General features: G+C 48.0%; 2 protein-coding genes across 3 annotated transcripts in view; one reads left to right on the top strand and one right to left on the bottom strand.

Annotated features, from left to right (window-relative positions):
* Positions 1 to 8,331, top strand: part of VANGL1 (VANGL planar cell polarity protein 1) — a 45,965-nt gene extending 37,634 nt beyond the window's left edge. For both annotated transcript variants that reach the window (XM_042031758.1, XM_042031760.1), the window contains 2 exons: positions 1,107 to 1,341; positions 2,557 to 8,331. In XM_042031758.1, coding sequence (XP_041887692.1) covers positions 1,107 to 1,341; positions 2,557 to 2,817 — 496 coding nt within the window. In that variant the 3' untranslated portion in view covers positions 2,818 to 8,331. The remainder of the gene's footprint in view (positions 1 to 1,106; positions 1,342 to 2,556) is intronic.
* A 9,314-nt stretch (positions 8,332 to 17,645) lies between these two features.
* CASQ2 (calsequestrin 2) lies at positions 17,646 to 51,315 on the bottom strand. The gene is made up of 11 exons (XM_042031757.1): positions 50,810 to 51,315; positions 36,734 to 36,818; positions 35,177 to 35,277; positions 32,858 to 32,969; positions 31,421 to 31,494; positions 30,831 to 30,961; positions 26,221 to 26,266; positions 23,438 to 23,492; positions 22,721 to 22,821; positions 22,264 to 22,338; positions 17,646 to 18,467 (listed from the first exon to the last, which is right to left on the bottom strand). The coding sequence occupies exons 1-11, from the start codon at positions 51,041 to 51,043 to the stop codon at positions 18,261 to 18,263; spliced, it is 1,221 nt and encodes a 406-aa protein (XP_041887691.1). The 5' UTR covers positions 51,044 to 51,315; the 3' UTR covers positions 17,646 to 18,260.
* Positions 51,316 to 70,459: the final 19,144 nt, after the last annotated feature.

The raw sequence follows: 70,459 nt of genomic DNA, 5'->3' as shown, positions 1-70,459 counted from the left end.
TCTTCTGTGAAGTGTAGCATCCTAACTTGGCCACATCTCCTGTGCTTGCTGAGTTTGGTTAGAACAACTGCTTAGTCAGAGGGAAACCATCAGTCACCAGATAAGGCCAGGTGTTTCAGGCCAGGAGTTTAGAAACTGATTTCCACCCCCCACCTCCCCTGTGTCAAATTAAACAAAAGGGGCAAGGGTCAGGACTTCTCATGCTGTTCCTCATGTACAGTATGAATGCAGTGTGCTATACCTCTGCTTGTGGTGAGGCAGCTGCCCCTGGCTTTAAGATGCACTGGATATTGAGATCATTGTGGACAGTTGTTGGTGACTTGAGAGGAAATTAAGTATGAAACGAGTCCTGTCTGAAGAGGCCGAAGAGTTCTGTTGGGTGGCTCTTTCATTATTGTTTTTTCCTCACTTGCAAGTTAGCCCAGTACTAAGTAGCGAGCATTGTAAGACATCTGTTCCCCTTTCATGGTGTGGTCTTGGTGTTTGCTCACCTGTGCCAGCACTGGAATGGTTTGCAGAAGATGCCTCTAGCTGCAGTGTTAGGAGTGAAGCTGGAGGGGTGTCTTCACCTTTGCTGTTCAGTGGAGGGGTGCAGGGCGGTCACTGGGCAGCTCTGCACCCAGCTGGTGCAAATGGGAGCAGCCTGCAGCTTGTGAGCACAGAGTGTCTCGGAGCAGGCTGTGTCCTGGAGTGCAGTCAGCCTCCCCCTGAGTGCTTGCCTGTCCTGTGCTTCGTGCTGCAGTCCTGTGTGCTGGGACCCTGTACTCAGACACGCGTTCAACGCAAGGGCAGCTGTGTCTCGTTTGAGTCATGTAGCTGATGTTTATGCTGTGCTGGCAGAACCAAGTGCAGTGCTCAGGGCTTTACAAGCTTAATCCTGGTTTATGGCCCTCAGTTGCTGGATGGCTTGGGCAAGGAAGGAAAAGCTACTGTCTGCCCCTCAGACTTCCAGTAGAGAAGATTTTGCGTAAATTGGGGGCAGGCAGTGACTCAATGGCTGATGGGGAAAGGAGGTTTTGTAAATCCTGACTCCCAGGCTCTGCCTTAACCACAGACCCATCCTACTTCTTGTTATGACTCTTACTGTCCTGATTTTCCTTCTGCAGGCTTGTGGTTGCGGTAGAAGAGGCTTTCACTCACATCAAACGCCTGCAGGCAGAGGAACAGCAGAAAGCTCCAGGAGAGATGATGGACCCCCGAGAAGCAGCCCAGGCAATCTTCCCCTCCATGGCAAGAGCTCTGCAGAAGTACCTTCGCACCACCCGCCAGCAGCAGTACCACAGCATGGAGAGCATCTTGCAACACTTGTCCTTCTGCATCACCAACAACATGACACCAAAGGTAAAGCTTTCTCTAACGCTGCTGCAGGAGGGAGGGAGAAGGGGATGGCACATCAGTGTGTGCAAGCAGAACAGAAAGTTGTCACGGGAGGTGAGTGAAGGCTTTCATAGTTGCTCCCGGTGAATCGACCAGTGCGGTGTAGGTTGCAGCGGGTCTCAAAGGGAAGGAGTATTTCCTCTGCAGCATCTTCTGTCTCTGTATCTGAAAGTCCCTGTGAGGTATTCATTCTTGTATCCAGTTCATCAAAGAGAATACTAAATAAATGTTTGAAAGGGTGGCATTGAGTCACAGGAGTTTTTCCAGCTGGCTTGTGGTAGCAGTATGATGCAGGTGGCAACCTGCAAAGGATCAGTTTTCTGCCCCCTCTGCTATACTGCATTTTGGACTGCTAATTATTGCCTAAATCTGTGTCTCTCTGACAGTGTTTCTAATTCATGAGCTGCTTGATCAAACATAGTTTGCTGCTTCAAGCCCAGACTGTGACTGTTGACTTGCAGACACGGGGAGGGACTGAATGATAAGGGAAACAGGTCACACAATTCCCCTCCCACTCTCTACCTTCCCCTCTAAGAGCACCCCACAGTGCTAGGGAAGGGTTATTCCTGGACGTTCACCCAGGACTTAACTGCAGTAAGAGCAGAAATGCTGTCAAGAGATGGGGCTTAGCAGCCTCTCACTGTGAGACGCCTGGGACCTTGCCCAGGTATGCAAGGGGAGTTCTGCTGCCATTAAGGTGCAGAGGGACTTTAAAACACAGCAAGGTCAAATGGCATTTTGCATTCTGTTTTCAGTTTTGCACCCTCAGGCTGAAAACATGGAAACATCTGTTTACCAGCTTAGCTTGGCCTGAAGGAGAGAGCCAGCTATCCTATCTGGCTGGCTGGGACTGTAGTTTTGGGATGGATTACGGGGCTGGAAGTGGAGAAATGACCTCTGCTCTACTGAACTGCTGCCAGATGGCTGTGCTGATGGCAGAAGTCAGGGCTATAACTTTGCAAACTTGCTGGGATGGACTGAAAGAGGATCTCCTGACGTTTGTGTCTACTCCTGGGTCTGAAAAGCTGGGAGGGACCGGGGAGAAGATGTCTTCTGAAGTGTGAAAGCTGAAACAATTTGCAGCATGGCAAGCCCATGCTTGCGGAGCTGTATTTGGGGATGGGGAGAGAGCAGGGCGAGTTGTGGGGCTGATGCTAACGTGTGTCCCACTCTTGGCAGGCATTCCTGGAGCGTTACCTCAACCCAGGCCCAACCCTCCAGTACGACAGGGATCGCTGGTTCTCCAAGCAGTGGACGCTGGTCAGCGAGGAAGCGGTCACAAGCGGGTTACAAGATGGCGTCGTGTTTGTCCTCAAGTGCTTGGACTTCAGCCTTGTTGTTAATGTGAAAAAAATCCCCTTCATCAAACTCTCAGAAGAGTTCATAGACCCTAAATCTCATAAATTTGTCCTCCGCTTACAGTCTGAGACTTCAGTGTAAGGGATTTTGAGGGTGGGTTGTTGGGAGATTTTTATTTTTTTTTTTTTCAATATCGTGCTTTTGGGTTTAATTTCCCCAATGCTGACTGAAACTGGCAGATGATGGACCAGTAATATTTGACCATCTGCACTTTATTTGGAAAGGGGAGGGGGGGAAGTTGGGCTATCTTATCTATAAAGAAGTATCTTAAGAGGCAACAGGGTGACTTGGCTCAGTTAGCTCAGCCTTGGAGACAGAACAGATTTTTTTCTTTCCCCCTCTTTCCAAGCATCCTGTAAATCTCACGCTCTTTCTCTGCACGGCTGCAGTGTCAGAGCTGTTGTTGGAGCGCTGCCTTACACCGCGCACGCCTGCACCCTTGTGTCTCTGCTTTTGCCACCTGTGGCTGCTCCTGAGGGCTCATTGCTCACCTCTCCCTCACAGAAACCTCCTGGCACTGGGTGCCGCAGTCCCTGCTCACTCAGGGAGGAGGGGATATCAAAGGGTGGGAGTGTGAGGGGACTTCTATTCTTTATTCTTCTCCTCCTCTCCATGTGCCTCTTCTGTCAGTGCCGGACTTGTATGGGCATAATGGGATGGTTTCACTCTCTGTTGCTTGTCTTGAACTGGATCAGCCTATTTGCAGCTCTACAATTTTTATTTTTTGTTTCTTAATCAGTGCTTGTTAGTGAAGTTGTTCTTCATGTCACAGCTCCCTGTTATGTCTCACCTGCTTCCCTCTGTTCTGCTTGTCTGCGTCTTTCTCAGGCACTCCCGAGGCTTCCTGTTACTGTCCCCTTCTGTCTGGGTTTCTGAATGTGTTTCTCCAGGCACTGGCACTTCCTTCTGCACCTGCAAGGGCTGTGTATTTGCACTGGGACAGGGTCAGTAAGTAGCTGGCTCCTCCTCAGATAAATCACAGACCCGCCCTATGTCTGACAGCTTCTTTGAGGGGAAGGAGGTGTGGGCAGGAATGTGCCCCTCCCTCTCTAGCCAGCTTCAGGTGTGTCTGGAGAAAAGATGGGCAAAAACACTTCCCTCCTTCAGGAGAGGAGCCAGGGAAAGGCTGACCTCTGCCCCATTCAGTTGCTTTGGAGAACTCTTGTGCTCTGGAAACACTGCAATGAGTCCTTCCCCACCGTACACCTTCTGCTGTAGCTAAGAAATACCAAACAATGCCTGAATGTTGAAAATCTGCCTGCCTTTCTTGGCCTTGTTGTGCTGTGGGAGTTTCTGCTCAGTGCTGGGATCTGCTTTAGAGAGATGCAGTTATGTTTGTGAGGCTGCCTTTGCCCACTGGTGCAGCTTTCACGTGTGAGTTTAGTCACCTGAGTTTGGAAGGTTTGTTTTTAACGGAGAGCCTAAGTCAGTGTCTGAAGTCTGATTGCCAGCACAGAGCATGGAGTGACTGGAGCCAGCTGCAAGGCTCGAATCGACCTGAAGGTCCCTCAAGATCCGTGTGAATGTAAATGATCAATTCATTCTGCTCAGTCTTTTGCCATGCAAATATCCCTTATCAGGCAGGATCTGGCCTGCCCTCCATATGGATGTCTTAACCAAGAAGGCCCTGGTTCCAGCAGAGTGTAAGTCAGTGCCTTTCATTGCCAGCCTGCACAGTCTTCTGAGGAGGGCTGCGACAGCCCCTCCTGTCCCTTTTGCCCTTCCCCAGACCTTCCCACGGCAGGCATGGGCTGGCTGGTGCCCACCACAAGCTGGTGGGAGGGAGCAGCCACCTTAAACAGGGATGCTGGGGACAGGGCAGCAGGGTCCATCCTCTTCCAACTTCAGCAGCAGTGGAGATGCCTATCTGACAGCACCTGTGCATAGTCCTCTTGGTATCAAGGGAGCACCCTGGTGAGTGAGGGTCCAAAGTGATGAAATGCCATCCAAGTGACACCTGCAGTTTCCTGCACCTTTCTTACAAGCACATGGTAGTCTCCTGGATCCTTTTTAGTCCATGTAATGTGCCAGACGTGGTTGTAAAGAAACTGGATGGCACAGCACATGACAGGATTATGCCCTTTTGCCCTTAAAGGATGGGAAGTGGGTAGTGTTTTCCCTTCTCTAAACTCAGTGTTTGGGTTTTGTTTTGGGTTTTTTTGCAGATCAGGCTTTCTGGTAGTCTGTATGGGGACTCCTTTATTGACTGTGGCCTTTGCAGTGTTTTGCTTTGAAAAAATATGTTGGTTTATTCCTTTATAAGAAAAAAAAAAAAGGAAGGAGAACATACAGTATTTTACACTTGGCTCTCCTGAAGATGCCTGCACCTGGCTTTTATGATGTGCATAACATCATAAAAGCAGGGTGGGAGAGACTGGGAGTAGCTTGGGAGACTGTGGAGTACTTAATACCTGTGTGGAGGCTACTGCCTGTGGCTGAATTGGCTCATATCTGTGAAGCCAGAACAAGAACCACCTTGCCAGGGGCTTGGGTGTGCTGTTTATGTGAGAGCACCTTGTCACAGGCACATCTGCAAAACTTCTTTACTTTCCCAGGATTTCCTTCCCCTTTCCTTTTCCCTGCCCCATGAGGAGGGGTTGTCTGACAGTATCTGCTCAGGAAACTCATGTCTTAATTTTGTTAAATCCTTTAACACATGGAGAACCAGACGGAAGCAGCGTGTGCTCAATCTGGGTCTGCTTCTTCATCTCTGTGCTGTGGTTCAACACTGCCTTTTCTGCCTGCTGCCAAAAAGGACACTCTCAACAGGGGCCAACTCCTGCATTTAATGGTCTTCCCTATGTCAGCAGTGTGAATGCTTTGCCTGATGAAATCTGAAGGAGAGGACTCTCTCAAATGGTCTCTTTAGAGATGCAACCTGCTTAGAGGCAAGGACAGACTGAAAGGGGAATCATGATTCCTGAATATTCCCTGTTCTGGTATTTTTAGTGACATTTTTCAGGGTCTCTCTTGCTTCCCTTCGCCATGCAAAGTCAGGGGACCACTGTCATACCTACCTCACTGGGGTGTTGTGAGGCTAAACTCAATTTGCTTTCAAGTGCTTTGAGATCCACAGTTGGATCTGTGGCATCTCTAGGAATTCAAACTATAAAAAATACTGAGCGGTGAGTGCAGACTGGTTTGTTTAACTCTGTTTATAGCCAGCTAATGAGTAAGAATGGAGTCATAGGGAACAAAGCTCTGATCCAATTCCTGCAACCCTTACTTCTGCCGAGCTTGCCAAGAGCTGAGCATAAATACAACTTGTAGGGTTTGCCAACCAAGTGCAGGCTGTTCCTCCGAATGCCTCTCCTATCCTGCACTGTCTCCTTGCACATATTTTCTTTCCTCTCTCCCACTCTGGATGTTTGTACCTGGTTGGGAATTGTGGGGGTTTTATTAGAATTCAAGTGGTCTTTTAAGACAACCCTGTTTGTGATTAAGTGGTCAGTGTCCCCCTTGGAGATGATCCTTGCACTGGATGTCCTTCACTGGACCATTTGATAGGGTGCTGTGCTGCCCAGCTGGGGAGTGGTGGTGGCCCACTCCTCTCTTCTGTGTTGGCACGTTTCCTGTAACTCAAGTTTGCTGCTCAGATACTTTAAAGACTTTGGTTTTTTGCTCTCAGATTTGTTGCAGCCTAAATCCAAAGCCATGCTGAGGTCTTCTTGCAAATCCAGATGCAGCTGAGACTTTCAAGTGTTCTAGAGCAAATGGAAATGACTGTGGGTTTCCATGAAGGCTGGCTTTCTCTTTCATGGCTATAAAGTGAAAGATTTGGATTTCTTGCGGCTTCCAGGAGTGTAGGGGCAGATACTACTCTAAACACTTTGCCAGTCCTGTAACTGGGCATGGGCAGATGTTGTTGTCACATCTGTTAGCCTCTCATTGCCGTGTGGCTTCAGCTGTGGGTGCAGACTCTGTGAGGCTGCCCTGGGTCTCAGTGTCCTTTCCCACACCTGGAAGCCAAGCAGGCAGCCGTCTTGGAAGTGTTAAGCATTGTAGCACTCCGCTCCATAGCATATCTGCAGGGCTGGGAGGTGCTGAGGCTGCAGTTGAAAGCTTGGAGGCAGTGCACAGTAAGGCTCGAGTTTGGAGGAGATCTGAACAAATCCCAACCCTTACGAAACCTCCAAACCTTTTCCTTTGGGATGGGGCTCTCTGGGCAATGCCCAGGGAATCTGCTGTTGCTGAGTATGCCAAAAGCTGTAGGGAAGGAGTTTCTGGAGCTGGTCCTGCCCCACACAAGTAGCTGTGAAGCGTCTCATTTGAGATGTGCTCACTTCCAACACTTGCCGCTGAAGAAACTGGAAAGATCCATAACTTGGCTAAACATGGAAACCTATTCAAGCCAATTTCATCTTGCTCACCAAAACATGTAATTCTGCCCTTTTCAAAGGTAAAACAAAAGTCTTGCAGTCTTCTGCAGCAATGCAGTAGTCTGGTCCCAAGCTGGCTCCTCACTTGGTCTCAGTGCTGCCCAGCTGTGTGAGAGCTGCTCCCGAGGTGTGTGTGCAGGTGTTTTCTCATTCAGCTTGTGTGTGTCTGTGTGCTTTTCCCCCTCTAGGTGTGCACATTATACATGCTTAAAGCCTCAAGCCAGACTTGGTGGTTCAGTGTTTCAGCTGTTGTTAAGAAGGAAGTGCTCTTGGAATTTCTTGGTCTTAGAAAACAAACAAAAAAAGATGAAGTAAAACCCCCAAATTTCTGTTCTAAAAGAGATGGCTTTGAGCCATGATGTCTCCTACAGGAGTGTGCGTCCTCCTGCGTTCAGGCTGCTGCCTCCCATCGATGATGACCAAAAGTTGCTGTTTCTGACAACTGTGGGCGGTGCGGGTCGCTTTGGGATAGCGATGAGCTGGGTCCCCGCCGTGCCAGCGGTACAGCTGGCATTACCCACCCATCTGCATCCCTCCAAGAGACTGCATTTTTTATCCCTGTGGCACACGGAACCCTGTGGGCAGCAGGCAGCCGGCCCTGCCCTGGGTGTGCTCTGCCCGGGGAGGAGGGGATCCTTCCCCCCCTCTGGCTGCTTCCCGGGCACCTCTCACCAGCGCTGACGATGCTTGGGGGTATCTCCTGTGTGCACCGTGGGGAGATGCTGTGGCCACTACCTGAGCAGGCATAACTGTGAAGGAATCTTACACTCTTCTGTGCCTGTTTCTTTGATTCAGCATTATTGTGTCTTGGGGACGGGGCTGGGAGTAAAATGCCCTTCCCCCACCCTCCTTTATCACTGTGTAATACTTTTTCTACACACTCTGTGTATAGTAAGAAGGGTTTTGCCAAGGTTTTCTAATTAATAGACACTAACCAGCATTTCTTTCTTTTTTCTCTTCTTTGCACATGTGACTTTAACTGCAGTGGTACATGGTCTTTCTGTTCTTTTCTAATCGTGAACTTAAGTAAGCAAATTCCTGGTGTCTGTGACATTAATGCACTGTGGGTTTAGCCTTGTAAATTGTTCTGTTCCAAGCTGGGTTCTCTTAAGTTATAGCTGGATGGGGTTTTGTTGTTTTTTAAACTGAAACATAAAACCGTTTTACACTTTGCATATTTTGTACAGTAAAATTCTGGAAATAAACTGAAACCAGATTTGATTGTCCCAGTCCTTTCTCTTATCTTTTCAGACATAAAAAGCTCTTTTGGTCTTTAAGCATTCCTGAGCTGTGGGCAGGAGGGGCCCTGCAAACATGTAGTTTATCTTTTTTGAGGTTGTCTTTTTGTCACCCTCATTCTGTGCTGTTCTGGTCTGCCCTGCCACACCACAGTAAAATGCAAACTCATTTATCACTCCTGAAGGAAGACTGGTAGGTGACTGCTTTGAACACCTGAAATCTCAAATGATGGGGAGCAAATGCAGCTGGGGAAGGGGGAAGGAGGTGGGGGGCCACATAACTGGAGTGGGAACAGGTTTTTCTGCCTCCTGTGTTCTCATAGTTTGCACACAAATTATGAAGTGCAGGATTCACTGCCGAGTTCCTTATTTGGCTCTGGTGGGGAGGAGGAGTGGTGAGCGGCAGAAAAGCCAGTGCTCCTTGTTTGTGCAGATGCAAGCCTGTGCTCTGCTAAGAAAAGGTGCAGGGATCTCACCTCAACAGCATCTCTGGGTGTGGCTCTCCCCACCATCAGTTTCCATCTCCAGCACGCCAAGAGCTCAGAAAGATCAAGCAGCTGTCCCCAAGGCAGTGTGGGAGCAGCTTTTTTGTCTAGATGTTCTTTGGTGCCCACTCCTCAGGGAAGCCTAGCCCAGCAGATCTCCTTGGTGGCTTCAGCTGCTGGAAAAATCCACAGGATGCTGCTCTTCAGTGAAAAAGAGTGCAGCAGTTGTGGAGATAAGCAGCACAGACAAAAATGCCTGTGAAGAGAAACAGCCACATGGGTAAATCTCTGCTTGTGGGGAGACAGATGTATTTGGGCTAGAGAGAGCTGACCTAAGGCCTGGGAGGAAGCAGGAAGGGTGGGACAGGGGTGTGCTCTGTTCTACCTCCTGCCCTCCCTTGATCTCTGCTTTTGATCTGTGCCCTTCATCCTGCTGGTGCTTTGCCCAGCCCCGCACTGCTTGCGGGTCAGCTCCCAGTGATGGCCAGGGAAAGGAAAGAGCACTGCTGCTGCCCTGCAGAGCCTGAAATGGGGGTGCAGCCATTGCTGGTCCCCTCCCGCCCCTCAGAGGAAGACCTGAGTTGTCAGACTGGAGCTTTGTAGGTAAAGGTTCTGTGGGAGTCGGCCACAGGTGTGTCATGGGAAGGTGTAAGCAGCAGGAATTTGGCATAAACAAGACACTGGGCTTGTCAGCCTCGTTCTAGGCTCTTAGCCTTGAGAGCTGTGTCTTTACATGTGAGTTCAGCACGCTCTGTTTAATTTCTGGGATAGTGCTGATACCAAATCGACACCTGACTGCTGCCGTTCGTGGCGCTTTCTGTCCTGCTGTGGGCTGTGGAAGCTGATGGAAGGAACAGGCTTTGCTAGAGGGACTAGTTCCCTTGGCTTTCACCCAGAGCTCAGATATCTGAATCATAAAGGGCTGTGGTATGTAGCTCAGCAGAAATTAGAGCTGAGGGAGCTGATCTGGTTTGGCCAAGTCTTTTCACTGAAATTGCATGGACCTTTGAGGTGTGATGGAGCCCCAGGTGCAATGCTGGGTTAAGTGTTACTGACCCAAACCTCTGACAGAAAGGGGATGGAGTCTTTTACTGGAAAAATCCCACCACTTGGAAGGACCTGGCATGCTGAACCAGAGGTAAGCATGTTCTGCCTGAGGGACATACTGGACTTTAGGAGGAGATGCCTCTCCTGCAGTGCCCCTCTTGACCATATGGGCATAAGGCACTGGCTGCCCTGAGACAGCACAGCAGCAACCACTGCTATGGGTATTTGGTGGCTGAGCTGGGGCTTAGTTCATGTGAAGATTGATTGGCCCTGGTAGGTGATGGGACCAGGCCTCACAGCCATGGGCAGTGAGAAAACATCAGCTGTGGGGAATGAAGTGGGAATCTATGGGGCAAAAGGGCCACATGCAGTCAGGGCATAACAAACAGGGCAAGAAAGGGATTTATCACCTTCAGCAACCGGTTCCAGAGCCTTGCTTGAAGCACTAGCAGTGCCTCACCATGTGATATTGTTAGCTAAATTAATAGTTCAGTGAGACATCTGGCTGTGGATGTCGGCAAGGCTTCAAATCCCAAAACATTTCCTGGTGCAGTGAACTGGCTCTGCTGTGTCAGCCCCAGGTCTAGACTCCTGGCAAGTACAGGAGGGGTTGAACTCAAGGGCTTCCAAGGGGTCCTGGAGCTAGGGACAGGTGGGGTAGGTGCAAGGGGAAGGGGATCTCTCAGCAGGACATGGTGTCTCACAACAGCATGCAGGAAGGGAAGGTATGTTGGGAATTGGCCAAGCAGAGTGCTTTGATTTGTCTTTCAACAGCACTCCCGAGTTTATGTTGGATTGGGAAGGTGATGGGTTTAGGTTACAGTCCTTTCCGGTACTGACAGATAATCCACTGGGGCAAGGGCGTCCGTTCCCATTTCATGTGTGCATCCATGGACTGCTGGGTCAGGAGGTGCTGAGAGAAAAGAGCACTGAGCACAATGTGTCTGCAGAAGTGGGGATGGTGTAGTGGGGTGATGGCCTATGCATAAATCGTGAGCTGTGAACAGGGTTACCCGAGTTGCTTTGAAAAGCTGTAACAAGTTTTACAGCCCTGCTGTGAGCTTGTGTGCTAGTTTGTGCTGACATGTTGCTAGGAAAAAAGGGAGTACCTCAAACGGGAAGAAAGCTGTTTTCCTGTTTGTCCCCATCTCCCTGTCCCTCTCCATAATGAACTTGGAAAAGGTTGTGGGTTGTTCGGGTTGCCCCCTGCCGCTCCTGACTGCTGCTCACATCGTAGTCTGTGTTCAGGCTGGGGTGTGCTGCAAAACTGCCAGCCTACTCCAAAGCCCTGAGCTGATCTTCCCTTCCTCCAAAATCTGGGGACCTGAGTGGAGTGAAGACTTCTGTACAGGATTTGGGGCTTGCTCTGGTTCCAGCTCAGTTAATGAGGATAACCTGGGGATCCCAGGAACCCTCCCACAGTGGCACTGCTCCTCTTTGGCCTCCCAAAGCCCGTGGGTCCTGCCTGCAGGAGAAGGAGAACAGGTGTTTGCTGCAGGGACCACAGCCAGGACAGAGGGAACAATCAGTCTTTGGGCTCTGCGTGGGCAGCACTAAATACAACTTAAAAGAGGAAGGAGAAAGATAACTTTTACCTTGTGGATGTGCATTTGGGGTAGCTCAATGCATCCACCTTGCTTGTGTATCAGAATATGGAGCAAGCAGCAAAGCCTCAAGAGAGACAGTAACACAAGGCAATGTGAAGTCAGTGCAGGAGACCTTAGAGTTTAGGGTGTGGGTTTTCCCTCCAGCATCCTTAGGAACATGAAGGCACAGAGATTTAAAAAAACTGAGACACCACAAATTGCTCTAGGCACGAAGCTACTCTGTAAATTGAAACATTTTAAGTATCTTCCAAAGGCAAAAATCAAGCTTACAAATGCTTAAACATATAGTCTTTGTTGTCTTGCTTTTTTCCTTTTTAATTCTTATTATTTAAAAAGGTAGCACAAGTGAAAAGTGGATGCATGGGGAGAAGGGAGTTCTTGACAAAACACATTTGATTCAGCCTCTTTGAAAGTTTTAAGAGACATTCAGAGTGTTAAGGCTCTTTGGACCTCTCTTCAGCACAAGTCAGATGCTGTGGGCATGCTTTAAAAGAGGGAACAAGAAGGAGCTGATTATATCTGGGCCACAGATGTGAAACAGATCTGCAAACCTTTTAGCTTCTATTTTGTAAAAGCTCATTCTTGAGTACTCATAATACCAGATCCTACAGTTGATTATAATTTTGCTTTGTAAGTCGTTGTGAGAAACTGGTTTAGTAATTCAGTAACTAGACTGTGGGAAGCAAATTCCTTCAGCAACTTCATTTTGTGAGGACTAAAATGTTCCTCAAACATTTAGCTACTTTTTTTGTTCAATAACCCCTCTCTTTGTCACTAGCAGGAGCAGGATTTTGAATGTTGCATTGAATTTTAAAGCAAAAATCACAATCTGACACCGGGCAAATTTCAGGGCTGCTCTCTGGTCAAACAACACTTTATTTTTTTACCTGTGTTACTGAGGGAGGGACCTGATTCAAGCTGGGATTTCTCCAAATGCAAAAGCAGGTGAGGTTGCCCATGGCTATTTAAGTCCCTTACCACCCACCACCAGGAGAAGGCTCAGTCAGGCCAGCCACTGGTAGTCTCTGGCAGGGAGGTGGCTTTCTGGCTGCTGTCGAATATGGGATACCCCTTCCAGCAAACTCAGCTCATTTAACCCTCAAGGCTTATTTCTTGTATGTGAAACCATGACACTTGTCTTCTGCTCAGATGGTGTAGTGGTGTGATTGCTGGTGGCACTGGGTGTTACTGGTCTCTTCCTGCAGTGACCACAGTCAGGGCTTGGTTGCAGGGTGGTGGTTCCTCATCTGGATTTTGGGACAGTGGGAAAAGAAGTCCACCAAAAAAATTCTGGTGCTTCTGCCCAGGCTGGTGAAATGGCTTTTCCTTGAGCATATCCCACCTGTCCCGCTCAAAATAAAAGCCAGTGATGGCCTTGTCCGCACATCTTTCTCCTCAGAAAGGAAATGTTGTCCCTCCTGATGTTCACAGCTATGGGGATCCAGCACAGCCAGTTCGTGGCAGTGGTGTGAGGGAGGCTGCTGTCTCCCTGGGCTGGGATGAATACAAGCAGTAGGGGCAGGGAAGGGCTCTGTCCTTCAGTGACCCTCAGTACCATATGCTGTGGGGGTGGGTTGAGGAGAAGAGGAAGTTTGGCTACATAGAAATGGAGAGAGAAAATAAATTTGGGGAGCCACTGAAGGTCAGAAGAGTAGTAAGTCAAGAGGCATGAAAAGAAAGTGAAAAAGCCGTTTTCTTGTTTTCCATAGCATTAGGGACAATGCCCCTTGAGTGCTTTGCTGATCCCCTTTATCACAGGGGCTTGGCAAGAGAAAGCGCAAGGGGGGAGCGAGGCACCGGAAGGATCTTTGCTTCCATCCCAAAGGCAGTTTGTAATCTGATTCCTGAAACGGGTCTTCAAGCTGCAAGGAAGCTCGGTAGCCTTTTTTTCCTTTAAATAGCTTAGCACCTTTTAAACCTGGCAGAGTGTTCTGGGAGCTGGGCCAAGACTCTGCCCAGGACCCTGCCCCATGGTCCCCATTGTCATTAGATGTCGTTTTCTGCCAAAGAGGTGTGAGAGTCATCCCACAGCTGTCCCCCAGGGGTACTGACCACCCAAGGGCTGCTTTGCTAGGGGTCAGTGGTACAAGGGAGCGGGGACAAGGCAGGGGATGCTGCAGTGCAGTGAGTTGACACAGAGCCTTGGGTCTCAGGTACGACACAGTCCTGCTGGCACAGCCTCATTACCGAGGTCAGTTATCCTTCCTGCTGTGCTCTGCTGTTTCCAGTTTCTAGCAGCTGCTCTTGTGCTGCATGGCATAGATGTACCTGGGGTGTGAAAGTAGCCAGGAGGCAGCGAGGCAGATGAGCTTTGCCTCAGAGGGCTGGGTTGCTTCCTGCCTGTTTGCCCATCCTTCTCTTCAGCCTCCCAAGTCCAGGCATCGATGTGCAACTGGCTGTGTGTGGGACTTCCTGAAAGCCAAAGCTTTGCTGCAGTGGAGAGGAATCCAGATGCAATCTTGGCCTGCCACAAGACTGTAAGTCAGTGGCAGCTGGGAAGTGATATGTTCGTGTCTAATTAATTATTTTCCTGGGAATAAAAGGTGATGTTTCTTGTTTGGTCTCTGTAATGAATCAATCATTTCTTTAGGTATGATGTGCAGACGGACATGGAGAAGCAGCTGGTGTCCTCGGCTCTGTGTTCACGTTGGTGTCTAGCTGAGCAGCTTCATTCTGGGATGGGAAGCAGCTGAGATCTCTGGTTTCACTATGGGGCCATTCCTCTCCCAAGGGAGAGACAGCAGACTCATCACTCCTCACAAACATCACAAAACATCACAAACATCACAAAAACTGCATGACACAGCTGACTCTGAAACCATGGAGTAATCTGTGATTTCCAGAGTGCCTCCCTTGTCCTTTCCCCCTGCAGCTGTTTCCCAAATGGTTGACATAAACTCAGAGCACTTTTGGATTCACAGAGCCTCTATATCAGTGACTGCTGCAAAGCCAGAAACTTTCTCCTCCGTGCTGCAGTATGAGAGCTGCAGTGTGTTGCTCCTGATGGGTTTCCCTCTCCCTTGATTGTTATCCATGAGCAGCACAGGGTGGGCTGTGGTACTGAACCCCAAACAAACCCCTGGGTGGTGCCCTCCAGCCCTGAGTCTGGGGACTGGGAGGAGGTGCTGCATAACTTGGTGTTCTTGCCACATACTGCGTGTTAGGGGGGTCCTCACCAGGCTTTGGAGTACTTTGGGAATTAACTTGACATTGGTGGGTTAATGGTCAGACTCAATGATCTTAGGGTTCTTTTCCAATCAAAATGACTGAATGATTCTGTGAAGAAACTGATCAGCTTGAAGCACTCACAGTTGGATGAGGGCAAAATACAATTCCTGTCTTTATCTGTATAAAGACCCATTTAATATGTCTAGTTAACATGCTGGAGAAAAAGAACTATTTGTGAAGAGAGACATGCTTGTTAAGCACTCAGTGCTGCCCACATACACAAATTCATATTTTTTTAATAAAGGGGTTTTTTTGCAGGTTCCTCATCCAAATGTGCTGACTTTTTGCTTCTCAGGGTATAGTGGGCAGGGTTAGCCTGATTGCTCCTCAGGGCCACCAGTGCCTTTCAAATGCCAGTTGTTCCTACTTCTGACTGAGGACCCCGGGAGCACCTGGGCTTGTGGTCCTGTGTGTCATCCTCATGCCACTGTCCCTGCAAGGAAAACACTCAAATTCAAGCTGCCACCTCCTTCACGAGGGGCATTGAGTCATTCAGCTGTTTGGTTACTAGGATCTCAAGGCAGAGGAGGTGTTATGAGTAAATGGGAAAGGCTTTGCTGCCCACCCACCCTCATTGCTGCAATCCTTCCTCTGTGGCAATGCTTTCCTAACTTTTAATGTGTTTATCCCAAAAGCTGACGATAAATAGTCCCTGTTTGTGGGCAAAGACAATGACAAGAACTGTAATGGCAGACTGAAGGAAGAGAGAAAGGGCAGCCCCATGCCTGGCACAAAGGAGTGGCAGCTGTAGGAATAGCTCTTTCTTGCAAAAGTTTCAAGGGAAACTTTCTATAAACCACTGGCACCACTCCCCAGTATGAGTTCAGCCTCTGCACTTCTACATTATTTATTTCTTCTCTCCCTAGAGGTCTGTTGCTTTGAAGTGTTTAAGTGCCTGTGAAACACCTGTGCACTTGAACATGTCCCTGGTGCTGTTTGCAGGGTCTGCCTGTTCTGCCTGGGTAACCTGTGCCTCCCAGAGCATCTAGAGTGGGGCACTTCAGAACAGAGGGGCGTCCACAGTGGGAGAGGAGCATGCAGAAAGCACCCAGGCAATCAGCGTGGCTGGAGATTGTGCTGGTTAGGAACAGCAATAGACCAACTCTTAATTTCTTCTTCATGTTTGGAGTGACTGATGTGGAGGCACAGGGCCAGTGCAGGCTGTTGCCTTATGCAGGGTGATTCTGTGAATGTTTTCCTCCTGGGAATAGCCCAAAGGTAAAGATAAGCTAATTATTTTCTCAGATCAGTAGTTGTCCCTTAATCACAGGCCAGAAGATTACCAGAGGGCTAGTTCTGCCTCTTCTTGCTCCTTACCAGTGTGCATGAATGAGATCTTGAATCCTGCTCACTCCCTCTCAGACCTGGGCTTCCTCCAGCAAACTTCGTGAGGAAAGAGCAGGAGAGTGCTGGGCATCCTGTTCGCCAGCAGAGTGGGGTGTGAATGAAAGAGAGGAGGAGACTTCCATGCTGAGAGCACCCTGAATTTCAAGGCTTTGGAAAGTTGTTCATCACCCCAGAGCAACCAGGTGAACGTTCTCACTGAACAAACTTGTTTCATCTTCCAGGCAATTCTTATGCATCATAAGGGAAGCAAGAAAGGGCAAATGGTTGAACTGGAGGCTTTGCTGCCTTGTCTATTCCTGTAAGAGGCTGTATCTGTAAAGCACATGAGTGTTTGATGCTCAACAAGGAGCTAACTTGGCCTACAGTCATTTGCCATGTTAGCACAGTATTCATTCGTGTGCATTGAGACAGAGGGATATCCAGCCATGTGTCATTCATAGTGGCACTTTCCACCAACGTGATATGGCACACATGGGAACATATCAATACTTCAGCTTTTTTATACCGGTAGTTTCAAATTTGTATTTCAGCTCATGTAGAGAGAGAGAGTCAAAAAAACTGATCAACAGGCAGGGAAAAAAAAAAATCTATAAAATCTTGCTTTGCAGTTCATCTGATAAAGGAAATATATAGTGTGTAAACATTGTTTCTCATCAGGCTGATTCACATTTGTGTAACGAGCTCTGATTCTTCTGTCCCTTGCACTGTTATTTCCCCTGACATCACGTACCTCTGTCCTCTACCAGTATAAGAATGGTCAGAACAATGTTTTTGTTTGTAGCAAGAGAGGAGATGTGTACACTACCTATGCCAACAACTCTGGACAACTGGAGAGCATCTTTATAAATGTATTTATAAAGATAAAACCATCTCCAAACTCTCCATTCATTGCACTATTGCCAAACCTAAGAAGCCAAGATAATTGAAATCTGCTGGCATGGGAAAGCAAGGACACCTAATGCTGCCACAGTGACCTGCACATGGATGGTGCTGCACTCACCAGGACTGTGTTACAGACCCTTGGCTTTGTGAGTGACCCCTTGACTGCAAACTGGTGCTCTGAGCTCCTACTCAGCCTGCAGCCAAAAGAGGCTTCTCACATGGGACACCTGAGTCTCTAAGCAGGGAGTAACTGTCCAACTAAATACTCAAAAGCCAAGCAGCTTGAATCTGTCCACTGCTCATGCCCCAACACACCTCATCCACTATCTAATATGTTTGGATGGCTGTGTTCCCTCCCAACATCTTGATCATGGGAAAAGATGCTACACAGGGTTTGGGTGAAGAGTCAGCAACAGCTGGAAGGTCATGGGGAATAGGAGTGCTTCAGGGTGGGCTCCTAGGGATGTTTCCATTGCCTTGGCTCAGTGCCATGATCTTCAAACTCAGTGGTTTGGCCTCAGACTGGGCTCAGAGCTGGATCAGCCTGTCCAGCAGTTCAGGAACTCACAAGCTTTGATGTTTCATATCAGGCCCCCTGCACCAACTCCAGCTGTGGCCCAAACTTTCAAGAAGAGGTTCAGACAGGGGACCGGTGTTTGGTTTTGCATTGCACTGCCAGACAAGAATATCCTGTTGTTATGTGGAATCACTGAAAACTTTAATAGCATCCCTAAAACCTCCCTCCCCTCCCAAAGCATTTTGCTGCTCTTAGCATGTTAGGGAGTAGTGACAGACTCCCGCAGCAGAACTTGCAGGATTGAGTGGTCTTGGCAGAGTAGCTGCAAAGGGCATTGTGTTTAATAAAAGGGCTAAACTTTACAGTTAGGGTTTTCCCTATGTCTTGAAGTGAGATTTGGTCTTTGGATGTTAAGTGCTGGGCTGATGAACACAGAAGATACAAACTGGCTCCCTGCGTCCCTCTGGCAGCAAGCAGGCAGGCACTTTTCTCCTGCCCTGGGACACTCGGGGCAGATTCCCTGCAGATTCCTACTGTCCTTACTAAGGAGGCATGATTTGCAGCGGTGCTGGGTGCCTGCAGGTGCTGCCCTCCGCAGGGGCAGTCCCGGTGGCTCGGCATCGCTGGGAATCAGGCGAGGGGGTGCCAGCAAGGGCGAGGGCAGGGGGAGCGGGGCAGGGGGGAAAGAGGAGCAGCGGTGCTTGCTGATGCTCAAACATAGGTCTTCCAATGGAGGGACCTGCCGCAGGGCGAGGGCTCTCGGGCCCCACAAGTCAAACTGCACAGAGTCACGGTTAGTCATCATCATCATCATCGTCGTCGTCGTCATCATCATCGTCATCGTCATCATCGTCGTCATCATCGTCATCATCATCATCTTCATCGTCGTCATCATCTTCGGTATTTATCTTCCCAGAAAGCACGTCCTCTATCCAGTCCTCCAGCTCCTCGGCTGTGGGCAGGTCATCATCATCTCTGATGTCCATCCAGACGCTGTCAGCCTGCGGGGACAGGTGATGAGGGATTAGCTGCCCTTGGGAACACGGGGAAGAGATGGGGTACACAGCTTTTGTTGGGGTGAAGGTCGGACCACAGGTGGGATGCAGGGATGGTGGCGGTGTTAGCTCCCTCTCTGACACAGCCTCTGCACAGGCTCAGCCAGAGCATCTCTCTGCCCATGCATTGGGATCACCACTTCCCCCTGGAGTGCTGCTGCGTCTGACCAGGGGCAGTGGGACTGGTCAGCAGGTTTGCAGGAGTGTGTGGTGGTGCTGTGTGCCCTGACGAGATGTGTGCCCACTGCCTATACCTGTGAGCAGGAGCGTTGCCCACCTGATGCTTTCCTCACTCTACCTGGACAGTTCTGTAGACTCCAAGCCTACGCAGAGACCTCAAAGAGACCTCTGCCAGCAGCCCCTGCCTTACCCCAGTTCACAGGACATCAGTGTTTCCCTCCTTCCGTCCAGAGCCCTTCTGGGACCTCTTCCTTGGAGCCTTTACAACCCTCTTCCAGCACCCCTTCTCCCCAACCTCACCTTTGTCTCAAGACCCTGCTCTAGACTCTCCATCTGTGATAATGGTTCTTGCTCTTGGAAGACCTTTTCCTCAGATCATCTCAGCCATGCTCCCATGCATGGCTGAGGTAGCACATCATGCATCTCAGCTGAAGAATGGTGAGAAACACCAATGCCCTGGACTGCAGGTACCACTGCTCTTTCCCTCCAGCTGTCTGCATCACTTCCATCAACCAAAGGGGATGAGGGAATTCAGTAAGAAGACAATGACAAAATTGTGGCTGTTACCCAGGGACAGCAAGCTTGGATGGTCTCTGAGGCCTGGAAATGAAAGTTTTCCTCTCTGCTTTGCCATAGGTTCCTTGCTTAAATGCCTGGATAAGCCCCTTTCCCTTCACTGTCTCCCCTCCATAAAACAGGATCAGCCTCCTATTTTGCAGAGGTGCTATGAGGTTATCTCATTCAGCATTTGATGTTGCAGAAGCAAGTGGTCTTCACATATCAGAAGAAAACTACCAGCTTTTGCAAATGAATCCAACTTCTTTCCCTATCTGTGGTACCTAGTTCTCTTTGATTTATGGCTTACTAAAAAGCCAGACCAATTTCTGCTCAAGGAAAGCTGTGTCTCCCATACAATATATCTGTCCTAAATCATCAAAACTGCAATAAAAAAGAGCCATGGAGAGACATGCAGCTCTTGCTTCACGTGAATGTTCATGTCCCTAACCTCAGGACTGTTTGTGTGGAAAAAAGTGACACTTTTAAATAATGGGAAGAGGAGTGGCTCCATTTAACCTTGAGAAGGTGCTGTGCAAATAAAGCAGCGATAATTTGCAGGGCATCATAGTCCTAGTCCTGAGCCAGTCACCACAATGTGATGAGCCACCTGGGGCTGCTGGGAGCTCTGGTGTTTGCATTGGCAGGTTTTTACAGAAGTGATGGGGTCACAAGGGTTATGTCCACTGAAGCCAACAGCAGTGTTTATTTTCACTCTGTTGTGTAAGTCCCACTTTGTACCTATGTAACTTGGTTGAATGCAGTGATGTAACACTGAAATAACAAAATGAGCTCAATGTTTGTTTTAGATATCACCTGCCAACCTAGAACTTTCTTAAATCTCTCTCGAGAAATCAAAAAAGGACTTAAGAGGAATGAAATAAAACCTGCAAATACTATAATCAACAACCTGAAACATTTACTATATCAAAGCCAGATAATGCATGAGTTTTTATGGGTCTCTGAGTGACTGCTGAATAATAAGGCATGTTCTTACCTAATTCTGCATTCTATATGACTCTCATGCCACTGAGAATCCGACTTCCATGAATTTCCACTGATTGCTGTTTAATGTAGCTTTGACATGACTTAAAAATGACCAGTCACAGTAAACATAATGAAGGGAGATACTGTACTAAGGGCTAGTACTAAGGGCAAAAGACTGGAAGACTTGAGCTCTCTTCTGGCTTGTCCATTCATTTCTCCCATGATCTTAGGTGACACATGACATTTTGGCCCTTTTCCCTTTTGTCTCTCCCTTAAAAATTCTGCGAACAAGCCTTAACTCCCTGGGTCTTCACTCCCTAGGTGTCTGCCCCATGGTCTGGTGGAGTACTGCTCTTTTACAGGCAAAAAGCTCACATCCAGCCAGGGCTGAAACTACTCCATGACTCCCAAGTCAGCCTCTCAACCCTCTCAATGGGATGAGCAAAATCCAAGGGCTCTGCTTTCTTCACAACACCGTTGCTTTGTCTTCCCCACCCATCACGTCTCCCATGTTAAGGTCTTGCAGCATCTGTTACAACAGGAGGCACAACCATCCAGTACACCCTTGCTGTTCCTCTTCTTCTAGGGCGATACAGGAGAGAGGATGTGGAGGCTGGAAGCCAGGTCAGTGTTGAGTCAAATCAGCACCCAGCCCCACACACTTGTCCCAGCTTTAATTCCCTCACTGCTCTCTTCTAACGAAACATCAAGTTCACTTATGACTCAACTTTCAAACATGAACTCAAGCACCAATTTACAAACACTTCTGCGGTGGAGAGATTGCTGCTGCCAGAGACACTTACATACCCACACAGGTTCATTTTAAAGAGTTTAAAACAAACACCCAGCACTTAAACATTAAAAATAAACTAAGGTAATAGGTAAGCCAGGCAGGAGCATGCTGCATTACAAGCTCTCTGATCATCTGGAGTGTTATTGTCAGAAAGAGGAAAGAATGGTTTCTCTCTGTGTCAGGGCTGTGAAGCACGTTACATTGCACTCAGCAGCCCTCATGAGATCTCTACTGGTGAGGGTCAGATGGGTCCCTCTCCCACCTGCCTTTAAAGCCCACAGCGTGTGGGCAGCACCAGATCAGTTCCATAGCTTGCTGGTTTGAAGGCAACCATAGTGAAAACAGTAGCTGCTAGAAAGTTGTCCCAATAGCACAGCTGTGGGTGCTGTGGGTACTGTTGCTCCCTCAGCTGTGCCAAAGGAGCACCTGTCTCTGCAGGTCTCCCTCTGCAGCTGCTGCCTGTGGGATGGTGTGGAAACCTTCATTGCCACCTGGGGTGTGGGGCTGGCAGCTCTCCTCTTCCCACCTAAATCTCTCCAGCACTACCTGCACAGCAGTGGCTGAACGGGAGGAGGGCCTGGATGAACCCCCGTGCATGCTCCTTACCACAGCAGGATCCCTTCTTTACCAGTTTATGCTGTACTTCTGTTAAAGCTGCGTATTTATTTAGTTTTTTTCAAGCTGTGCAGTTTCTCCCTGTCATCTGTCAGGGAAAGTCTTTCCCTCCTACACTCAAGCTGTGCCCTTTTGCTTCTGTAGAAAAAAACAACCTCCTTTTTCTCCTCTTCTCTTCCACTAAGCATGGCTTTCTTTCCCCCCTACACACACTTTTTCTCCACAAAGCCCCCCCAGCCTGTCAGAGCAGGTAATGGACAAAGGTGTGTGTTGTGGGTCGGGACGGAAATGCAAGAACTTGAAACCAAAACTGGGCAAAGCCCTGAATCCCAGGCCACAGAGGCTGGTCCTGTCCTCAGCAGGTGTGGTTTGTGTGTGATTTGGGAGCAGAAACACACTCAGACTAAAGCCCTCAAGTCCAACATCTGAAGTGTTACAAACCCTCTGGCATGTGGGAGCAGTGAGGTCTTCATGTTTTTTTCCCCAGGGAAAAAGCCTGTTCTACTTGCACTTAACAGTGGAAATCCCACTGATTCCAGTGTACCTCAGAACCCACCCTTTCTAGCACCCTAATTTTGGGATCCCTGGATTTTCTGGGCACATGCTACTCACGTCTGTGACGTTCACCACCCCGATCTGTGGTCTGAACAGGTCAATCTTGAAGGTCTTCTCCCAGTAAGTGATGAGCTGCAGGAGAGAGACACAAAGCTCAGACAGGGGTGTTTGCAAGGCCTTGTCGCATTAGTTCAGTCAGCTGGGCTGTGGAGCAAGGAATGTGCATCGATGTGTGCACAGGAGAGAGGAGATGCTGCACGCAAGCTTGGGCTGCCACACATGGCAAAGCAAAGTGCTGACTCTGGGGGTGTTCCCAAATCTGCCTTGGGAGGCAGACCCAAACAAGCAGCCTTCAAGGGGATGGCCTGTGGTCCAGTTTCCCATCCTTCCCTGTCCCAGATTCCCTGGGGCAATTCCTGCACTCGTGTGAGCACACGCACACCCCCACACACCCCCTCATGCCCACCCCATCCACAAATTAAACCAAGAATGGGAAAGAGCCTCTGCCACTCACCAGAGGAAAGTCATCAGGGTCAATCCAGACAATGCTCAGGTCGGGATTATCGGTGTTGTCCCTGGCAACCTGCTTCAGGATTTCCAGGAACTCAAAACCGTCTGAAATGATATACGAACCACTGCAACTCTCTTGCAAACGCACAGGCACGTTTTGCTTGTGGGTTTTTTCCCTGGCTCCCCTATGCACACAGGCGTCGTTTACAGTTCTCATTAAAATGCTGTCTCCCAGCGCTTTCTTTTGATAATAAGGCTTTTAATTTCAAGCATCCTCCTCGGGTATTGAAATTAGTTACACATGAATTAAGCCTCATAATCCTTCCGTGGAGTGGAACAATGTCACTATTTTCTTGTAGTGAGGGAGGAACTGAGCTCCCAAGAGGCCAAAGCTTTCTGATTTGCTGATGGCTCTCAGAAGCACTGATGCCACAGTTTTTCAGGAGTTGGTGGCCTCAGGTTTCCCACATGCCTATCCCACACCCAGCCCTCAGCACTTTCACAGAGCCACACAGAAAGATGGATGAAGAGTTAGGGAGCAAATCCTGGTATGGGGGTGGAGGGAATGACTTTTTTTCCCCAGGAAATCATCTGTTTATATCCAGTTTTTGAGTCCCACCAGCACAAACACCCAGTGGGTGTTTACAATGCAAACAAAGCACGTGAAAATACACTTTCTTGAAGGATGGAGAGTCACACAAGGAAGAAAATGGCCTCCTACCTGGGTCGTCTTCTTCAGCAAAGGCTACGATGTGGATACCCTCCATGTCATCCTCCTGGAAAAAACACAACTATTACTGATGGGCCAGGGAGGGAGGATGGAGTCTGGGTGGTTGCTGGAGATGAGGAGCAGTGGGATGCCTTCAAAAGGGACAGTTACAAAGGCAGGCTTGACTAGGGCCCCACTGAGACACCAGAAATGGGAGCTGAGGTGAGGCTGAGTCATGAAGGTATTAGGTGCTGAAGGGGGTAGTTTGGGTGGTGTTATTGAAACTGTTCAGATTAAAATGAGGTGAGCACCATGATGGCAATGGCAAGGGAGCTTTTGATGGTGTGAGGCAAAAGCTTCTCTGCAGAAAAGGTCAAGGTCCCTCTAGCATGAGAATAGAGGCTCCCCCTTCATGCCTGAGGCCACCTACCTTCATAAATTTTCAGCTCCCGGGGAAAGGTTTGCAGGAAACAAGTACCTGCCACCACGCTCAGCCCCAAAACAAGCTCCTTTGTGGCCAGCAAAGGAGGTTTTCTCACAATATGAGAGGCAAGGTGGCTCATTTGGGCCCCTTTTTGGAGGTGAAGGGTCTCTGCTTTAGGTGAGAGTCTCTGTGAACAGTGAGGGAAATTGAGTGGGGGGCTCATTTCGGGGGTCCAGTGAGTGGAAGACAGAAATTACAGCCTGATGGATTACTTTTCTCCATGAAACATGTGAGTAATGATATTGGCAAAGGCCAATGGATCTGCTGGCCGGTTCATCATCCGCCTGCTATGAATGTCATCTCTGAATTATTCCATGGACCGGTTTCGCCTTCCTCACCCACCGTCAGTCTCGGCTTCCATTTCAATTGGTATTAATGCAAGAAAAAATTCCCATCTAAATGCTAATTTCTTTTCCCTTCTGAGCCCAGAGGTGACAAAGCCACCAACAAAAACTGAAAGGGAAAAAACCCCCTGAAAGATTAAGTGGAAAACATTATCTTTAAAAACAATAGCAGATGCTGAACCTTTGTGGATGTCTTCAGGGAATATGTTTTCACCAGGACATTCTAGGCAGATTTACTTGGGATTCAGACCACTTGCAGCTGGCAAAATTCACACTGTTGCTTTTTCTACGTATTTGCTAGCATAATTGCTATTTTATTTATTTTGTCAGACAGCAAAATAAAAAGTTTATATCTATATGCCATATATAATTACATGTATATACCTCTATAATGCAGCTCTATTCTGGCCTACAAAGCAGCAAACAAAACTGGAGTAACTCCAGTGAAGGCACTGAGGATGTTGTGAACTTGCAGTGAGATCAGAGTCCAGCCCCCTGTCTTCTGTAGTTATGAGCCCACTGCTCATCGCAAAGGCAAGCTCTGTATTCCCAGGCTGCTGATTAAACAAGCGTCCCACCACTGGGAGTTCACACTTTTTAGAATATGTTCAGTATGAAAGTGAAACCAGTGCATGTGAAATTTGGATCTCACTGAAGCTCCATTAAAAACCTTGGAGGGGCTTCGGTGGATCTTGGAAGCTGTGTTCTATACAGAATCTGTATTTCAAAACAAAATGAAAAGCTATCGTGCCTAAGTGACTCATAACTCCTGGTTCAGTTTTATTACCTCTTGCCTTGCTGTATTAAAGGCTCCCAAGGTTTTTGCCGCTTTGGAGTCCCGCGATGTTTCATGTTACACAGCCAAGAAGGGGACATCTGAATGCTGTTATAAATGTGTTGAGCCTTTTGGAAGAATGACTGCATCTTCCTTAATGTCTGTAAAGCACCTGTTCAGCTTTGTTTTTCAGCGTTCATCTGGCCCTTGAGGGCCCCTGACTAGCTTTTAACATCATATTCATTCACAGTGAAGGGATAACTTGTTATACACACTTTTGCTTTCATTTTCACCCTTCCCTTCTTCCCCACCCTTGCAGACCACAAGAGTCCTCTGTGTGTGATAGGGGACACAATGCTGGTTAGTTCCTCACAGTTGCTGATTTGCATCTTGCTTGCATCCCAAGAAGTGCAACCAATGCACTATCTGCTTTGAAATTTACATAATCAACTGTACTACCTGCCTTCACTTGCATTTTGAATTGTACAGTGGCCCTGGTACTTTTACAAGGACATGTAGTGACAGGATGAGGGAGAATGGCTTTAAACTGAATGAGGGTAGATTTAGACAGGATGTTAGGAAGCAATTCTTTACTGTGAGGTTGGTGAGACTCTTGAACAGGATTCCCAGAGAAGTTGTGGATGCCCCATCCCTGGAAATGTTCAGGGTCAGGTCAGATGGGGCTTTGAGGAACCTGGTCTAGTGGAAGGTGTCCCTGCCACAGCAGAGGGGTTGGAACTACATGATCTTTAAGCTCCCTTTGAACCCAAACCAGTCTATGAATCTGTGAGTTTCCATGGGACATCTGCACGATCTCCGTAGCTCACCCAGCAAGCAGGCCACAGAAATCACCCCACCACCAGCACTGAGGACGTTTAACTGAGATGGAGCATCCTTGGGCAGGATCACTACCCAGGCCCAACACCTGCCTGGCACACTGCTTAGCTTTCCCTCTTCCCTCTGTGGAGCAACAGGAGCTGGCCTGCTCTGCTGCACAAAGCATTTGAGCACACTGTTTGAACTCAGGCACTAGGCATCACAGCCAAGGCTTTTCCTTTTTCCTGGAAGAGAGACAGCAGCTTTGCAAGGAAGGAAAGGTAATGTTTTGCCCAGCCAGAGGCCAGAGCTCTTGAGGGCAGTTTCTTGTTGGGAGGTGGCAGGGGGCACAATGGTTCCCACCACACATGCTTACCCACGTCTCATACATGTCCTCTGGGCGCAGCTTCCTCAAGGTGGCCCTGAAAGGAAGACAGAAACGCTCTCTGAGGACATATCCAGCACTGCCACACGTGACACTGTCAGCATCATGGAAAAGGTCACCATGGCACGTTTGGCTGGTGACTGGAGTCAGCCACCACATTTTGAATGCAAGGATGGGAGCACTGTGGGTCAACTTATGCCTTTATTTATGGTGATAAAAGCCTGCCCCTAGCCCCACTGGAGTCACTGCAGCCACTATTTCTGCTTGGGGAAATGACATACTTCTCTGTACTGGGATGTGCTGATGAATTAGCCTCCACACATGGCAGACAGTTCTGTCTGTGCTGAGAGCATGGGTGACCCATTCATTTTTGTCTTGCAGTCCCTGAGACATTCCTACTAGGCTCTGTCCCCCTTTCTCCTGGTTTCACCCCAGCATAATTTCAGCACAGAAATCCTTCCCACCTCTGCTGAAGCAAAGAAGACAGAATAAACTCTGGGAAGAAAATTTAGATCCTAATCACCATTGACAAGGAAATATAAACCTTAAGACTGGTCAAAGCAATTTTTTTTGAGAAGTAGTCCATAAAGGATAAAAGATAAAGAGCAAATATTTTCTGATAGATTTGCAGCAGGAAGCCTATCAGAGAGCCTGGCAGGCTGAGAGTTGACTGGGGTGTTAGAGGGGCACTCAAGAAACACAAGGCCATAACAGACAAGCACAAATCATCCTTTGCACATCTGCTTGCTGTGGTATCAGCTGTTCAGGGAGGATCCCCCAGCAGAGTGGGTCTCCCTGGCTGACCTGCCCCAGAACCTGCTGCAAAGTGAAGTGTCAGTCTATGAGGTTTTGGAACAGATTGGTGGAAGGAGTGGCAGCATGTTGCCAGAACCAGGTGGAATAAGTGAGTCACTTCAGTTTGCCTCGCAACCAGAGCAATGGAAACAAGGGAACATTTTTAGAGGTTCCTAAAGGACCTGAGGAGCCACGGAACCGAGCTGCAGTTAGATCAGAGGAGGGGAATCTCCTGTGGATTAATAACATTGAAAGGTGGAAATGAATAGTCGGTTTTCATGACAGAGGGAATTAACCAATTAAGATTTACAGTATATTCTTTGGCATGATCATATGCATAATGTATTTTCACATAATCTGAAAAAGATGGGAAGTAGGAATATGGCAGCATTTGCTTATCATATCCAATTCTTTGGCAACCAGCAAAGGCCTGACTATGAGTTGATGCAGAGGATCTCCTGAGACTTGAGTATCTGCATGATAGACAGACATATAGCAAGTAACACACTTGCAGAAAACCAGCCCTGATTGTACAGGTGCAGCAATGGGTTCTAAATTAGCTGTAATTAATTACTGCCTCTCAGGAAATGGGCCCAGGTGTCACAAATTGAGAAAGCATCAGCTCCAAAGGAAAAAGGCCAAAAGAAGATTGCAAACAGTTGGGAAATGGCCAACTGTTTGCAATCTTGCATTATGGCAGTGGACAGCTACACTGTGAACTTCCACAGTGAATTTATGTGTAGTTCTGGTCATCCCATCACAGAAATGATATGGACAACTGAAAAAGGCACATGGAAGCATGGCAGTGGTGAGTGAAGGTATGGAATGACCCCTATTTGATGAAGATTCAATAGGGGAGAATTCTTTATCTTGTGAAAGAGGTGACTGAAGAGGGATTTGGCAGGTATTCTGAAAAATCAGGAATGGTAAAGAAAATGTGAATAGCTTAGAACACGGCCAAGGTTCTAATAACGTCAAGGTAACATTGTGGGTTTGATCCCTGCACAGGCCATTCATGTAAGAGCTGGACTTGATGATCCTTGTGGGTCCCTTCCAACTCAGAATATTCTGTGATTCTCTCCCTATAGATTACCTTAAGTATTAACCATTGTTCCTCTTAAGACAAGAGTTAGTAGGTGTCCAGAGAAATTATTAGGTAGCAGGTACAAACTAAACAAATAAGAATGGGTTTTTGCTGTAATTCATAATTCAGCTGCTGAACTCATTACAATTTGGTACATTCAGTATCAAAATAGAAATAAAGTAAAAACAACTACAGAAATGGAAGAAATAGCCGCTAAACACAAGATCAGGGATACAATTTTTCACCCAGCAAGTCCTTTCATTGTTGATGGTCCAAAACTAGAGATTATATCAGGTGAATGCATATTATGTATTTAGGCATACTTGTACTTGGCATATAAGACACTTTCCCTAGCTGTTTTCTGGGGAAACTTTTAGAGAAAGGAAACTCAGTGGGAAGGACCTGGCCATACCCACGTGTACTAATCGCTATGTTGTGACTCTGAATACTTCCCTGTGTTGGAGGGAGTGAGGCAAGGGGGGTTTAGGTAAGTAAGAAAGAGCAGAATTCAGCCCCCGTGTTGCTACATCACAATTGCAGAGAAGTGGGGGTCCAAGCCCAGCATTTTGCATGTGAAAGAGGCATCAGCTCAGAGGACTGTACCATGTAATTTGTATTTGTGCAACTGAGAGTGAAATCTGGGCTAAGATCTTGGAGCAGCAGTGACCACCGTGCCCAGATGGACACCCATCTGTGCAGCCTTGGACGAGTCACCCCATGGTGCTGAGCACCAGCTTCCTGACCTTCCATGGAGAGGATGAACTATCTCACCACAGCCTGCAGCTGCCCAGGAAAGTCTCACCTGGGAGGCTGTGCACGAGCTCCTCTGGGCACCTGCTTCAGCTCCTGTCTCGAGCTCAGCAAATACCAGTTTCTATGCAGGGTTAGAGGAAGTGGTAGTGAATCCTGTCTGGGCATAGTAGTGGGAAAGTTGTTTTAGGAAGCGCTGTTTAAGGCATGCCAAAGAGTCTGGATACAGCTGACTAGTGGTAGCTTTTCCCAGTGATGTGATGGGGCTCCTTCAGTGGGATGGAGAGATGGCAGTGGAGCTTTGCATGTCTGAGGAGGGATAGTCCATGACTATGAAGAGAGAAAGTCTGCTGTGTGAGGGGGAGGGGGCCACTGGTCCTCTATACCTTCCTGCAGGGAATATCCTGCTGGGCCCTGTCTACAGGGAACCAGCACATGCCAGCTGCTGGGGTTGCTTCATTTTAGTCTACAGATCATCTCCATGTCTGACTAATTCCAGCCTGTGCCTTTAGGTCCTTTACTGGTGGTAAGGCAGGATGAAGCACTTCTGCTCTGAGAAGCTCAGCACTAACTACTGGGAACATATTGCTGTCACTCCAGGCTTCTTCCCCTGCCATGGCAGCACCTTGGCAGGTTTGGGATTTCAGACATATGATTTTATGGGCTCCTTTTAGTTCTTTTCTGAGCTTTGGCACTTGCAAAATACATGGCCTACCCCCTTGCTTCTACGAAGCACCGCAGAACAACTTTAAATATGTAAGACTTGGGGGCATTCCACTGCAATTTTGTGCTGGTGAGGAGTTTGCTTTATTAGGATAGCATTTAGATGAATGTGTTTAATCAGCCTTCTGGTGCTGCTGCCTGGCAGAAAGAGCTTGGGGGAAAAAGCCATGGGAAGGACTAAGGTCAAGAAGCCTAGGAGGTCAGCAAAGTGAATTGTGGGTACATGGAAGATAGAGGAGCCCTTCATATTTCAGAAAAAGCAGAGAACTGTTTCTAGTGAGTCTCACATTCTGGAGATCATCTCCTGTCTGTGTGAACACAGACCTCCAGCTGAGCCTGATTTGAGATCCCCCTTCTCTATAGATGGCCCTGCTTTCCTCAAACTTGTCTGGTCTCTTGATTATCTGCTGGGAAATGCAGTTTTAGGAGCAACAGGTAGCCTGTGACACTCTCCTGAGAGGTGTTTCTAAGGGTATAAAAATACGGCACCTCCTGGGTAGCTACGCCCTTATACTTAACCCTGTGCTTTTACACTGGATCAGCCTCTCTAGTGACTTCCAGACTATTTTTGGTAGCTGAGTCCCTAAACAACTGTGCAATAAACCTGATTGCAAAAAGCATGAGCATCCACAGCTCCTGCTGAGTTGATCAAACACTGTAGGTGCTCAGCACTGTTCCCACATGAGGCTCAACATAGCCATAACAGCTGTGGCTTCTTCTCTGTGCCTACAGTCAGCAGGAGCCTCTTAGTCCATTATGGTTCCTCTGAGCTTGGTCTGAGCTCTAGACATATCTGACATCAGGAGAGAGATACACCCATTAGTAAAGCTGTTTTGGGGAAGGAGGGGACTGGACAGGATTGGGATTTGGCTTGAGAGGCCTTGGAGAGGGTCATCTTCTGTACAGACCTAAATTAAAAGCATGGGCAATTAGGGTAAGGATTCCACTCTCCACTGCCTTCCAGCCTCACTGCTTTTTGAGTGAGGACTAACTGGGGAGGAGGAACAGTAGGAGGAGAGAAGCTGTGTTATCCCAGCTCTATTGTGGTGAAATCTGACTTCTGTGCAGATACTTGCACCTCAGGAAGTAGGAAAAAAACAGCCACAATTTCAAACCTGGGTCAGAAACTCATTAAAAGGTGGTCATCATCCTAATTTTTTTTGAGAGTGATGTGCAAGAGAGACAAGGTCGCAATGACAGACACCTTTACCCACTTCCCTTGTCCAGGAGCACCCTATATGCTACATACCTTCTGTGCTCTCTCACAAAATCAACCAGCTCCTCTTCTGAGTAAGGCTTATCAGGGATGTGAACAGGCTCATCCATAAAGGGTTCATAGAAGTCCACCTCGTTCATCTTTAGGCCTAGCTTCTTGGCAACCTGTTGCAGTGCAGACAGTCACAGGTGAGGGGGCCTGATGTGCCTCTTTGCCTACCCAGAGTCTCCTCTGGTGGCAGAGCTGAGATCAAGGTCCTTGCTCTCTCTCAGAGCATGTGCTCCTAGGGGTGACCCACAAAACATAATGGATCTTTCCTTGTTTAAAAACCCACTGATGCCCCCTACGCTACTGGTATCAAACACTGGGGCAAAGCAAAGCCAGAGTCAAGGGCCTGCAGACCTAGAGGAGCTGGGTTCCAAACCCACATAAGGACCTGCCTCCATCTGGCAGAAATGGCCTTTTATCTTGCGACAGGGCCAAAATATCAATGCAGACACCAACACCCCTGGAACACTGAAAATGAGAAGCTGAAACCAGACAATAAATCTGGGGACATCCTGAGCTCTCAGAAAACAGGTGGTGGCATATGTGAGCTACCATGAAGGTCTGTGGATGCTTACCCCTTTGTCAAAGGTGGCAAAGAATTTGACGTACGGCTGGAAGTGTTCAGCAGCTTCTTCAAATGCTTTGAAATCTGGAAGGAGAAAAGGAGAATGAAGAAGATATTTCACAGATAGCTGGCCACACTCTGATCAGCCCAGAAGGTATTGGAGAAGAACAAATATAAATTACTGCAAACTCCATCAAATGACGGCCCAATGTTTCTTCCCTTCCAGGGTTTACAAAGAAGGATGATTCCATGTGGACCAACATGCTGTGCAGTCCCACAGTGTTCAGGAAAGCTGCAGAGCCCAGCATGACACACTTAACTGGTGCTGAAATCAGCAGCCCTGTGAAGCAGGTCCAGGGGTAGTTCAGCCTGGGAAATACATGGAGTTGCTCCAGCATTAAGGATTGCTGCCATTCCCTAAACAGTCACCAAGTGTGATTAGGCATGCTTCTCCTGCTGCAGGATGGGGCAGGAACCAGCTGTAACTACTATCAGGTCCTCATGCTGGGTTCAGGAAGGATGCTTTCAGCCTGGCAGGAGATTTTACAACAGACATTTCCCACCTTTCTTCCTAGTAGTTATTACTGAACAGTCTTAGGGTCACAGCCCTGCCCAAGCTGCCCTGCAGCCCAGTTTGAGAAAGCTGAAGAGAGAGGTGGGTGGGCTGTTGCATTGCAGCAGACCTGGTGATATGTTGCTTGTTCAGGTAGGAATACCTGTCTTTCTGCTAAAGGCAGGACATGCCAGGGTGGGGTGCACACTGCCAGCATTGCCCCGACAGCAGGGAGAGCACTTGGGGCTGGCAGAGGAGACTGCAGGGCTTGACAGGGAAATTCTCAGGTGAGGATTTCTCTAGGCTTGTGAAAGTTGGGTTTGCCCAGAATGGTCCCTGAGCTGCACATCCCTCAGGGCATGGGACCAGCCTCTTTCTGGTCTTGGGGGTGAGCAAGAGCAGGTCAGTGCCTCTGCCAGGGTGCCCCAAAGGGTCCTGCTTACTGCTGCTGTATAGTTTGCCAAGTTAGTATTTAATAGCGTGTCCCCCTTTCCCTTCCCCTCCCCCCTTTCCTCCCTCCTACTTTGATCCTTTGGGCTCATTGCTCACAAGAAGGGGTGCTTTGCTCCTGTTAGTTGCTCTCTCAGTGTAACTGTAACCTCGGCTGATTTTTGGGTGAGGTAAACTCCCTTTACTACAGGAGCCCCTGGATTATGGCCCTCTTCTCTTACCAGCAGACACCTTGCAGAAGGGTCACCGCTGTCAGTGTAGGAATGCTCATGCATTACACCAGCAGAAACTTGCCTGCAAACCCACTCATCCTCCAGCAATTCTCACTCTGTCACAGGCTGCCATATACCACAACACCCTTCATGTTCATGCAGAACAACCAATGCCTGGCCCCCAGAGCTCCCAGGCAGGCTCCAAGCCCCATGAGGAACACATTTATCTTACGTTCTGAGTCTTCTCCCTTGAAGTAGCCAATGAGTTTAATTTCGTCGTCGATCTGGTCAAAGGCCTGAAGCTCCAGCTTGCTGTTTATGACCTCCACGGGGTCTTCTAGCAACTGCCATGACAAATGCATGTGGTAACGCAGTGATTTGCAGCACCAACCTATGCCTGGCAGGGTGTGTCACAAGCAGCCTAAGCAGGGAGAAAGAGGTCACCCAATTTCTCTGCTGTTGGAAACCCTACTTATTGCTCTCTGCCTTAATGTGAGGAGCCGAGAGAAGCAGGTCACCTTCAGAGGGAGACATTAGTAGGTTCATTGCAGAGGTGGAAGCATCGAGAGGGAGGTGATAGAGGACTGGGTAACCCAAATGGATGCTGAAGGACCTACTGTGATGAGGGATAAGGGGTACCAATTGCAGCTGGCTTCAAGGAGGCCAAGAAGTAAGAAGAACAGTTGAAAGGAGGTGGTATGAGCATTGTGAACTCCTGTGAATGATAGATGTGTGTGTGTGTATATATATATATATATATATATACGTTTTTTCAAGTGTCATTTGCTGGAAGAGGTCATTGCAAAGATCTTGCTTTTGAAAAACATTAAAACCAGCATGCTAGAGGGTGGCCAAACAGAGGTTTGGAACAGTAGAAAGTCTGGATGTGAATTTTCCTGGCTGATCCTCCTCCTATACAAAATAGTTTAAACCTATTCTTTGGTCATATACACATCACAGTGTTAATGAGGAAGATGGAAGACCTATCTGGCACTTTAAACTGTCACTGATCCAAACCTTATTTCTCTTTTCCTAACTAGTCACTGCTGGTGAAAAGGTTCAGTCTGATTATTTTGCTCAGCAATTGTGATATAAATCAAGTGTGTTTTCACTAGAAGAAAAAAAAGCAGGCAAGCCACTGCCTACAGAGGAGTAGAGAACTTCTGTGTTTCTTTTACTTTTCAGATCAGGCTGCCGACCCCACAGATGTTTCTGGTTTTATTTCCTTGTTTTTCCAGGTATTTTCCTTCCTGAGTGGAAAACATAAACCCAGAAACCCTTGCTGTCTTTCTTTTTTTTACAGAACATGCTTTTTCAGTGCCACACTACATGGCATAGCAAGCAAAACCTCATGAAGTCCCTTACAGCTCTGGTATGAGGCTGTGCCTCTGCTGTGTCCCTGCTGTGCCCGCAGCAGCATGTGCAGTTTCCTGCTGCCATAATGGCCTGAGCCATGGAAACCTGGGATCCCACTGCTGCAGGGTCATGACAAAGCTCTGCCCTGTCTGTGGCGCAGATGCCCATTTCTGTCCCTGAAGCCACTTGCATGTGTTTTGGTCACAATACCCAATGCACTCAGCCACAGACATTGTCATAGGAGATCTGAGGTTCTGGGGATCAGTTTTTCTTCCCTGGCCATGTCTCTCCTTACCAGCAGTCCTGCACCACAGGTGACCGTGTAGGCAACCTGCCACCCTGGGAAACAAACCCTGCCTGCTCCACTGCTCACCTTACCTCCCTTATCTGCATTACTGCACAGCCTCTTACAAAGAGATCCTCACTTCAAAGGAAAGCCAAGCCACTGCAAAATATTTTCATTATAAAGAAAAGACCATGGTTTAGGTCTGTTGCCTCTCCTAGGAATAAAATGTAAATAAAGAGAAGTGCAACATGTAGATGTGGGATTCAGCATCTCTTTTGCATTTAGGCACAAAGGGGAGTACATCATTGTGCCCATGCATGAAATGACCCAAGACCATTTAGGTTTAGGGCCTTTATCTCCTCTCACTCATGGCAGTGCAATTTGGGAAGTTTGCTGAAGATATCCTGTGTTCCTTGTGTCTAGAAATGGGCAAATAGTTTGCAACATAAACCTTTTTCAATGCACTGAGCTCTTTTTAGTTGCTCTATGACAATCCTACTTCTTGGATATTCTTTTTTTGAAAATAGCTCCTTTAAAAAAAAAGAAAGAAAAAGTGTGAAATATTTTGAAAATGGCAAAGTGTTTGCACATGGGCTTGCTAACTGAGGTGGGTGAACAGCAGTCAGTTATCTGGATTGTTGCTGATTTCCATTCAAATACTCCATAAATAGGAAAGAGGGCAGGTTGTCTCTAAGATATAAAATGGCTAGTGGCATATAAGGGTACCACCTTTCCTGGGAACTCATGGTCAGGCAAGTATTGGGGAAGATGTCAAATGCCATCTCTACCAGTGAATAGCAAACAGAGATGAAATTTCAAACAAAGATACACTTGTTTTTTTTAAAAACTAACTATTTGCAAGGTCTTCTCTGAGAGGTTTTATCTAGCTCCAAGCTTATCCATGCTTACATCCAAGAGGAATTCCACCAAAACATCTGCGGACAGTTCCCCATCAAATTCAATCAACCGCTCGTCCTTAAAGACATAGAGACTTCCCTCTTCAAACAAGCCTGAAAGAAGAAGAGAGGAAACAATACGTGGTTAACATGTTGTAAAAAGAATGTTTAGTGCAGAGTGTCTTGCTTGTTATCCCAGCAATTCCTCCTGGGAAAATGCAATTGCCAGTTTGCTGTGTTGGTCTAATTAGAAACAAGCTGGACAATCCCCTGACTGATGTTTCATGACACAGGAGACAGACTTCAGCCAGAACTGGTGCTCGCTTCTTCCCAAATGCTGAACTTTTTATTCAGGTCACAGTCTGGTCTCAGCTGGAAAAATTCTGCACCAGGAACTTGTTCTAGCTTGGCTGTCTATCTTGCAGTAAATACTGGGCTCTAACTGACAGCTCAGATTTTAACAACCTATCACTATATGGAAAATGGATTTTGATTCAGGCTGTGCTCACTGTCCAGAGAAGGCTGAACTATGTGAACATCACCAGTGACCTGAAAGTGAGCTTCAAACTGTCTGAGGCTTAGCTGACCTTGGCAAAAGGGTTAGGAAGCGATGATAGAGATGCCACAGACCACAGGGTGACAGATTTCAATGCTATATCACTGGACTGAGGGCTGAGTGCCACAGAACCTCGTTGGAGGCTCCAAAATCAACAGCACTGGCCTCCTGCAATGCAGGATGGCAGGGTACCGCAGGCCAAGGAGATTGGTAGTTTGATTCTTCTTGGAGAGAAGCTCTTGTCTTTAGTTTAGCTCCCATTACCACTCACAGCCTCTAATTTAGGGAAGAAAATTACAGTCCACTATGCTTAAACCTTAGGTTTAGTGGTATATTTGTGTACTGTTGCGTTAATGATGTGACACAGTATTTCTGTATTAATTTGTGGGCTAAAATTGAAGGCACTGCCAGCCCCTGGAAGGCAGCTGTGTCCAGGGGTGACAATGCAGCAGCCTCCCACCTTTAGAGCAGATTCCCTCTTTTGCTCTGGGGAAAAAACCAGAATGACTGGCACCGAACTGCCAAACCATTGCGAGGCTGTGGCTGCCCCATTTGTTGACAGGGGCTGGTGACATTTGGGGGACTGTGTGATTTCCCTGTGTGTTCTGGTTCTGCACTGCTGTTTTGGTCCTGTCTCTGTGTAGGAAGAGCAGGAAGTTACTCAATGGCACCTATTTACTGTTTCGGCACATGTGAGTTCACATAAGGTGAACTTACACCCTGCCATCATTACAGCACAAATTGCCTTTCTTTTTTACTTTGTTTGTTTTGTTTTGTTTTGGCAGACCGACCTTTTTTCTGGAATGGTCTTGGCTCATCTCTCTCATTCTCACCCCCACCCCTCCACTTGATGCTACCTGTGTTGGGGTGGGCAGGTGGGTGAGTGTGCAAGTGCCACCATCATCCTCCCCCTCTTCGTAACAAGGATTTGGCTGTCCTCTATGGGCCTGCCTGTTGGACATCACTCCCACAGTCTCTTCAAGCTGTTCCAGAGATATCAGGCCTGGGACTCACCTAACTTTTTGGCAAGCTTGGCATCCTTCTTGGAGTCCACCATCCCAAAGCCAATGCTCCTGGGCTCCAGGACCTGAGCTGCCAGCTGTGGGAAGAAGCAGAGAGCCCAACATTAGTGGCGTTAACACCGCAGGGTAGCTAAAGGGCATCATGCCCTGCTAACGTGGCATGACAGACACAAGTGACCCATATTCTGCTTTTGAACAACAGCAAAGGGTGGGATGTGTCACATGCTGCCTCTCTGCTGAGATAACCCAGAGGTCACAAGGGTTGGGTTTGTTCCCATTGTGTTGCAGCAGGGAACCTGCTGGCACTACCATCTGCTGTTCACTGCTGCTTGACACTGGCTTTGGGAGAGGACTCCTGATGGAACTGGGGACACCAAAGCAGCGGGTATTTCTAGAAGAAAGTCCTGTGCCACCAACACAGAGCAAAACTTGTTTCCTCTGTGGAGTCTCAGTGGCTTCCTGCAACGCAGTGTGACATGTGGGCACCATGGACATTTTAACTCTGGAAATGCATGGTGCCAGGCAGCAGTGGGTGCAGGACACTGCAGCACCATGTCTCCTTTTCCTATGAAATGCTTGAAGTCATGCCTCCTGTCCAGGCTTCATTAAGCCCCCAGACCCCGGTCCCCTGTTTTTACTAAAGAAATGCATCTAAGCCCAGCCATGCTCATGTTCACCTTCTCACAGCTTTGCAAAACCACTGCACCCTGTTCCCACCATCTTTGATGAAAGGGCCTCTTGAAGATATCGAGTTCCTGCCTGTTTTGTGAAAATAGGTATGTGAGGAAAGGAGAGACGCTCTGCATGGGCCCCGTGGTGGGAGCGACCCCGGGTGAGACCCTGTGATTTCCAAATTGGCTCCTAGAGATGCAGTGACCCTGGTAAATGGATCCACTTATGCACTGGATGACTGACAGCCCCATCACAAGCATGCTAGAGACCCTACAAGGCAGTAATGATGCTCTGAGAACCACCAAGCAGCTGTAAGAGCCTCCTCCTCCTTCTCCCTTCCTGCTCCACAAATGCCTCTGATGCTGATGGTCTTCTTGCTGTTCCTCCTCCCAGCCCTACCGGATGGTGGGGGATGATGGAGATGAGGGGTCAGGAGCTTCTGGAGCAGGAATGTCCCTATTAGGGCACAGCTGTCAGTGCTTGGCAGGGAGAGGCTGGAGGGGAGCAGAAGAAAAGCCATGGCCAGAGAGATGGTGGGCTGATTTATGAGGAAGCTCTCCACCCACCCCCACCCCCCCAGCCCCAGCTCATTTTGGCTCCCTCCCCCAGACTCAAAGCCAGTTTGAATGTCACCCAACAGCACTGCCACTGTGGCCACGTGGCCCCTTGGCTCCCCTGCTATAAATAGCTTCCGCCTGTGCCAGGCCTCTGTGAGAGTGAGCAGTGATTATAGCACTGGGGAGCAAAAGTGGTGGGGCAGCCACCTTGCCTGTGCAGCGGGGTGTCATGGGGCCAGCCAGCTTCCTGTGCTGTCAGCCCACAGCCTGTCCCCAAAATTCTGGGGGATGGTGGCAGGCACCCTGGCGATCAGGGCTCAGGGACCTTGCTTGCGCAAGGAGGAGAGATGGAGAATGAAGCTGGTTTCTCCCTTCCACCAATTACACATCCTCAGGCCTGTTCCAAAGCCCTCCAGGAGGAAAAAGACTCCACCGACCACCAGAGCACTGCTGCAGCCTTGACCCCCCTGCAGCCCCCTGCCCTGTTTTCTTTAGGGGTAACTGCCACCGCGGGAGGCAAAAGGGGTGCTTGTGTTACACAGGAAACAGGTGTCTCAGTGCTCTTTCCTTGCTCTTTGCCAGTGCTTTGAAGTGAAGGTAAGGCTGCCTGTTCAGGGCTTGAGCTTACAATGGACACTGCCTGAAAGGGGCAGAGCACTGGTTTGTGTTTGCACATCCATTAGTAAGGCCAATAAGGCACTGGTTTGGTTTGGCATCCCATCTGCTGGCTCAGGCCACGTTAGAGTGCCTGAGAGCAGCTGGTACTCCATATTGCAATAAGAGATGGACACCTCTTGCGAACTCTCTAGACATCTGCAAGTGACTGGTGGTAAGAGAAGTGATTTTCTCTTTCACATTATGGGGATATGCCCTGACTGGACAAAAGGATGGAGCCTGTAGGATCATCAGCTTTCTGGGACGTTGTCAGCACATCCCTGCTTGTTGGTGGTTGTGTACACCAGCAAGAGGTTCCTCAGAGTCATTGCTTGAGACTCTGGCTGCTCTGTGACCAGAGGAAGACACAGAAAGCCCAAGGGAAGAAGACTTGTTCAGTCATGTCCAGTCCAGTCCATACGTGATTTAGTTACTTACAGTTATGTCAGCCATGTGCCAAAGTCAGGACAGCTTAAGCCCACTAGTTCTTGACTCTTGCACTTGGGAGATGATTAGGGTTTCTTGTTTGTGTTTGAAGGCCAGAAAAATGCAGAAAAGCTGCAACACCTGCTACAGACAAGTGGTTGGATGTGAGCAGGGATTGGCAAGAGAGGAGGCATTGATCAGGAGTCATGTATGTCAGCATGCAGCACACACAAGGTAACTCTTTGGAGGGGTGTCGGTGCAGCTGTGTAGCTGTGAGCACGGAAGCTTGCTGGGAAAGAGTAAATGTGTCAAGAAAACGTGGGTGATGTGATGAAAGCCTCTTCATGTGAGACTGGGAGTGCTCAGTAGTCAAACAATGGTCTCAGTAATGCCGGAGGTGTGCCTGTTTGTGTGGCAGGGCTTATGTGACTGTGTCTAGCAAGACTGTCTCCTGGAGGTGCATGTGTGGTAGGTATGAATGTTTGGAGGTGTTCCTCTGAAGAGGCTCATCCCCAGAGATGTGCAACAGTTTGGGCATATAAGAGAGTACTTGTGGATGGTGTGTGAGCATGCCTGAGGGGACAGAGCTGAGAGCTCAGTGGGCAGCCTGCCTCCTCTGCTGGGACCTTCATGCCAATGAGACAATGAGGAGTACAGCCTGTGTTCATCCCCAGAGCAGGGTCTCACAACAGGGAACTCTTTGTGCAATATGAGACTTTTGGGAGCCCTTCCCACTGTGCAGAGCCTGGAGGCAGGAGACTTTGCAGGGTGTTTATGGTGGCTTTTGCCACCATAGTGCAAGCTATGTGGGGGCTGGGCGTTGCTCCTGGCCTTGCTTTCCCTGCCTTCCACTGCAGCAGGTGAGTCTAACCTGTGCATAGGTGATGATATATTCCCATACCTGTATTTGAACCCCAAAAGGCAGCAAAATATGGAGTATGCCAGAGGGACAGCAGTCTGGCTAATTGCCCCCTACTCATTACAGCATCAAACATTTATATATCCCCTTACAGTATTTTCTGATTCCATAATGCTAGTGGGATTTGAATGCAGATAATGTTTCTAATCTTGACAATCCTCTTGGCTCAGGACCTTGGGACAGAGGCATCTGTAATCTAAGAGCACAGCCCCTCCTCCTCCTCCTGCCTTTAAATTCATATTGCTCCAAGTCTTGGCCAGCCTTGCCTTTGTGTCAGCCTCTATCTCAACAGCATATAATTTAGCTTCAACAGCTGCACGGGGACATGGAGGGTAGAAACTGCCCTGGAAGAACTGGACCTAACAGATCATGTAGTCCCTGAGGTAGAGCAGGAGCTTTGGGCAGGCAGAGTTGGCTGAGAGCATGAGCAAAGAGCCCCGTAGCTTGTAAGTTCACGTCCCATGCACATTTTGCAACCTTATTCTCATGTGCACGAAGTCTTTGCAATGCATACTTTCTACCCATAAGATCCCAAGCTGTGTCCTGTTCAGCACTGGGAAAAGGAGGTGTGAGTTCAGCAGCACTCCTCCTTTCTCCCATATCCCTCAGGTAATAACCATACTTGAATTTGGGTAAGTGTGAGGGGGTGAATGGCCCTCTGGGATGTGTGAGAGGTCCAGCCCAAAGTGAAGCTTGAGTACCACCAAGTATGCAAGAACCCTCTCATCCTGGATGGCATCAGCAGTTACGGGCACTCAGAATAATGGACTTGGAAAGGCACAACTCCCTGCCCAATATCTCAGATTCACACCAACTATGCCTATCTGAGCCTAGGTGTGATGCAGGGAAGTTTTGGGAGACTGAAGGAGTACCATAGGGTCATTCTGAAATCCTAGGTTATACAGCTGCAGAAATGTCACTGTCTGCCTGACTGTGCTCCTATTCCAGATGCAGACAGGACTGATTGCGCCAAACCTTGCATTTGGTGTCAGTTTTGCTGCTAAATGGCAGACAAAATCCCTGGAGGGGGTTAAAAATGGGGCAGGGAGGGGTGGCTGTCTCAGCATGGTCAGTTTTCATTGCAAAGTGACATTGTGGCATTCTGGCCTGGATTTTCTTCCCACTTCTCTTAGCACCTGCCCAGAGCTCCCACAGAGACAGTAAGGCTCATCTTCACCAGCTGCTCAGGCTGGGAGGAAGGGGGCTGGGGGAAGTTGGGTGTCCCTGAAAGCCATCATGAGTAAACTTCTCTTAACCATGGCGAGCCTTCTGTTTTGCTAATTAGCAGTGGAGGAAGAACAAAACTCCAGCAATGCAGGGGGAAGAGCAACAGGAGGTGATGAGGAAACATCCCTCAAGGAATCGACATTTCTCTGCTGCTTGGCTCCTACTCTCTTTAATGCTGCAGTTGATGCTGATGGTCAGAACCTGGTTGAAGAAATGATGATGGTTTTATATCCCAAAATGTTAAGTTTTTATTTTCAGGAACAGCAGGAGGAGATGGCAAGTGTTTAGTGTATTCCCCCAGAAGTTGTGAATCCTTATGCAGGACTCCCATCTACACGCTATAGCTGGCTTCTCTGTTTGAGACATTGGGCAGTTTCTTGGAGAACAGAGAGTGTTATTTCTCTTTCCTAATGCTGTGCTGTCCCCACTAGCACCCCTTGCACTAGTAATGTCTTAGGTTCTTCCATAATTCAGGCTGTCCTGAAGCATTGTGGTGATCAAAGAGCAGGGCCAGAAGCCTGCTGAGCAGCTGCCACTAGAAAAGTCACTCTGCTGGCAGGGGGGACTGAAGGAGAATATGTTGGTCCCACCTTACCACACTTTTCCACCCCCTGAGCTGCTTGGAGAGGCTGAACCTCCCCTCCTAGGGATCACTGCTCCTTGGACTAAAGGCAAGTCCCCAAATATGGAACACCCAAAGGTCACTCCCTCAGAGCTGGCTTTCACAGGTAATGCTACAAAAATGCTGCCCTGGAGCTTTAATTGTTGCGCAGCCGCTCAGAGGGGTCAGACATACGGCAGCGTGCTCTTTGGCTGCCTCCCTAAAGGTTTCACATAGTTAGGGCTGTATTTTTATCTGCTCCTGGCATCCCTAACTTTAGTGAGCTGCAAGCCAAAGCACAGCCTCCCCAGCCATGAGCTAACCAAGGCTGGTGCCCATGCCACCAAGCACCCATGGGTGCAGGGGCCACCTGCCACTGCTCCCAGCCGGTCCCCACTGGCACTACGTCACAGATGTTTTGACAACTCAGCTGTGCAGCTTGCACGTCAAGGGCAGACAGGAACTTTTGTGTGGGTGTGTGGGTGTGTGTGTTCTGCCCCAGGGGTCTGGGACTGGGCAAGGGGCCACCCCACTAAGCTGCCCTTTCCAAAACAGAGACTGATGGTGTAGTTTGGGGGCTGTCCTTGACAAAGGTGAGGGTGTTGTTGCCTGGTTGTCCTTCTGGCCTCAGAAAGGCTGTTTTGAAACTGAAGGCTGGATGTTGCTGTGAAGCCCACGCAGGGCAGAAAGCTGTGTGCCTACAGTGGGTGCTGGAGGAGGGAGGCATGCTTGGTATTAATCCCATCCACCTAAACATGCCCATTCAATCCAGTGCCTCTGGCTCTCAGGAACAAGCCAGATTTCTCCAGTTTCTGACCAAGTGGGTGTAAGCCAGCACCTCTGAAATCCCAGAGAATCCAGGATGCTGCAGGCGAGAGCTGGGAGCTCCCATCTTACATCCACAAGAAGGATCAGTGAGACAGGGCCCTGGGGGAACAGAGTGGTCCTTGAGACAAGAAAGACCTTTTCCCCAAGGAGTGAGCAGAGAGAAACAAGAACTGAGGAAACTTTTAAATATACACAGCCCTCCTCGCACAGGGTTCGAGGTGTCAGAGGTCTGCTAGCTGACGGCAGTGTCTGCTGCCAGGGCAGGGTTCCCAGAAAAAGAACATATCATGTACAGCAGCTGGCCTTCACCGGAGCTGTGTCAGAGAGCACGCAGGAATGAGCACTATCAGCACTGCTCAGGAGGGAGCGCTGACCCTCCAGGGTGCTGGGGAGGGGAGGAGCAACTGCCTGGGAATTGAGTTCTTGGTCACTGCTCGCTCTATTTCCTTGGTATGTCGGTAAATCCCAATGCACAAAGGAGAAAAAAAAGAAAGGAGAACTTGGACCTTGCTAAGTCACTTCTTTTCTAGGCCTTGGATTTCATGCCTGGTTGCCTGTTATTTAGGGACAGAGGCTGCAAAAGTACATCTTTGGTCATCAGACTCAGAATCGTGTCATTCAATCTCTGTCACAAAGCGGTCAGTGTCCATTTAAAACTCATTGGACTGTTCTCCTCTTCCTCCTCTGGTGATTAGGGACTTTGTAGTTCCAGACTTGTTTTATTCATAGCCCATTTGTCCTCAGGCTTTGCGCTTAAATAGCTCTTCTCCCTCCCGGGTGTTTAAAAAGAATTATCATATCCCCTTTCTAATCTCCCCACAAATGAAGCTCAGTCACGAAGGAAGGGCAGTCATGGGTTTTGATTAGTTTGGTTTTAGATGAAAGGCAGTGGCAGACCAGGCTCTGGAGTAAGGTCAGGGTGGGCGAGCATGGCATGGACACCCATATCCAGTCTGCCTCACAGAGCAACAGCTGCCCCAGCCTGTGGTCAGCTCCTGAGAAATGTCAGGGTCCGAGGCAGAGAACATGAAATGGTAATTACAAACACTGCACGTGTCCACTGAGTAGGTGGGTGTGAGCTCAATATAGACCTTCTTGGGCCCTCCACTCAGGATAAGGGCAAGAAAAAATTCTCCATTGTGAGACTGGTGAGACACTGTAACAGGTTGCCCGGAGGAAATGTGGATGCCCCTGGGAAAGGGGCCTTTGAGCAGCCTGGTGTGATGGCCCACCCTTAAGGGGAAGTCGCACCTGGTCTAGTGGAAAGTGTCCCTGCCCATGGCAGGAGGGTTGGAACTAGGTGATCTCTAAGGTCCCTTCAAATCTAAACTGTTCTGCTTTTCTATGAAAGGCACGTCATTATACAAGAGCGAGACCCTGCCTCCTGAGAAACAGCCCAGCACGAAGGCACTGGGAACCCTTGCTGGCACTTTTAGGGGAACCTGACTAGCATAGCAGAATGGCCAAGACCAAAGAGGATGGACTTTTCAACATTTTTCTTCAATTGCATTTCTGAAGGGAGGAGCGACTCAGAGTCTCCATGCAGCTCAAGGTCTTGCATAGAAATGGCGTCAAATTGCACAAGGGGAAGTTTAGATTGGCTATTAGGGAAAATTCCTTCCTTGAAAGGGTGCTCAAGCCCTGGGATGGCTGCTCTGGGAAGTGGTGGAGTCACCATCCCAGTGAAGTATTTAAAAGACATGTAGATGTGGCAAGATATGGTTTAGTGGTGGGCTGTGCTGGGTTAATGGTTGGACTCAATGAGGTTAGAGGTGTTTTCCAGTCTAAATGATTCTGTGATTCTATGGCACCTACAGAAGTTGTAGCCACCTACAAATGGACTATGATAAGAGCTCCACACTTCAGGGTGAAGAAAGGCCACAAGACCTGAGCAGACTTGGCCTTGTACTCCATCAGCAAAGCAAGGCCAAGCTCACAGGGGTCTGCCGTGTCTCCAGGTGACATTTACATTCTTTAGATCCTGGGATTACAGCTGGTTTCTGCTCAAAGAACTCATGTCAGTACAATCCTCTCCCCAATCATAATTTAGCAGATGAGGAACGTGCCTTTCAAAGCACAGTTATGGCAGTGGAAGTGGGGTCTTATGACAGATGCTGCTCATGCAGCCAGTCCAAAGTCACCACCAGGAACTGACAGAGGGACTTCAAAGAAACATGGCAATAACAGGTAATTCAGCCTTGGAAATTATTTTTGCCCCTCTTATACAGAAAGATCAAGTCACATAATTGTCCCTAGATGTCCATGTGCCCATCTGTGAAACAGGGAGCTTTCTGTAACTTGTTTTTGTGACTGGCATATCAGTGAGTGAAATCCCCCTGGGTGCTACTGCTAAAAATCAGTACTCTGCTGGCTGTTGATGAGTTGAGATCTACTTACATGGCCTCAAAGGAAAGTAATCAATGCACACTTTTTACTTTTCTTTTCCTTCCTCCCTTTCTTATTTTTTACATTAACTTATCTGCAGTGGAAACTACTACTTTAGTAGCCATAGAAGCCAAAACACCTCTTTTATTACAGGTATGTACAAGGCTCTTGCACTGTAAGCTTCCACACATCCTGACAGGTGTCCCTCATCTCTCACCTTGAGGACTTGTTCTGTAGGGACTCAGGGAACTGAGAGTTCCTGTGACACTTACTGAACATATCTTGTATATCCGTATTTATACTCATACCTCGATGCTAAATTGTGTTGAGGCACTGTCCCATAAACATGGCCATTTTAAAAAAAAAGTCTGAAATCTGAGTTTGTGAAACAAACAGAAAAGGGTGCTTAAAGAAAGGGCTTGGGTTTATATTTCTATTTTTACTGATTTTTTATAGTTTTAAAGTATTTTCTATTTATATACCTAGAGATGGGGATGGAGTCTCGTCTCCCGGTTCCTATGCATTTTTGGGATAAACTATACAGACGTAAACTGGTAAAACTTTATTCTGTGTTGTTTTAGAAGCAGAGAGAAACTTTTTGCTATGTATTTCATGGCTCTGAACTCTTACGGGAATATCTGCTCTCAACAGAGTTCAAGACCAAATGGGTGAAATGACCGCCAAACCAGCTGATCTTGTACTATTTTTTCCATCCTGAGCTGGAAGCTGCGGTAGTTTCAGCACTTGGAAATACATTAATTGGAAGGTAGAGCTTAGACACAGTTTAATCCTTGCCTTTTACTGGACTCAAAATCCATCTTTCCCTTTCACACTATAGGGCGATACTGGCTGTGTTTCCATGTGTTACAGAATTGGCCAAACAAGGAGTTTCACTTTGTTCTGCCATTTATTGCTAGAGGCTGGACTGATCCTAGACCTCATCTGGAGAGCAGAGTACCACATCCCTCTTCTCTTACCTCTTATCAGACTGGTTTGTGCTAGGGCAGCTCTCCATGAACTTTTCACTCCAGGGGCACTGTTGCATTGAAGGGACTAAAATATCTGGGCTTGATGAGCCTCTCTTTTCTAAGGATATTGCATGTACACACAGATGGCAAGGGAAGAACAGCAGGGGAGCCGGGAGTTTCAGCAGAAAGAGGATACCAGAGTACAGTGCAGGAACCCTACTATGATAGTGAGAACACCTCAGCTGCTGGAGAGAACTTCTCAAGTGTGAAAGGAAAGCCCCTAACACCAGTGCTCAGTTATTCTTGCTACATGATTCGTAGAGACAGGGGCTGGCCCACTGAAAGGCCAAACTCCCTATTTAGGAGATTCAGAGATGAGAAGGGAGAAAGTCTGAGAAGTGATGGTATGAGACAGGGTGAAATATGGTAGGGGAGATAGAGAGGAGAAGAAAAGCAGAACAGGTATTTCTCAGCTTCACTGCTTTGATCTTTTCACCTCTTAACCCTTCTTCATTAAAGCTGAGACCATTTAGGACAAGAAGCTTTTCCTTTGACTTGGCTGTTAAATAATTGTTGTGATTGCTTGGCTGTTTCGTCTTCTTCACTGTGCTCACCTCATGGAGTGTGCAGATTTCTTGTAAACATCTGTGCTGGTTTAGCAAAAACCTGGTGTGTGGAGGCAGAGAAAAAAGTCACCCCAAGACAACATCACCGAAGGGTAGGAATGGCTGCTGTTATCTCTGGGACTGCCTGGATCAAACTCTGCATTGCCCTGTATGGAGGCTTTTCCCTGCAAAAGATGCAGGTTCTTTCCAGTAGCCAGCAGTGCAGAGTGGAGTCATAGGAGAAAAGTACCCAAAGAAAAGGAACCCTTTAACCTGAGCTGCGAAACAGCCTGTGCTCATGATACCTCTGCCCGGGGTTGTCTTAGAACAATCCTTCCCCAAGTCTTTTCCATCCTAGCCAGAAAGCAGTAGGCATGTCCAATCATTCCTTCAGCTATTTCTCCTGACAGACCAACCCAACAGCCCTCAACTCTCCTATCTGAACCTGAGGGGCTGGCACTGCTGCCCTTGGAGCTGTTATCATGAACAAATGATGGTCCAAAGAAGCTGCTTTTGCTCCCAGAGGGGTTCAGTTGTCCCTGGACTCTGTTGTCACCAGGTGGCACCCTGCAGTGTGGGTGGCAAGAGCTGATAGGACTGCTTCATAATGATCAACACCTTCATTCCACTTCTAAACTGGAAAGTGACCCTGGGCCGCGTGGGAATCTGTTGATCCAGTACACCTGGATACAGGGAGCTGAAAACCCCATGTGCTATGCCAAATGCAATATCAGCTTGATGACATCATCCCTTTTCTGGTGATAGTGGGTGTGCACCCACGGCTTTCAACAGTGTCAGTCAGTCCTATATGATAGTCTTTTTTCTTGAGAAGGAAATTTTTCCTATCATATCACATCACTTCTCAGTCTTGTGTTCTTAGCTATAGTTTGGTAAAGTCCTTAAATAAGTGCTTAACTTTACTTATGTGCTGCCAGGTTGTCAGTTTGGTTTCCTAAGTATATGAGAGCCTTGTGATTCTCTTCTCTCTCCCCTGTCTACCAGTTGTCTTCCCTATTAAGTTTTCTAGCTATTGGCCCTTTTCAATCAAATTTTCCAGAGTCAATGATCTCAAACATAATAAAGCTATTGCAAGTTTTGTGAAGAGCAGAGACTTGGAAGGGAAAAGGCTGAAGTGCCCTGAAAGAAGGAAATGTTGCCACTTGAGCTCAACCCCCATGGAATGCCAAAGGACCCAGTTAAGAGAGAGCCTTATATGCTCTTCACTCCTGGGAGATGCCCCAGTCAGAGCCTGTTACTGATGAGCTATATATTTCAAGGAAACCATGGTGCATCTCTCTTGCTCTTTTTTATTAGTGTCTAAGGTAGTTCTTCATGTATTTGATCTTTGGAATTGTACATTTCTTATAAGGTACATGTGAGAGAAGCAGAAAGGGTGGACTATTTGGGGGTTTTCTGGACTTTAGATTCACTAAGCCCATGTGTCCACCCACACATGTCCCTGAGACAATCTGATGTAACAAACCCTTAACCACCAGCTCAGACCTTTTCTTTGCTTCACACCTGCCTGTGTGTTGGATGGCGGCTCACTATCATTCCTAAGGATGAAGACTGATGACAGTATATGGAAGGGGGCTAAAGACACAACGTATTGCCAGGCTGTGAAAACAGCATGTCTCAATGTGAAACAGCAGGAAAATTGTCAGTACAGTAAGATGGAAAAACATGAGGCGCTCTAGAAAGGACAATCTTATCACAGGCAGCACCCTATGCTGGGAACCTCCCGAGACAGCTGGCAGGGAATAGTGAGGGCTGGAGTATTTACCTCTTAGATACCTCATTTCAGGTGTAAAGGACCTTCAGCACTCAAAGTCCTAATTCCTCTACTGAAATTAGATATGTAAAACCTTCCTGAGTGAACTTTTCTCAGGTTTGGCTGGAAGGAGAGCCCTGCCACTGCTCCTGTGCCTACAGAGCAGCTCACTACTCTAAAACTTGCTCAAATTACAGGAGAGCTGGTTTCAGCTGCTGACTGCTTCCAGGAATACTGATCCCAGGCAGTTCATTCCACAGGGGAACAGCTCCACATCTCAGCCAAGGAGCCACTGCAGACATTTCTTTCCTTGCCCCTGTGCTGGTGAACATGCAGTGAAGTCCAGCAGCTGAATGAGCTCTGACAGGGAGAATTAAGAGTGACCCCCTATGGCACAACACATTATGGCTTGAGGTGAGGGAGTTGAACGTTCTCACAAGAAGGACAACCTGGCTTGACCACTCCTTTCATGAGTGCTCCCATGGCTGAGTTAGCACAGAAATTGGGAACACTAGCACCATGCCAGGCTGTGTCCTATGCAGAATATATCTTCTCTCGACTTCTGAGACCCCCTCCCCTTCTGATTCCCTCCAGATGACAGAAGCAAAGAAGGGCTCAGTCTGCAGATTTCTCTTGTGCTTGGGCTGTCAGATTGCTGCGCTGCAGTTCCCAGTACAGGGTAGGGACTGGTCTGAAACTGTGAGACATGCACTGAATCAGCACTGCAAGTTCTTTGGAAATTTTGAGGTCAAAGCCACAAGTGCCAGTTGATGTGTGGCACAGTTAGCTGGTAGCTGAGCACTAGGGGACTGGAGCACTACAATTATGTAAAGTCTGCTGTAGGTCTAATCCTCTTGCCCAAGGTCACATAAGAAGTCCATAGCAGAGAGCAATTGGAAACCAAATAAATCACCAGAACCCTAAGCTAATGTATTCATGGCTGAACCCAATCCTGAAAATAAAAGCTTAAAGCCAGGTTGTATTGCAGCTGTCGCAACCTTGATATGGGTCACTGTTAGCATGGGTGAAGGTGTCATGGGGGCTCAAACTCATGGTAGACATCAGACCATAGAATCATGGAAACATAGAATGGCCTGGGTTGGAAAGGATCTTAAAGATAATCTAGTTCCAAGCCCTGCTGTGGACAGGTACACCTTCCACTATTCTAGCTTGCCCAGTACTCCATTCAATGTGGCCTTGAACATTTCCAGGGATAGGACATGCTTCTGTCAGGTTTCTATAAATATGTATCTAGTAACTGTTTGACACCTATCAAGCACAAAATAGCTATCCTATTAAATAACAATGTGATTATACTACCAACAATACTCATTTCAGCTGGAGTTCAAGCATTACTTTTTTCTTTTCTTTGTCAAATGTTATTTGATCACTCACCTGCAGAAAGTAACCATTGCCTGACAGGTGAATAAATCTGGTTAGTTTTTGAATCTTTCTTTCTGGCAGTCCTCAGGCTTACTGAGGAGGTCAGCAGACCTTGAACTTGACACTGGACTTTTTTGGGTCCTTGCCCTCAGCAAGCGTATTTTCTTATTCACATTTCCTACACTCTGAGGGGTGCAATGCATTTTGTCTCTGGATCTGATAAATGAAGCTGAAGTGTTTCTTCTGAAATTCTCAATTCACTTTCTTTCCAAATATGTCTTTTAGTTAAAAGGGAATATTTGCAAGCCCCTAGTAGGAAACATGCACTTAACAATCCAAGCTTGCAGCTGTATGATTCCCTAGATTACAGCTACACTATAAGAAAGAGTGGTATGAATCTACATTGTCACTTTTACCATGATTTATTTTACTGAGGATTAATGAATCAATTGTTCATCAAAGAATTAACAACACTCTTTTTCCAGCACAGAAGTGAACGGTTGCATTAATAAGCAGCTATAGACTGATTCCAAACAGGCAACCAAGTGTCAGAAAAACAAAAAGGGATTTAATGCTGCACCAACAGGGAGCTTTTGAGATGGGGAGCTAGGACATCCATTTGCTGCACAGCTTGGTAAGGTTTCTTGGCTGACTGCTCCTAGTGGGATAAAAAATGGGACTGAATCCAGAATACAAGTGGGATACTGGCTTGCACAGAATGAGAAAGGATCAAAAAATTTCAAGCTATGGACTCAGGTGCTGAGATTTCAGAAAGCTCAGCTGAGCTGAGTTCATGTTTCTGAGGTTCGCAAGGTTACTCACTATTGCCTGGGTTTCTGACAGACAATCCAGAAAAACTAATTCCCAGCAAACTGAGAAGAGCACAAAAGAGGCTTTTTCCCGGGCTTTGCAGAATTCAGGCAGGGGCTAACTGAAATCCAATTAAACAAACTTTTGGATGCCTAACCTCCCCTGCATGAGACCATTTGACTCTCCTGTCTTGTGGCTCCTGTCCATGACTCTGAGCAGTGCTGTGGTACTGACTGCGACTGGGACATGCAGCGGCACTTACCTCTAGGACCATCTCTGTCATCTGGAACTGCTTCTGGGAGGCCTTGTCAGAGCTCACAGGCTCATGGAAGAGCAGGCAGAGCATGTCATACTTCTTCAGTGCCTGCTTGTAATTCTTCTCGTTCAGGTCGATCACTCGGTCTTTCCCATCGTAAGTGGGGAAGTTCAGTCCCTCTTCTGCCTTGCAGCAGAAAAGCAGGTAAAAACCTGCCAGGATCCAGCAAATTGCCTTCATAGGGGCACCGTTGGAGTGCAGCAAAGGGAGGGTAAATGTCCCCCTCTTTCTTGATTTGAGAAGAGAGGGAGACTAAAGACTCCAGGTGAAGTTTGAACTAAGTTTCTCTTAGTTTCCCTAAGTTTCTCTCTGCTACTTTCCTACTGTTCAGCCCAAACACTGCAAGGCTGGTAGGGAGCAGCAAACTTTGCTGTCCTGTACTCACAACAAAGAGAGACAGACGGGAGAAGCTGTCAGGCCAAGCCCTGGATACCTTACATAGCTGTGTCCAGCTCCCGTGTCATTAGGAACTCCATTTTTAGGAAGCAGTTGTTTCAGGCTAAAAATAAACCCTGCAATGAATAAAAAGGACAGATATGACACCATTGAGGGACTTGCTGGCACTCTGCATCATCTGAGAGACAGGGAATGAGCAAGAGGGAGGGAGTGGAAGATGTCAGTCCTGGGAATATACAGGCAGAATTTGTGAAGGGACAGACTTCACTTGTACAAGGAACCAAGGCACAGACTGTCCTACTAGGAATTGACAAAAATAGAAGGTATTTACTGCAATTTATAATAAGGGTACCTCTCTTTACATCCCTTTGGGCATCACAGTGATTAGGCTTTTGATAACAGATCTCAGGTTAAACAGTTTCAGAGCCTCATCTGCACCACTAGAGGAAAAAGTCCTGTTTCCTCAGCAGCAAAGGAGGTGAACACTCCTGGGACTTCCTTCTCCTGCCTGGAGCACCATTTGGAGCTTCTGGCTCACATTCAAGGTGCTTTCTGAAGCACATTCTCTGCTTGTGGGGCAGCAGGAGAATTGCTGGCCCTTGGACCTGTAATCCAAAAGCAGAGGGAAGCTTATGCTGCAGCCTCCCATTTTCACAGCAGTTCCCAAGCCCCATACATTGCCGGCAAGTGGTTAAACCTTATCATGCTAAAGGGGCTGAAGGGTGGGAGGCACGTGCCCAAGCCAGTCTCTTGGGGCAGGAGGCAGGGCTCTCCTCAGGAGGATGGTCAGATGGCACCATCACCACCAGCCTCCCTTTCTGGGACCTGCCTGTTGAACTGGAGCAGGTTTTCCACACAACCCTCTTGCATTTCCCAGCAAGCTGTCCTGCATATTCTTCCTCCTTCATGTCCCAGGAATGGTGCCCAGTTCCTCCTTCTGTGGGAGCTCAGTATCACCTGCACAGCACTGCTGGGGGAGAGCAGTTCAGAGGCACAGTCCCTCAGCTCTTCCCCTACTCTGACCACGGAGTCACCTCTGACCCGTGACTGGCAGCAACAGGCAGGTGGAGGCAGGCCAGCTGGCCACAAGCCAGCCCCGGGGCTGGCATGGATCCACTGGAAAAGGCCTGCTGAGGGGCTGGCAGAGAAGAGCTTGACAGGGGGCACGGCTCCCTTCCCTGTGCAAAAATGATGTGCAGACAAGTGGCCTTATCAGGTCTTTTCCTTGCATGCTGCTCCATCACAGCTTTGCTCCACCCACACTGGGGAAGAGATAATGTCCCTTCTTAATGCAGTTGTTCCCATTTAATTGTATGTCTGGGATTATTTCAATATTTGGGGCAAAAGGTGAGCATTACTTAGCAATTACAGAGTCATAGAATCATTTAGATTGTAAAAGACTCTAAGATCTTTGAGTCCAGTCATTAACCAAACACGGCAAAGTCCACCACTAAACCATGTCCCTAAGCATCACATCTACACATCTTTTAAATACCCCCAGGAATGGTGACTAGAACACTTTCCTGGGCAGATTAAACACATCTCCTGGATGATTTAGGAGCACACATCCTTTCACTTCTATGCCAGATTTCATTTCTAACCTGAACAGCCCACAACATACTGACTGAAACCCTCTGGGCAATAGTTTCCAAATCTGTTTTATTCCCAAAGCCTTTTCAGAAGTTCAACATTTGCTGGCAAATTAAAGTCCTAATGACAAAGCCTGAGGAATCTGGGTAAAAGCCAAAGCAAGACAGCCTCCAAAATACACTTCTTAGAGGCAGCCTTCAAGGGCAGTAATTTTTAGAGGGAGAGGTAAGTCTGAATAAGTCTGATTGCTTTTAGTGGGAGACAGAAGACTTGTGTCACAGCGGGTGGCAAGGGCTGGTTAGGTTTATGCTGAGCGTTTAGGATGTAAAACACAGAACCAAGCTTGTGGGTTGACTAGGCATACATTAGGTGGGTAGGTTGCCTTTGAAGGACCTCCATGGATGTGGGGTGCAGGAGCAGGCTTCCACTGGCATCACAATGTGTTTTAAAGCAGGCGCACATTAGACAGGGTGTGAAAATGAAACGTTCACAGCTACTTCAAAAATTGGCTTATGAGGCTCCTGACCTCCTTTATTCTTGTAGATCTTCAGCAATTGCTCCACTTTGATATTGCTCAAGCTATTTTTGATGTGTTTTTTCTCTAGTCTGAATAACTTTTTAATCTGCCTAAAAATAGATATAATCCAATTTTCATTTTCTCCTCTTTATCCAAAAAGGAACAAAAATGCTTCTTATTCACAAAAATTGTTGCTTCTTTACCCCCACATGAATCTTGTTTATCTGCTTGTGGCATGAGTAGCAAATATTTGTGATTGTTAGGCTTCACCTCTGCATCAAAGGGAATTCCTCCAGCAGACTGACACTGGCTGTCATGGTCACTAGAGAGTCCATCTCTTTGTGTCTCCACTCAGAACCTCGTGGGGCTGCTAGGGCTAAATCTAGTGGACATTTTCTGTGGTCTTCTAGCTATAGCTGCATCTATATGAACTTCAAGACACTATTCACCAAGGCAGAAGTAAGGGTGAATTCCTCAAAGTAGGAACAACTGCCTCCATCACCTGAAATTCTTAATTCCAACAAACTTTAGTCAAAGCAGATGTTCTCCTTGCAGCCCTGCCAATACAGATCTGAAGTCCTGGATGCATGTGTTTTGGGACGTTCTGAACAGCAGTTAAATACTTGAATCTGAGCAGAGCTTTGTTTTTTCCCCCAGGGAATAGCAGAGCTGGGACTGAAGCAGATGCTCCCACAACCCAACAAAGGCCATAAGTACTGTGCCTTTCTCTTCATCATCTCTCTTGGTGCTAATAGCAGCACACTGAAATGTGTTCATCTCAAGCTCAGAGGCAAAACTCCTTGGAATTGCAAAGCTTGTCCATCCACTCTCAGATAATGTTTTAAATCTGGAATTTTGGGCCAGGCTCACTGTCAAAAAAAGTACAATGTGTAGACCCCATGCATTTGGGGAACCTGAGTTTTGCTGAAGGTGCATTTCTACAGGACACTGACATAAGTTTTCTCTGTGTGTCAGATCCTCTTTCATGGGGTAGGACCAACAGCAGTTCCCCATGGGAGTGAAGCATGAGGGGAGCAAAGAAATTTCACAGACTTCTCTGTGAAACTTCAGATTTTGCACTCATCTGTTCACTGCAAATACTTTGTGCTATCTTCCTGCATAGTCCAGTGTCTTCCTGATCCCATATAACTTCCTGTGGTTTCAACACATGTGTTTCTGTGGGCAGTGTCACACGAGGGAAGGATATGGTCTGAACTAAATCCTGAGACACTTGCCTTTCAGCTCAGATATCTCATTTCCTGGCAAAGCTGGCATCTGTTAGTCTCTGATATAAACTGACTGCAAGGTTCAACCTCCCACCTCTGATTACTTAACCATTGACTCCTTCATCCATTCTGTTGCTGCATCTCTTAGTCCTGTGTAAAGAAACCAGTACAATGCTTTTCCCCAGCTAACTATCCCAGAGATGTTTCCCTGAAAGCTTTCTGAGAAATTAGCTGGTAGGGCTCACTGCCTGTCTACCCTGACAGGTGCCCATGTTGTTCCAAACAACCTTCAGAATTGGCCCAAAACTTAGGGTAAAGAAAGAGATAATTAAGAGGAAACACTTGCTGGTAGTTTATTCACTACTCTAGGCTTTCTGGGTTCACCCATCAAGCAAAATCCTAGCTCCAGGGATTTAGGTTGCAAAACCACCCCTGACATTTATTGAAGTAGGATTTTTCTTTGTCTCTTCCAATTTTGTGAGGATAGTCAGTAACAGTGCACAAAACAGTACAGCCTCATCCCTTCAACTCAGGCTTGCAGAAATGCTGGGGGGGAGGGACATAGGATAAATAAAAATCTCCTTCTTGTTGATTTTTTTTCCTACTTGTATTATAAATTAGGGATATACACTTGCTGTTCCTCCCTTCTGGCCCCTGCAGCTGCACTCCATGCTGCCGTTCTCACCTTCACTGTCCTTTCTATCTCACACAGTAAAAGAGGTCCCCAGCCACTGCTGATCCAAATGTTTCAGTGAGCCTTTTTTCCAGGATTTAGGGTTCTGCTTTAGCTAATCTCTTTTCAAGCTTCTAAGACCTTGTATGTTTTGCAGGATAGTAGTATTCAGAAAATACGCCTTTTGCCACCAGCTAGCCGAGCAAGGTCACTGCGGGGAATAGCTTGCAGCGTACTGCTATGACCGGGGTGGGAGCCTCAGAGACACACTGAACCTTCCTAAAGAGACCAAGGGGAACACTATTATCCTGAGAAAAGCTCTGCAGTGTAAAAGATCCCAGTTCTCTCTCCCTTCCCTTCAGTCCTGAAAGGTGATAAGTCCTTCATGGTGCTTTATATTGCCTGTATTCCAATGCAGTCATGCCAGTGATGGCAGGCAAGTACAAGGCAGAGAAGCTCTATCATTGGCGCTCCCTCCCTTTTTTGCCAGTTACAAACTGCCAGAGATCTGACAGTACTTTGACTGAGGTGTCTTGAGACCTGCTGAGTGATAAGAAGATGCTCTAAACCCTTCTGTTTTCTGACACTGGTTTTGATGAGGAAAAACAAATACAGGACAGACAAAAGCACTTCTATGAGATTATATAGAAATTGTAAAGGGAAAGTCAAGAAGATAATCCCGGTGTCCTAACTCATTCTCAGTCACATAGACATTTAAAAAAACTCTTGTGTTTTTTAGGCATCGTGTCACCCAGAGCAAAGTTGCTCTGTGCCACCTTAGGGGGATCATTGCACTTCTCTGCCTTTGGGACCTGGTCTGGCACCTTTGACTTGTACGTGTCAAAAAGTACTTTAGAAGGTCAAAACTGGGACTGTCCCAGAGGATTGTGACAGTTACCTTATAATACCTTACAGACAGAAGGAATTTAACTAAGACATCACTGTGGCCAAATGGAAATGGGCCCATTGGCATGTATGGAAATGAGAGAGAAAGAAATTAATTGAAAATGAAAAGCATTAAGAGAAATTATGGAAGGAGACAAGTCTGCTGCCTCATGCAGAGATCTGACAAGGGCAACCTGTTGTGGTGGTTGGGGGACCCATCAGGTGGACTGGAAAAGGTGGCAGATACTTTGCAACAGGGCACAGAGGCAGTGACCTGCCTACCCCTCCCAGCTGGGCTGGGAGCTCTGCCAGCCTGTGGGAGCAGGATAGTACTTGTCCACATGCAACCCACTCTGGAAAGGGTGGAGGGGCTCCCTGGGGGGCTTCCTGCAGGTAGCACTGGGATGGGAGAATTTTGTGCATGTTACAGCCATAGGCTGGTTAGTAAAATCCTTGCTTTGCTGGTAATCACAATGAGTTGGGGCCCTCCAGATGTGACTCAGAACTATTCCAGTCACGCAGCACAAAGCAACCCACACAGAGCCCTGGCCACAGTGCTGCCTGCCCACCTTCTCATATCCAGGACCTGGGAGCAAGATGGGGTCTGGCACCCTGCACAGCAATTTTAACCTGTCTGATGAGATGCCTTTTTTTTTTCCCAGATACCTCTAACACACCCTACTTCAGAAAAACCACCACATTTCACTGCCTCCCTGCCCTATTTTATGCCACTTTCTTCTGGTGAGATATCACAACTGATGAGTCAAAGCAGTTGTCCCCGAGACAGTGGCATAATCTCCCCTCGAGGGGAAAGGTGTGGGCAGGTGCTTCATGAGGGACAGGAAGTGGCTGTGGGTAGGAGATGGATGTTCAAATTTTCCACAGTCACAGGCTTCCCACAGGGCTCTGGAAAAACCTTTCCATGCTTCAGTTCTCCATGTGAACTGTGCCAACAGGGTCCAGGGATGATATGGTGCTGCAAGATGCTTAGACATCAGATTCATAGGGATTAGTGCTTTAGGCAGGCAGGAAGCCTGGGCTAGGTCTGGGCTCCTGAAGGTTTTGGCACCATGGAGAGCTGGAGGAGATGCAACTGCTGCTGACCATGTTTTCAGGAGAGCTGGCTCAGAAACCAGGCCAGGCATGTTCCTGTGAGAGGTGCTGAGATCTCTCTGAAATCCCACAGCCAAGCCCACGTCTCACAGCCAATATGTGAGCCAGTGTCAAAGTTTGGCCCAAAGATGGTGCCCCAAGAACTGGGGTGTGAATGGTGCAGACTGACCTCTGGCCCAGGGACCTCAGCAATTACAAATAATATCATAATAATATTATTAATAAAGTAAAAGAAATAAAACAAAGGATCTGACACAGTTTATACCCCTCTGGAAAACCTTAGGGCACATACAGCCTGGCCATTTCCATCAGTCTCCTGCCTTTTTCTTGGAGGAGATGGGATCACTGGACTCTTGCCCAGCCTTGGTCATGATCGGTATGTCCGAGCATGTGTCCATGTGTCTGTCTGCACGCACCCATGCACACATTAACCACTGGCACTGCTTCCACCCAGATCTGTGGGACCAGGCTCTAAAAGAAGGATCCCACACAGAGAACACCCAGTTGCGGTGGACAGGTCTGGGGTGACACTTGCACCTCAGGTTTCTCCTAGCCATGAGAGCATCAGCATATTTAATAACATCTTGATGATTGGAGGGGTGTTTAATTTAGTGGCGTGGCGCCTGCTGCTGCTGACAGAGCTGTTCCCAGCAGATTTACACCTGTTTCAATGGAGTGGCTGCTTGGTTCTTCTTTGCTCCCGGCCTCTTGTGCTGCCCTTCAAAACCTTCCCCCTCCTCTGCCTGGACAGTGACGCCTGTTGGGGCACAGCTGACAGGCCAGGAAGCGCTGGGGTGAGCTAACTGTGCCACCAGGAACCTCATTCCTTTTGAATGATGAGCCAGACAAACTTAGCGCACTCCTTAATTTTGTAAGGAGACAGAGAGGATTTGCTGCTCTTGAATTTCTGCTCCATTTCTACTTTCTTCTTCTCCTCTAACTGGGTTTTATACTGTCTGGGACGGCCCTAAGTCTCTAAAAAGTTCGTTCATCAGGCACTTGCATTTCTGGGGGGAATAGGTTTCCAGGCAGTCCAGATATCTTCCAGGCAGTCCATTATGCATGCTTGGGGCACGCTTTTTTGTTTTGCTGCCAGGCAAATTTTGCAAAATTTTTGAATTCTTCTATGTGAAAAAGTTCTACTGGCAGCAAACCCAGCATGGATATTGGTATGTAGCTGGGGTACAGTTACACAGTATTCCCAAGAATTCAGAAGTAATCACTCAAGTATCCCCTACCCTTGGATTATTAAGTCAGCCTAGAAATATGGAGACCTGAAAAGTGCCTTGCTTGTGACATCTTTCTCTGGCAACTTCAGGGTGCCTGTGCTCAAGCTTTTACCTGCAGTCACAGAAGAGAGAAAAGTATCTCTATTAAAGCCTCTCTGTTTGAAAATGAAGTGGAAATGTTTGGGTAATAGCATGAAACCTGTAATGAAGAGCCACTGAAGGATCTGAAAATCACAAACTGTATGATGATATGGTGGAAGTCAGCAAAAAAGAGAGACCTATCCTTAGGGATGGCTGAAAACTGCTGCTGAAGCTGATGGTGGGAAGAGGCATGTTACAGAATCACAGTCATAGAGTAGTTTGGGTTGGAAACGACCTTAAAGATCATCTCGTTAATCCCTCTGCTATGGACAGGGACACCTTCCATTAGACCAGGTTTCTCAGAACCCCATCCAGCCTAGTCTTGAACACTTCCAGGGCTGGGGCATCTAGAACTTCTCTGGGCAGCCTGTGCCAGTGCCTCACCACCCCCAGAGTAAAGAATTTCTTTCTAATATGTAATTTAAACCTACTCTCGGTTTAAAGCCATTCTCCCTTGTCCTATCACTACATGCCCTTGTAAAAAACCTCTGCCTTATTGAAAAAATCTCTGCCATACTGAAAATCAGTCACTACCAACAAGTCATGTGGTTAGCAGAACCATTTGGGCAGCAGCAACATTTTGCAGCTTCTTCTGAATCTTTTTGCCCCCTCCTTAGAAATGGCCACCCACTCTTGAAGAAACATTGGCTTGCCTTGATGAAGAGTCTCTTCATCCTGGGACAGAGCACTGGCCCAGTGGCTGCGTCTGCTGTGAGAGGCTGGGAAGCAGAGGCTGAAGCTCCACCTTGGTAGGCTGGATGCTCAGAGGAGCCCTGCTAGAAGGAAGATACCTCAGCAGCAGCCTCCCGCACCAGCTCTGTCCTGAGATAGAAAAAAACAAACCCCAACACACCCAAAACCATGTAGTCAATGCTTTCCTGGAGAAAAAAGCAATAGCTGTGTCTGTCCAAGCCTGGGGCCAGCAGGGTGTTATGCCAGAGCATGGTTTGGCTTTCTTTCTAACCTGAGGTTTCTAGTTAAGTATCACCTGGCAGCATCCGTAAGCCACAGCCTGGGTCATGGTTTCCATAAAGGGCTGCTGGGTTCACTCATATTTATAACTCTTGCCCCTGGCACGGCGTGTCACCTTGCAGAGGTCAGCTCTCTCCTGGGAGCAGGGAGTCCTTCCACAGGCTGTGTTCTTGTTTCCATCCCTGCCTGCCAAGGGGCCTGGGGATGGCTGGGTGAGGGGCATGGCAGAACGATCTGAGGGGTAAAGGGCATGAGGAAAGAGGGAGCACAAGAGATACAGTGCCTGGTTTCTAGTGTAAACTCTAGGAGGTATGTGTGTGGCATTCTCCAGTGCTCCAGGGAAAGTGGGAACCATTATATCCCTGTGGGAGACAGGCTCTCTGCAGGCAGGTGAAGAGTTTTCTTCTTCAGGTGTGTTTTAGTTGGTACTGTGGGTAAGGAGGATCACAAAAAACTAACGCATGGCTCCAGCTTGGACCCTTCTCCTCTGAGTTCATCAAAGATGACTTCAGACTGACTTGTAGAGCTGCCAACTGTACCACATGGTACACTCCAAATGGCGTTGTACCAAAGAAAAGATCAGACCACCAGATGCCAGCCTGTGGCCAACATTCAGACATTCCTCATGGCTTGGCAGCAAGCCATGACATTGCTCTCAACAGGTCCCTTACTGGGTGCCGCGGTCCTAATGAATGCTGAAGATCCCTGACTGAGAGGTATTTGGATGGGCAGGAGACAAAAGCCAGCTTGGAGGATGTGACAGGTTGTAGGTTAGAAATCAGGCTGTATGCTGAGGGTATTCTTCGTCCTCTTGTGTCTCAGAGCACGTGCGTGGTGTGAGGAACCAGCACTGCCAGCAAGGCTCTTCTGCCTCTCAGGAGCCACACGTCACAGCTGTGTGTAGCACCCGCACGCTGACGGCTGCAACTAAGCTCCTACAAAGCTCCCTGGATTAGCAGGTGTGGATATACAGGGCAGGGATGCAGTAATTTGAGCTGGAGTAGTTAGTGCAGTCAGGCAAATGTCACATGTAAAAAGAGGATCTAAAATGATCTAGCACAGCAGTTTGTACTCAGTTCTTACTGGCCAGTAGCAGGAAACCAAGACAGCTTTATTTTAGTAAATAAAACTGATACCTGTTCATCCTCGGTCAATGTATTTTTCTTGGGTTTTTTTCCCTTTTTTTTCCTATGTCCTTCCTTCCTTCCTTCCTTCCTTCCTTCCTTCCTTCCTTCCTTCCTTCCTTCCTTCCTTCCTTCCTTCCTTCCTTCCTTCCGAATTCCTTCCTTCCTTCCTTCCTTCCGAATTCCTTCCTTCCTTCTGAATTCCTTCCTTCCTTCCTTCCGAATTCCTTCCTTCCTTCCTTCCATGTCTTTTTCTGGACTACTTGCCTGCAGATTTATGAACACAATGCCCTTTTAAAGACCAATTTCAAGCTGCAGTCATTTCAGGATCATTATTTCATTTGCAAGTAGCAGATTTTTGGGGTTTAAACAGCCAATTAGATACTTAAGGCTAGTCTTGTGAAGATGTGAAACTCGGATGTTCTTTTCTGCTCCTAGAGTTTGTTCTGATTGCTGTTTGTCCAGATCAGACCCACAGATGAGAGATTTAGGCAGCTAAATGAATCAGAACAGGGCCTGATTCATTGATGCACTTAAAATTTTTCAACTCTGATGAAGACCCTGAGTATTTAAGACTTAAATTAGTCCTTTTGACTTCCATGTGTTGTGATCAAATACAGAACTATGTGGCTGAACAGCATCATGTATCCTGATGGTGTCAACCCAAATAACTGCACATGCAGAAAAGGGGAAGATTACCCAGCAAGCATCTCAGGTGGGCTTTCAATGACATTAATTGAAGGGTTAATTGAAAAAACCCAGCTAAAACTCTCCAGTGGCAGAAAGCACAGATCCTGCAATATAAAGGACTTTAAAAGTGTGTTTTAATTTGACACAACTGTTTGGAGTGAAAGTATTTCTTTTGATGTTTTGAAATGCAATATTTTAATTTTTATCCAAAATTCCCTTCCCGTACCTAAACTGTGTCTCAGATGAGGGCTGGGAGACCAGTGCTTGAGGACCAGGCCCTAACATTCACAAACACACACACACACACACACACACACACACACACATAAGGAAACCTGGGGAGCCTGGTACTCAGGGAGAAGTTGCAGGAGCAGCCAAACTTGCCCAGAGTCGTCCAGTCCTGAGAAATTTCACTTATCAAACTCTAGTGAACCAGCTGCTGTCTTATAGCTATCCAGTGACAGTAGCTTGGCTTTTCTTTTGGCCTGTAAATTACTGTACACAGGTGGCAAATTTATTAGCATAAGTAAAATTGAGAAGCAGCACTCCATCCATCTCCCCACTGACACTGACAGGCTGTGAGATGTTGACCTTCTCTGAAGCGTTAGTCTGTACGGCCCTGAACCCAGCAAAAACACTTAGGCCTGCGCCTAATTTTGTATCCCATTAGGTCTGCCCTTCTGCTAGAAGTTAAGTATGTGGGTCACTGTTTTCCTGGATCAAAGCCCCAGTTCCTGAAGGTCCTTCAAGATTTAGCTAGATAGAGCTTCTTAAATGATACAATGCAATTAATATAATGGGATTCTGCTCTCTTTTCAGCTAGTGGCTGATTTGTGATGGGGAGGCTAGGCTGCTCAGAAGTATACAGCCAGCCATCAACAGTTTCTCACAAACTCTCAGCTATAAACACATTCATAATTTTTAATTATCAAAGTCTCTGGGAGATCAGCCTTTTTGTAGCTGATCAAGGCTGTCCCTCCTTGCAGACCCAGGATCCACATGCAGAGGTCTAACTTAAGAGCCAAACTCTGAAGCTCAAAAGTGTCTTTGCTTTAGCTAGGAGCTGTCAGAACACTGAGAGCAGCTACTGCAGAATGATCAGGTCTCCAGACTGAGCTGGCATCTTTTGAGTCTCCTTGGTGGTGGGCATCACATGCATGGTGGTGGGCATCACATGCATGGTGGTGTGCCTGGCATGGCAGGAGACAGAGACTGACCTTTCCATCTCCTCTGACAGAGGCAAAGGAGGCAACCATGACCTAGAACCATAGAATCAGAGAATGTTTTGGGTTGGAAGGGACCTTAAAGGTCATCTAGATCTAGAGATCTGAGAAGTGTCTGGTCTGTGATATTTCTCCAGCATGGCAACTTCAGGGTGCCTGTGCTCAAGCTTTTACCTGCAGTCACAGAAGAGAGAAAAGTATCTCTATTAAAGCCTCTCTGTTTGAAAATGAAGTGGAAATGTTTGGGTAATAGCATGAAACCTGTAATGAAGAGCCACTGAAGGATCTGAAAATCACAAACTGTATGATGATACAGCGGGAGTTTAGCAAAAAGTTGGAGACCTCACCTCCCTCCTTAGGGATGGCTGAAAACTGCTGCTGAAGCTGATGGTGGGAAGAAGCATGTTAAAGAATCACAGAGTCATAGAATAGTTTGGGTTGGAAAGGACCTTAGAGATCATCTCGTTCCAAACCCAGTGCCATGGGCAGGGACACCTTCCACTAGACCAGGTTTCTCAGAGCCCCATCCAGCCTGGCTTTGAGCACTTCCAGGGCTGGCGCATCTAGAACTTCTCTGGGCAAGCTGCTCCAGTGTTTGTGAGACCCTCAGCTTTTCACACGTGTCCAGCCAGCACGGGTTTTCGCCCTCCGGCTTTGCGGCCGCTCCCGCGCCCGCCGCGCGTCCCCGGCCCGCGGCCGCCGCCTCACGGGAACCGCCGCCGCTGCCGGCCGCCAGGTGGCGCTGCCACCCCGCGTGTGGCGCCGCGCGCCGCGCCCGCCTTGTCCCGGCAGCCGCGCGCGCGGCGTGAGGGGCGTCCCGTGGGAGAACACGGGGACGGCCCGGCGGGGGCAGGGAGAGCCCGAGTGACCGGGACACCCCGCCGTGGGACGGCAGGGAAACCCGCGCCTGAGGCCGCATGTGCCGTGCCGGGGCCTGCCTCGCCCGCTCAGTGCTTCCTGACCCCTGCGCAGCCCCGTTCAGAGAGCGGGTCCGGTTCTAGAAGGATCTTGGCCGTGTTTTGCTGATGGTGCCAGCACTGTGCGCTTGTGGCCAAGAAGGCCAGTAGCATCGTGGGGTGCTTTAGGGAGAGCAATGCCAGCAGGTCGAGGGAGGGGATCCTATGCCTCTGCTCAGCCCTGGTGAGGCTGCATCTGCAGCGCTGTGTCCAGTTCCGGGCTCGTCAGGACAAGAGAGATGTGGAGCTCCTGGAGCAGGTCCAGTGGAAAGTGACAAAGTTGACTGAGGGACTGGGAGCATCTTCCTTGTAAAGAATGGCTGAGGGAGCTGCACCTGTTCAGACTCAAGAAGAGAAGACAGAGAGAACCTTATCAATGTATTCAAATATCAGAAAGGAGGATTCCAAGAGGATGGAGCCAAACTTCCAGTACTGCCCAGCAGCAGGACAACGGGCAACAGGCAGAAACTGTAACACAGGAAGCTCCACCTGAACATGAGGAAGAACTTCTTTACTGTGCAGGTGACTGAGCACTGGGACAGATTGCCCAGAGAGGATGTGGAATCTCCTTCCATGGAAATATTCAAGAACTGTCTGGACATAATCCTATCCAGTGTGCTCCCCACCCTGCCTGAGTGGGCAGTTTGCACCAGATGATCTCCAGAGGTCCCTTCCAGCCTTGCGTATTATGAAATTCTGTGTTTTAACCAGGACCTGTACAGAGTTCTGGGCTCCAGAGGGGTCCCCGTGGACAGTGTTTGTGCAGCTGACTGAGTGTCTGCGACGTGGGAAGGAGTGGCAGGGAGTCACAGGACTTCGGAGGTAATTGCTAGGGTGAAATTTAGGTCTTGGCTTTCCATTTTTAAGTTCCAAGGCTCCCCCCACCACTTCAAGTTGCAGAGGGCAGCTTGGAGCTATGATCTATGGCAGGGTTTTAAAGGGTCACAAACCAAAATGTAAAAAAGCTCACCCCTTCCCAAACAAATACACACATAAAAGTCTATGTATGTAAATTAAATCTTACTATTTTAAAATGGTAATGTAACTTTGATAGCTGCCATTTTTGAACAGGTAAAGATGGGTCTGCTGCGTTTTAGAGGTGTGATAAGCCCTTCTCCCAAGGCTGAATCCAGTAGCAAGGCACACCCCCACCTTGCCCACGGTGGGATGCTTTTAGTACGTTCTTCCAGCACTGATGGAAACAAGGCTGCATGGCCAGTTGGACTCAGGTTTAGCCTTGTCTGCTGGGGCCCCTTTTCACACCAATTCAGACAGCCTGGCATCAGTCCCCGTCTTTGTACTATGGGAGAGGGGCAAGTCGGGGCACACAGCATAGCGAGGAGCGGCGGGGTCTCCAGGCAGCGCTCGGCGAGCGCTGGCGGGCACAGATGGTGTTATTTCCCCCCGAGGGCCGCAGGGTGCCCGCAGCGATGCTGGTGTGCGGCTGAGCAGGGCGCTGGGATTTGCATGTGCCCTTTGCACGCCAGGCGCCGGCTATTTAAATGACAATGGGGCGAGGGGCAGGTTAGGTGGAGAGATATTTCTCTGTCTGCATGGGCTGCTGCTGGCAGCTGCAGTCCAGCAGCCGTCCTCGCCTCCCCTATCAATATCCTTTCCCCATAGCTGGAAGGACTAAGGGATAATTTAGTCTTTATGCTAGTTTGGACTTTGTCTGATTACCAGCTGAGCCTGATTACACAGGCCTTGCTGTCCCTTCTGGGAAATAGTCCAGACAGCACAGAGGGGCCACTGCTCCTCCTGCCAGTATTGCCACTGCCAATCCCTCTGATTTTATTCTGGATTGCAGGAAGGGTGGCTTGTTCTCTCTGCTGTCCTCCCTGTGCACCCACTGTCAGGGACCAAAGGACCTAGTTTTTCTTGAGGGCTGTAAGTCACATCCATGCACAGGGCTTGAATACAAACATGTAGAGCCAACTGCTGGGGAGCTGAGCTCTTGTGATTACTGATGACATGGATCTGGGTCCTGTAGCAAGGAGCAAAGTGAGCCTCCTTACCCACCCCAGTTTCCCTTTTCTTTCACGGTTTGGCACCTCAGTATGTGTCAGTGGGTGCCTTGGATATGTGTGTAACTGGGAGCAAGAGTGAGCTGTCAGGTAGAAACCAGTCCAAGCAGCAGAGCTGAAGGTCTGCTCCAGCTGAGCATCCCAGCTCCAGCTATTTTACTGAGGACAGAGCGAGTGTCAGGCCAGGCAGAGCTGAAGTACTGGGAACCGACAGCAGCCAGCAGTTGCAGTCCAGCAGCCAGCCCATCCTCCCCCACCAATTACCACTTAGGAGCACTTGGATCAGCCAGACACAAGATTCAGATCTCCATCCATATCTACAGTTCTGCAGAGTTCAGAGGAAGTGAAGTTTTGGCTTTGGACTTAAGCAATTTTCAAAGCTAATGAACAGATGGTGTTTTACTTGCTGTCTCCAGCCCCTTTGTATTAACTGTGTTCCAAGTCTAAACACCACAGATTAATTAGGATGGTCATGTTCCCACATTCACTTGGAGGGGAATTATGTGGGGAGACGGAGGGACATAATGCAAAACTAGAGCCAGGACCAGTTGAAAAGCACCTCTGCCCAGCTGGAGCAGTGTGTGTTGCACAGAGGAGTTACCACAACTTCTGAAGCTCAATGAAAACACTTGACCCTTGACTTGAACTGAGACCTCTGGTTATTGATCCCACGGAAACTTTAGAGAGAGGGCAGTTGCATTCTGCCTGCAGCAGCTTTAGCTCCTGAATGACTCCTCCTGTTTTTAGGAACTGTCACATCGAGCTCTCCCTTCAGCCTCTCTGCACTGTCTCCACACCTTGTGGGTGACTAGGACTGTACAAGCGTTTGGCAACATCATCTTTGGGGTTCCCTTTGAAATAAGTGTAGGCTGCTCTTATATTGCCTAGTAGCCTCTCTTTATCAGAGTACAAGCCCAGCTCCTAAAACCTTTTCTCACAGGTTAAGTGCTCCAGGCCCCTCACTATCTCAATCAATTCTTCCAGGTTTTTTAACATCCACTTGGAACCTGGGAGGTCTGAACAGAATATCTAGGCACAGTCTCACCAGCACTTAGGAGCAGATTAGGATAATTTCTCTCAATCTGCTGGCCACCTTCCTGCTGATGTAGTCTAGAACATGGACGGCATTATTTGCAATGACAGCACTCTCTCTGGCCTCCACTTGTAAACCTCCCTTGGTCCTTTTCAGCTGGGTATAAACAGGTATATCTACACTGAGAGATCATATAGGCCCAAGGAGTGCTCCTGGTGGCATTGGTGGGCTTCCCCAGTTCTAGGTGGCATTTGGGATTTGACCCCCTGAGTCCCATTGGTGGTGGCACCCTGGCCATTTTTCTGTGTTCTTTTCCATGAATCTGAAACAATATGAGAGCTTGGGGAACATCAGGGTGCATCTAGCTGCTGAGAACTCATGCAAGCAAGTGCCAGAGGATGGAGCTCAAGCAGTGGGTTGTCTGGTGGTACCAGGGGTGCTGATCTCTCCTGTGGCACAGCAGGCTCAGGTAGCACAGTGCTGTCCTGTGCTCTGAGGCACAGATGGTCTGAAAGAGACTCACTGGTACGTGGTGGAGCAAAACATCATAGGCAATGCTGTGACAACTCTATCGGACCAAAGAGCTGTCTGCCAGCATAGTGTTTCCAAGCATGGCTAGCAGCAGCTGCATAGGGAGAAGGTACCAGGAGGAGGATCACTGTCAGGCCTACCTTTGTAGCTTTGGGACATTTTGGAATCCACAGAGAGGAGTTTGATCAATCTTTCCATGACACAGCATAACTGAAGCAGGATAACTCACAGCCCAAGATGTTTGCTGATTTTGCAGTGGCAGTCTGAGCCCCTTTTCATTGTACACAGGCACTTGTGCTCTCATAGGTGATTTAAGGGTGGAACATCTCCAAGTTACTGAAATGCTCTGTATTAATAGTTCATTTTCAAGCAGCTTCTTGCTTATGTTATATTTTTAAGGTGAAGCAAAATATTTTCATTGATCGGAAACTCAGAAACTCATTTCTTTGCAAAGAGTTTTTTTTAGATGTGTAATTTCAAATTCCAGGCTGGTTTTCTGGTATGGGTTGAAAACAGGAGTTGAATTTTTTAAATTGCCTCTGCTGAAAAAACAGAGGAAAACTACGGAATCTCAATACTCCTAGACTTAGTTGACCCTTCTGTTAAGTTTGGAGGGGTGGGTTTGTTGTTGTAATGGTCTGGGTGAAAGCACTGCCATTCCTTGCTAAGAAGAGTGCAAGCTGCTGAGCTGTGTCATGTTTGCCAAGGCCAAACTTCAAGTGTTTTGCTTTGAAGAGCTTGGGGGCCTGTGTTCCTTGGTTGGCTAACTGGGATTTTAGGAATAGAATCTATTGGCTATAAATGATGCCATGTAGGCATGCTAATGGGCAAAGTGTCAGCCCCCAGATAACAATATTGTTCTTACAATATCCTGTCCTGGTCCTGGCTCCTTTTGCCATGCTATTTGTGCTGCCGTCACTGAGGAGGGCTGTGCTACACCTGCTTGCTGCTGGTGTGGGCCCCTCCAGGTTCATTAGCTGTGCTCTGCACTGTGCTAAAGGGGTGCTGCTGCAGGACACGAGCTGTGCTTCAGCTCCTGAGAGCAGTTGTGCCTGAGTTGCTGCACCATGGGGCTCAGCGTGGGGCCTCCACCTTCATGCTGCAGCTCACGTGCAACCTGGACCCACCACCTGCAAGCCTTTAGCTTGCTCTGTGCCAGTCCGTGGTTGGGTAACAGGGGGCTGCATTTGGGCTCTGCCCCTGGCTGCTCTTATTTATGGAAACTGGGCAACTGTGCATGGAAAAAAGCTGGCAGAGGGTGCCTTGCCAACCGCTCATCTGCTGGTAGTAACCTGCAGAGCACGTGTGTGTGCAGTGGTGTTCAAAGGAGGTGTGCGGCTATGGAAACCTGCCTCTGCATGCCCAGAGAGCGTGTGAGAGCCTGCAAACAGAGGTACTAATGCTCCTCTGCCTTGGCTCCCCTGTGATCTTCTGCAAACAGCCCTGCGGGGAGAACCACTTTATTTTCTGCTCTGCATTCCCTATGCTCACAATACCTGGGGAAAAAATGACAGCTCTCTTTTCTTGAGACTACATGTCAGATGCCCGGGGCTGTAATGAAATATAGATCTACCTGATGCTGGACATAATACACGGGTGTTTCCTTCTACACTTGAGGAAAGAGCCTGCCATGTCTCCAGCTCACTGTAGCCTACTGCAGCTGGAGGAGAGCCATTCTCTAGCTTCACTCACTTTGCTACCAGACACCTAAAGTATGGTGTTCTTTAGGGTATAGCGAGGATCCTTGGGAAATATGATCAACTACAAAGATCAGTTGGGGGCTTTAACCAAAGACCCTATTTGGGGAATTGGCACCTGACTACTCATTTCACCAGTGCTTGTTTCAGAGCCATCTTGGTGTCTGTCGTGCATCTGATCTGGGAGGTCCTTCTTAAGCAGCTGCAGACGTCTGGCACATCTTCCTTTCAGGCCTGACACATTTAATGCTTGGGAGGACTGGTGAAGACAAGCTGAGCCAGAGCTGACCTGGAGAGGAAGGAAGAGGCAGGGAGACCTGAGTTGCCCAGAAACGTTTTCTGCACTGCAGTGATGGTCACCACCCAGAAAGGGGAGCAGGGGAAACTCTGTATCTGGAGGAGCTTGCTGTGCTCAGACAGAGACCCATTCTGCTGCCGCTCCAAGCATGGTTTTAGCCCAGTGTGTGGCTGTAGTACAGCAAATTAATGAGTTGCCACATGTCAGCCACACCGTGGTAGCCATCTGTGTGTGATGGATGTGTGGTGTGCAGTGGGGGTGCTGAGAAAGCCACCTCACCTCCCCATCTTCACTATTTCAAGTGGCTTTGAGTTTGTCACAGGCTGTGGGCATTGATGTCTGCTCAGCTGCCATGGGGTGGTGAGCCACCAGTCTGCAGAGCTTGGAGCTGCTTGCCCTTTTCCAAAGTGAGGAGTCAAGCTTTGCTGGAAGGAGATGTTTCCCCACATACTGCCCATGAAGGCATTCACTGTGACAGGAGATCACTGAGGCCAATGACTATGCTCAATTCAAAAAAAGCATAAATATATTTGTTTAAGCAGGCCTTCTGAGTTTACTTCTATTGGTAAATATGCAAAAACATGCAAGAGCCATGAGGGAAACTGAAGAATCCAGCTTTGAAGTGTTACAGCCTACCCTGGACACAGAGTTCATGCAATATTCTCAATGGATGGGTAGTCCATCATGGATGACAGCAGGTTTTTGAGCACCTTTTCCAGATGAGGCAGCCTCATCCCATTCCAGGAGATTGAGCTGCATGAACCTTTTCCTTAGTCTGGCAGGTTCAGCCTGAAACCCCTTCACATAGCTCACATCAGACCAAGACAAAACAAATGCTCCCAGCTCAGGTGTTAGGCTGATTTAATGACAATCTTTCTTTTAAAACAACCTCAACATCACATCGGTGAAGGAAAGTTATTTTTTAAATTGGGCAGCTGAAAAAAAAAAGGAATTAACTATGAGGACTTTTATAAAAAAACTCAATTTTTAAATAGTTGGTGAGGAGTCATCTTTGGTAAATGCCTAGTTGCTGGCTTGACGTGGGTCTTCTGTCTGCCTTTGTGTGCGGGTACATATGGTCTCAGTGGATATGTGTGGAGTGGAAGCAGTCCTGTTCTGTAGGTCCCCTGTGCTCAGGTTTGTGTTTGTGTACTGGGAGCGTTAATGAGAACAGACTGCCTTTCTTTCCCTTCGTTCCCCAATCCCATCTGTTCAAACAAAAGGCTGAAAGGGAGAGAGAGCTGAGACCCTGCTGGTCAAGAGGGGATGGATAATAAC

The sequence above is a fragment of the Corvus kubaryi genome, unplaced genomic scaffold (assembly GCF_017639235.1).
Source record: "Corvus kubaryi isolate FWS band 111438036 unplaced genomic scaffold, C.kubaryi_AGA036_p1.0 37341, whole genome shotgun sequence".
In the NCBI taxonomy this organism is placed as follows: Eukaryota; Metazoa; Chordata; class Aves; order Passeriformes; family Corvidae; genus Corvus; species Corvus kubaryi.
The sequence above is the reverse complement of the archived record's forward strand: the minus strand, read 5'-3'. Positions and strand labels throughout refer to the sequence as shown.

Excerpts from the sequence above, each read along its gene's own strand:
- CASQ2 (XM_042031757.1), bottom strand. The coding sequence starts at position 51,043 with ATGAAGGCAATTTGCTGGATCCTGGCAGGTTTTTACCTGCTTTTCTGC. Across the intron at positions 35,278-36,733 it reads CAAGCTTGCCAAAAAGTTAG|GCTTGTTTGAAGAGGGAAGT; the intron begins GTGAGTCCCAGG and ends TTCTTCTTTCAG. Across the intron at positions 26,267-30,830 it reads TTTGTGAGAGAGCACAGAAG|GGCCACCTTGAGGAAGCTGC; the intron begins GTATGTAGCATA and ends TCTTCCTTTCAG.